The sequence below is a fragment of the Cephus cinctus genome, unplaced genomic scaffold (genome assembly GCF_000341935.2).
Source record: "Cephus cinctus unplaced genomic scaffold, Ccin1 Ccin1_scaffold0330, whole genome shotgun sequence".
NCBI lineage: Eukaryota > Metazoa > Arthropoda > Insecta > Hymenoptera > Cephidae > Cephus > Cephus cinctus.
Window position 1 is genome coordinate 2,320 of NW_014333027.1, and position 69,909 is coordinate 72,228.

General features: G+C 43.0%; 6 protein-coding genes and 3 long non-coding RNA genes across 18 annotated transcripts in view; 2 read left to right on the forward strand and 7 right to left on the reverse strand.

Moving 5' to 3' along the window:
- Positions 1-88: 88 nt before the first annotated feature.
- Positions 89-5,332, reverse strand: LOC107266879. Its single transcript, XR_001537495.2, has 2 exons — positions 5,029-5,332; positions 89-1,716 (listed from the first exon to the last, which is right to left on the reverse strand). It is a non-coding gene; the product is annotated as an uncharacterized LOC107266879 (long non-coding RNA).
- A 10,656-nt stretch (positions 5,333-15,988) lies between these two features.
- LOC107266880 (paired box protein Pax-6) lies at positions 15,989-30,028 on the reverse strand. Of its 6 annotated transcripts, XM_015737863.2 has the most exons (11): positions 29,955-30,028; positions 29,624-29,759; positions 28,112-28,389; positions 26,589-27,810; positions 26,413-26,502; positions 23,531-26,332; positions 20,208-20,384; positions 17,625-17,765; positions 17,151-17,549; positions 16,840-17,024; positions 15,989-16,740 (listed from the first exon to the last, which is right to left on the reverse strand). In XM_015737863.2, exons 6-11 carry the CDS (start codon positions 23,979-23,981, stop codon positions 16,186-16,188), a joined length of 1,908 nt encoding a protein of 635 aa, XP_015593349.1. In that variant the 5' UTR covers positions 23,982-26,332; positions 26,413-26,502; positions 26,589-27,810; positions 28,112-28,389; positions 29,624-29,759; positions 29,955-30,028; the 3' UTR covers positions 15,989-16,185. The 6 variants fall into 6 exon arrangements, with proteins under 6 accessions (XP_015593349.1, XP_015593353.1, XP_015593352.1 ...); XM_015737867.2 differs by lacking the exon at positions 26,589-27,810; XM_015737866.2 differs by having other exon boundaries at positions 26,620-28,389.
- Positions 29,030-30,121, forward strand: LOC112494179. The gene is made up of 3 exons (XR_003059371.1): positions 29,030-29,359; positions 29,716-29,892; positions 30,052-30,121. It is a non-coding gene; the product is annotated as an uncharacterized LOC112494179 (long non-coding RNA).
- A 5,241-nt stretch (positions 30,122-35,362) lies between these two features.
- LOC112494178 lies at positions 35,363-37,843 on the reverse strand. The gene is made up of 3 exons (XR_003059370.1): positions 37,315-37,843; positions 35,567-36,961; positions 35,363-35,464 (listed from the first exon to the last, which is right to left on the reverse strand). It is a non-coding gene; the product is annotated as an uncharacterized LOC112494178 (long non-coding RNA).
- A 6,413-nt stretch (positions 37,844-44,256) lies between these two features.
- Positions 44,257-45,204, forward strand: LOC107266917 (copper transport protein ATOX1 homolog). Its single transcript, XM_015737948.2, has 3 exons — positions 44,257-44,637; positions 44,713-44,788; positions 44,921-45,204. The coding sequence occupies exons 1-3, from the start codon at positions 44,626-44,628 to the stop codon at positions 45,049-45,051; spliced, it is 219 nt and encodes a 72-aa protein (XP_015593434.1). The 5' UTR covers positions 44,257-44,625; the 3' UTR covers positions 45,052-45,204.
- LOC107266916 (POC1 centriolar protein homolog A) lies at positions 45,108-47,639 on the reverse strand. Of its 3 annotated transcripts, XM_025083798.1 has the most exons (6): positions 47,117-47,639; positions 46,724-46,971; positions 46,424-46,634; positions 46,159-46,358; positions 45,806-46,084; positions 45,108-45,739 (listed from the first exon to the last, which is right to left on the reverse strand). In XM_025083798.1, the coding sequence occupies exons 2-6, from the start codon at positions 46,943-46,945 to the stop codon at positions 45,419-45,421; spliced, it is 1,233 nt and encodes a 410-aa protein (XP_024939566.1). In that variant the 5' UTR covers positions 46,946-46,971; positions 47,117-47,639; the 3' UTR covers positions 45,108-45,418. The 3 variants fall into 3 exon arrangements, with proteins under 3 accessions (XP_024939566.1, XP_015593433.1, XP_015593432.1); XM_015737947.2 differs by having other exon boundaries at positions 45,108-45,736; positions 46,724-47,639; XM_015737946.2 differs by having other exon boundaries at positions 46,724-47,639.
- A 139-nt stretch (positions 47,640-47,778) lies between these two features.
- Positions 47,779-53,433, reverse strand: LOC107266915 (caprin homolog). The gene is made up of 6 exons (XM_015737944.2): positions 53,249-53,433; positions 51,994-52,212; positions 51,421-51,774; positions 50,576-51,346; positions 50,193-50,493; positions 47,779-50,101 (listed from the first exon to the last, which is right to left on the reverse strand). The coding sequence occupies exons 1-6, from the start codon at positions 53,360-53,362 to the stop codon at positions 49,869-49,871; spliced, it is 1,992 nt and encodes a 663-aa protein (XP_015593430.1). The 5' UTR covers positions 53,363-53,433; the 3' UTR covers positions 47,779-49,868.
- Positions 53,434-56,269: 2,836 nt separating this feature from the next.
- Positions 56,270-65,576, reverse strand: LOC107266949. Its single transcript, XM_015738025.2, has 9 exons — positions 65,153-65,576; positions 60,600-64,282; positions 60,110-60,522; positions 59,654-59,791; positions 59,455-59,576; positions 59,242-59,366; positions 58,875-59,158; positions 58,624-58,806; positions 56,270-58,544 (listed from the first exon to the last, which is right to left on the reverse strand). Exons 2-9 carry the CDS (start codon positions 64,036-64,038, stop codon positions 58,293-58,295), a joined length of 4,956 nt encoding a protein of 1,651 aa, XP_015593511.1. The 5' UTR covers positions 64,039-64,282; positions 65,153-65,576; the 3' UTR covers positions 56,270-58,292.
- Positions 65,577-67,266: 1,690 nt separating this feature from the next.
- Positions 67,267-69,909, reverse strand: part of LOC107266964 (general transcription factor IIH subunit 1) — a 5,186-nt gene continuing 2,543 nt past the window's right edge. For all 3 annotated transcript variants that reach the window (XM_025083799.1, XM_015738051.2, XM_015738053.2), the window contains 5 exons: positions 69,696-69,909; positions 69,249-69,576; positions 68,991-69,166; positions 68,775-68,893; positions 67,267-68,133 (listed from right to left, as the gene is read on the reverse strand). The exon at positions 69,696-69,909 is cut by the window's right edge and continues 326 nt beyond it. In XM_025083799.1, coding sequence (XP_024939567.1) covers positions 68,109-68,133; positions 68,775-68,893; positions 68,991-69,166; positions 69,249-69,576; positions 69,696-69,909 — 862 coding nt within the window. In that variant the 3' untranslated portion in view covers positions 67,267-68,108. The remainder of the gene's footprint in view (positions 68,134-68,774; positions 68,894-68,990; positions 69,167-69,248; positions 69,577-69,695) is intronic.

The following is a 69,909-nucleotide window of genomic DNA, read 5'->3' on the forward strand; positions in this document are numbered from 1 at the left end:
AGAAACGAAGACGAGGATGACAATGAGAGTGGATAAAAGAAAAGGAAAAAAAAAAAGTAAGTCATAAGAGAACGAAGAAACCGTTCCCTTAGTTTGCTCGAATATTTTTCCTTTATTCTTGCAATTAATTACCGGTCCGACATCAAACGGTCGACTTTACAAAGCAGGCAAGATAATTAAAAAAAAAAGTTCAATTGGTACACCCTCTACGCAGGTGATCCTGATGTGAGCATAGTGCGCGTCCGCATTACACTACTTGACCCAATATCGTGTTCGTAGGTCAACGCTCGATTCTAGAAATGAAGATGACTATGAGAACTTCCGGCTGGAAGATCGGTTATCATGTTTCAAATACGAGTTTCTATTATTTATACAGAGAAAGAGATGAGTATCGCCGCGCTCAGTTTGTCCAAGGAAATTAAAAAGTGATTTTCCACGCAAATTAATTCAGTGACTGAAACCGTTACGGAAATACTCAGCTCTGCTTTACCGTCCTACTCGTTACCTTATAAAAATGCTACACGCTCAGGATCTTCCTGCAACGACCATTTCGAATTCTCCTATAACCATCAGGGCACCTCAAGTAACCGTACGGTTTTCCATTGCATTCCGGGATCGTTAATGGCTCCACCAATGCCACGGAGAAAATGGCAAGAAGTGTGAGAACAGTTGTCAAAATACGTAAAGGCGTCATGCCGTTATAAACTGTGGCTAAATATTCTTAAACGCCTGCAAAATTCTCCCCGATGCTCAGAACGTAACTGAGCATCAATAATAGCTTGAAAGCTGAATAGATGACACAGTAAGTAGATCACAGTAGCCGCAAGTGACTAAGTAACTAGTGGTTCGACTTCCGGTACTAATTAAACAGCCGCAGCGTATTTCAAATAGTTTGACCTATGGCTATTGATACAGCGTTATCCAATTTGCTCGGTTCTAATAATTCGCAGTTTTCTCACAGAATCAGGGATCAAAGTTTCCGACTACACAATGAGATACGTATACAGAAATTTACAACTTTACTGCATACACTTTTTTGTATGACGATACGAAGTATTCCCGGATGGAAGGGTCTACGCTTTTCTCTTATTTTTTACCTTCTCCCTTAGCGGGAACGTATAAAAATGGGCAAACGTGTCCAAGTCTCTTTAAATGTTTCCCTTGGAGAGAACCTGCCGCGACTAAATAAGTATATACGCCTATAGAGACACGCGTACCGGAGAAGAGTGTGTCGCCGTGGAGAAGATCGATAGAACACTGCTCTCTCTCTCTCTCTCTCTCTCTCTCTCTCTCTCTCTCACTCTCTTCTTCTACGGTTTACGCACGATCAAATCGTATTCGCGTTATTATATTGACTTCTAGATTGAATACAAACAACGAGAAAAGGAATAAAAAGAAAAGAGTTGAGAGACAGTCCCTTGAGAGAAGTCAAAGCGTGGAGATATATCGATAGCACGCTTTATATGTTAGAAGCCTACTGTACGTATTATAATTATATATATGTATACAATTAGTTGCTTATATTATAATGAAAATTAAATTTTTATTAACATCTCCATTATCGTCGATGCAGTATATATATATATCCTTGCGACTAAATTTATCACCTGACGAAAGTCGTAGCTGTCAATGAAGTACGTTAATTGTCGACGAGTGGGGGAGGATATTATTAGGCGTTCCGATAATTAAGATCGATCCGTTGTCTACGTTTGATGTCTGAAACAAAAATTATAATTAATTCGATAGGACGGTGTTGTATCAAATGATAAGAGAATTGTCAATGATACCGATTATATGAAAAATATATAGTTATTATGGCACGAGATATGCTTTACTGTGCTAATCGATGATCCCTCAAGAATTCGCGTTCAGTTTCATCAGTATATAAGTCGGGTTAGGAATTGGGAATATATACACGTGGAAATCCGTTCCATACTTTTCTGCAGGGATCTTCCAGCAAAAGGAGTTCTGATGCCGTTTAGCCAGGACTCCGGACGATTGGCGGCCATCCCTCAAGATGACGGATAGCCGTGCAATATCCGTCGCAAAACCTACCCTCGCTGGAAAGGGTCGACGTTAGACGTCGTGAGAAACCTCCGAGTGTATGGTCCTGGGATGTATGTATATAGGGTGATCGTAAATTCGGAGATTTTCAGCACGTCCACAGGATTTTTTTGTATACGTATGCATAGAGGACTAGCCTGGGATGATTTCTAGCTAAATCTTGGGCGAATCCTTACACTTTCAAGGGCACCAAATGCATTCGGGTACGGTGGCCCAAAAGTTATCCACTCAATATATTACTTGGGTATAGCAGTATTTTATATTGATTGGCGTGATCGTACCAAATTTTATGATATACTTACAGAAAAAAAATGGCTCAATTTAAAAAAGCAATCTGTATAACTTTGTTAATAATTTTAAGAATTTTCCACGATGAACATTTGCGTCGTATCATTTTTTTAGGAATTTACAAATTAAAGGACACGAAGAACAGGAAGTGACTCGAACAGTTAAAAATTGCAGATAATTTGTTAAAAAGTTTGTTATCTGCAAACACAACAATTTACGTGCGTGCCAAACACTAAAATAATGTGTGTCATTTTCGATACGTCATTTTTGACGTCTCGAAAAAATAGAAAAAATAACCAAGATTGGATCCAATGCTTATATAGGTACAGTGTATACACTGAATCCAATTTTGCTCCACGTTATAGAGAAAAGCATTTTTCATTCGATTTTCGTTTGCAATTACTCACTTTGACTGTCTGAAAGTCAAAAAAAGAAATGGACGGGAAAACGCGTAGAAGCTGAGATACTGTTTCCCAAGAGCACGACGTGCGTACTCTTGAGAATTTTTTACTGCGTGCTTTTAGAACACTATGGCATTTGTGCAAGAAAGGAATAAATTAACCATATAACTGGTTATACGTGTAGGCTAAAGTAGTCCTGTGATGACATTCAATCCAAGATAAAATTCTCAACTCTTTATATATTAGACTAACTAGATCCTCGTCTATGCAAAATTTGAACATGATTTGCCGTGTGATTTCTGATATAAAAAGTTTGAATGTGTTAATTTCCACTATATAGATATATTTTTCCTATAAAAATGAATAGCTTTAAAATTCATTATCTCCATTTTCGTACGTTAGAATGTCATGATTTTTGGCTCGACCGTTGAGGTCATTTTCTATTTTCACACACTTACTTTTTACTCAAAAACCTTGGCATTTGTTTACTGCCCGTTTAACTCGTGATTTCCTATTATTAATATAATTATTATCGCCGGAGCACTTTAAAAATGTGAAAAAAAAATACTTTCAAACAATGCCACCTTAATATCAGTCTTACTTTTAATACTTGCAAAAATGATGAAGGTAGTTCGACCATGAGGGTACTTTCAAGACACAGATCTGAATGTTATATATGTTCTTGGCATGTGCTTAATAATCACGCGTGCAAAATTACAAATTTATTTATCTTTCACTTTCCGATATGTGCGAAATGATATTAGGCAAAATTGCACTATTACATATTATTATATATGTATATATTTCACTTATTAAAATACAGGTAATACAGGTTATTCGCCGAAATAGGTATGCTATTATTATGATGCTAATCAAACCACCTTAATGATTACTTATGTGCAAAGATACCAAAATTACAGTTGATACATGCTCGACATTGGTCGATTTAGACGTAAAGTAGCGATACAATATTTGAGTATCAGCAAAAAATTCGGTTATACCAAATGATTGAAACTAATATACTAATATTATAATTATTCACAGTAGATGGCAAAGTTGATTTGTTTGTCATTTCAATAAAAAAATCACGTTGCATACTCTTGGGCTACTTTACTTTAAAACTTCAGAAAGTAAAATCATTCCTAAGATACACTGTATTAATACCTTAAATCCGTTACGTATGTTTCCCTGGTATAAATGCCAGAAAACCGGTCAAGCCGAGAAAATATTATCCGCCGCACTGAGCCGTCTCATATTATGCACGTATAGCACAGACAAAAGAGAATCTTCCAGTGAAATAAGATCGAAAAAAGAATACTAACATGACGATAATACCTTTATCTCGAGCATCCTGCACACCACGTTAGTTTCAATTAAAATATTTAGTTGCGTCGCATCTTCAGTATCGTTATTCAATAAACAAAAAATAATATTCAGAGTCTTACCTAAAAAACCGTACGGCAACGGCCTCTTACGTTAAAAGTTTGGTTTGGACATCGTATAGGAACACTGATGATAGAACCCTTGTTGACCAACTTGTTAAAAGGTATGAAATGTTCTTCCTGCTGACTTTGCTGTGGTCTACCGTCGACCGGTCGTATCGTCACAGAGATAAGACAGAGCAGCGTCACCGCCAGCGCCACAAACAAATCGAGTCGCATGCTGATGTTACTATAGCGCTAATAGGACTGACTCCGGCAGCCACGATAAACTAATCCCGTATACCCCTGCTTACTCTTCCCACTACTACGCAAGCAGCCAGCAGAGACAAGGTCGAAGTCTGGCCAGCCTGACCAGCCAGAGAGCTCGTTAATCGCACAAGTTCCCTCGTTCTCCCAAGTTGCCTCGACCAGGAACGCCGCAATTAACGCCAAGTTTTCTTGTCTCTTTAGCTCCCTCTGTGAATACTCTTGTATAGCTACCTATCGGATCTTCTACCGGTCAACGTGAACGCCCTTTTCTGCCCTATACATCCAATCTCACTACATTACTCACTTGCCGACTGAAATACATTTTTTTTACTGATTTCTTATCTCACGATAGTCCGCACGCCTTGAATCGAATGCTGGAATTTGCTAAATAGTACTAGATGCTCCGACGGCGATAGCGAGTACTTTGGCTGTTGGTGTTATTGAAATTTTGGAGAATTTTAACAAGCACGTGTCAATGAAATATATTGTGAGATGCCAAAAACAAAGTATCTAATTATAATTAAAGATATAGGGCGTAGTATTGAATGTGTATTTTGATCAGGAAAATTAGGTAAGACACGTACCTTTTTCTCGGATTCACCAAACAACCCTGCACCTTCCTCGAGCGTCTAGTTGCTGTCCAGGTTTACACATAATTGATTTTCTTCGGGGAGGTATTTTTAATATTGAACCACTCGATACTGCTGTATTATCATCAGTTTCGTACAGCTTCAATTGTTCTGTATTGTTTTTATCCGAGACGAGATTTGCTAATGTATTTATTAGCTCACGAAAGGACCAGGCCGTGGCGTAAACTGCATTCAGCAGCGACAGCACTAGCACTACATTGCACCAATGCATTCTAAATTGTACTGAAGGCCGTAACTTCCTTTACGTCGTTTCTTCAAGCGATGACCTTTTGACATCAAGTTCCTCCAATGGTTGAGCGTTAGATTATCAGCTGGAATTCTATAATATATGTGATAATTGTTAGGAATGAATTTTTTTTTATTTGCAAGAAAAGGATAAAAGGTTGTTCTGTTACAGAATACAATTTGTATAAATTTCTATTAAAATTTTACAGAGTTAATTAATTTTGTAATTAAATTATCTGAGAATTGGACTGGGAATATCATTTGAAAATCTGACTACGCTTTTTTTTATAAGGAAATAACGTTACATACTTCTGGATGTTGGTAATAAGTATTATGAATTATTAAAATCTAAATAGCCCGAACAATTAGTATTATCGTTAGCGTGACGATACGAAATACCAACAATCGTACAGGGATATTCGAAGTACGAACACCTGGCGCCACCTGACAGGCGATAAAATAACTAGTCCGTCGCGTACGCTCTAGCGTAATCCACAGATAACCTAACGACCTTACCATCGTGTTCCTGACGGAGGATACAGTCACGAGACACGTAGTATTTCTCAATAGAAGCGCTTGATGGTTTTTCCTACGGGCCAAGGTAGATAATGTCGACAGCGTTTTGACGTGCAGATCATGTGAGACTCATCTTTCAGTCAAATGTGGTCATCACCAACCTGACGTACACTGCCGACAAGGCGACGTAACCCGTTTATCCGACATCCGAAACCTATCTCACCCTAACCTAACCTTCTTTGTCAAGGGACCCGCTCAGGTGAATAATCGATAGATTCAAAAGCGCGCCGTCTCCAGGTTCACTTTTATCAAGCAGAAGCAAGACACCAAGACAGACGTCCGGCTCTTCCCCGCCAGTAGACTCCATTTACCCGTAAACAACTCGAGTATAAACATGCACCATAGGATACCGAAGAACTTTCAATGGAACTGGTATAAGAATATTATCATATATACGCGGAGCAGACTAAATTTTACATCACAGTTTAACAGTAAACACAGGACAAATGTAATTAATCAAACCCGTCGTTTTATTTTCATTGAACTTTACATGGGTTTCAATATACTTTCAATGAACATGGAATACTAATGAATAATTGACAATCTAATTGCATCTTTCAGATAAAAACGAGGGAAATTCACGAAGCTCCCAAAAAACTCTGCGTGCTTCAAAGGATTCGATTTCTCTGTAATCACGAGTTGGCAAAATACATATGGCGGAGTCACGTGTAAACGGCTTGTATGAATCCACAAACGAGAGCGGTTCCCTTACGATGGTAATGTCAGTATTGACCACGGGATTTGGACTGTGGCTTTTTGAGGTTACGTACACGTGAATACATTGGTAAGGTATAGGTTTAACGTATATTGAAAGAGACACGCCACGAAATAGTCGCGGTTAGTACTCGTGTGTGCTTGCACACGCGCGTGTACGTTTTAGATTTAAAAATTAAATGAGCCAGGCAGAGGTCGCCCACCAGGCAATTCCAGTAGCGGGCAATTGCGTGCAAGAAATTACTTGGCAATGCGAGCTAGCACGCAAGCAAGCAAAAGGCATCAGCATCAGCATCGGCATCGGCGGCTTCAACTTCTTCTTCTCAAGCCCCTACGATTCCGTCAGCGTGCATGCGATCGCTCCATACTGCCTGGATCATCCAAAAGATTCATCTTGAAGACGTCCAATGGCGTTCGGAGTCTTCTCAGGGAGTAGCTTTATCCTTTTCCCATTCTTTTAGTTTTTACAGCTTATTCTACGTCTCTGTAACTTTGCTCTTCGTCTTCTAGATTCCACCGCGTGTCCAATACCGACCTTCTAGCTGCCAGTGTGGATGGGTTCATGTCTGTTCATTCAGTAGAGTGGATATCGAAATTATTAAAACTGTCTGATTCTATTTCAGCTACGGTTACGGATATATGGATATTAGCATTCACTCTCCCTACATAGGTGCTGCAGGGGTTCAGAAATCAGTCTCATGGAGCTACCCTGTCAACCTGGCATGCCATCTCCTAGGGTGAACGCGCTTTAAAATGTTCATCTAGACTTTCTGGTACCTGAGTATTTTCGTACGTATTGCCTCAGGGCTGAAAGAATTCAGTATCTCCAGCCAAGAGCGTACGTGCAGGTAAGGTCGTCGAACCGAGCACGGAAATTCGAACTTGCCGAACCGACGGTAACCTGAGCCTCGATTATCGCTATACTGTATGAGCGATGTTAACACTTGCCCTTACAAATTTTCTGACATTGCCACCTTGTTATCCATTATTTTTTCTTTGATGAAGTCTTTCTGTTCCATGTACCTGAACACATGCGAACCCTTATGAACTTCTATCCCGACGTGGTGTCTACCTCACGCCTACAGCGAAGGTCCCACTAAAGTGCACCCTCATCTAGCCCACAAGATGTATCCCTTCTCTACATGTTGCAGCGGTCTATGAAGAACATTATATGTCAAGATAGTTACCGTTCAAGCTTAGCTGCATTACGTAAGATGTCATGTAAAGTACACCTAGTCATGTGGGAGGTGGATCGAAGCCGTAGGGCCTTAGATTTCGCGAGCACCCGTATACCACCTATAAGTGCAACAAAGACCGACGTATAAGCATTTGAGAGTATAAAAGCGAGACGAATAAATAACATGGCTGGATAAAAGTCTCAAGTAGAATTTGTCCCTGACGAAAATCATTAACGTCGAGACAGTTTCTGGGTAACCTAATCTGATAAAAAGTCCGTGTTTTTTCAAACTCATTTATGTATAGCAAATTCAAACGATATAGCACAAACTAAATGTTTCTGATAAAACAAAGAAAAACATCTTTCGCCCTCCTTAACTTTCTGCTTCTGGCACATGTCCCCCATTGGGGATACAGTTATAAGGAAAGGAAGGAAGGAACTTTCTGCTTAACGATTCCAATAGAAGGCACAAGTTATCATGGCCGAAAGCCATTTAACACAAAACTTGCGTACACGCAAGGTTACGTGTAAGACCAATGAGCGGGCGGCCATAATATTTCGTGGGCTTAGAAGCGTACGCTTATTGGTCTAGATCTTACGTTGTTATGCTTACGGAAGTTTCGTGTGAAACGGCCTCAACCGTAGGCGTTGCGATACCTAGCTAACTCTTGTATCTAGTGTCTTGCCCGTTCGACACCGGCGCACTCCTTATGGTTACTTAGGCATACCCATACCGAGAATGAGGGTCGCGTAGAATGTGGCAGCGATCAGTGAGGAGAGCGAGTGAGAGAGTACGAGAGAGGCGTAGAGGCAGGACAAGTCAGGGTGTCGACGAAGAATCATAGCGTCGTACTCGTTGAAAACACGAGGCGTGGCGTAAGTGACGCGCACTGTAGATAATACGTACCTACTCAGTGGTACGTGGGCTAACAGTCGGTAGTTCGGTAGGTAGGTAAGTACACTAACAATTGGCAGTATAGTCGAAAGAGAGGCCACTGAAGTCATTCCATGCGTATATACGCAACGAGAGTGTAAGAGAGAGAGAGAGAGAGACGCGGGAGAGGGAAAGAGATAGCATACTCACAGTGTCGGGATGACCAGAGCGTATGGGAATTCCGGTGCGATACACGGTCATAACGTTCCCTAATGTCGAATCTCAAGAGCAGCATCTAATCAACGTTGCTACCGTATGGCATATATCCGTATCAGAGATCTGAAATCGTACGCGGATAGGTACCAGAAAGTAATTAAAGAATTAATTAAATGGAGGCTTACTCAGCTAAGTTTAACCATCGATCAAAGTTAACCATGGCAGGCTTATTGTGCTCACAAAAAACACCGCTACCGAAATCATAGGGCCATTGTGCTCCCCGGGGCGCTATTTCCAAAAGGACGCACTGAACGGGGGCCCCGGGGCCCCGAGAGAGGAGGAATGCGGTTCGCGTGCTCCATCCCTGTCGCTACAAATTAGAGTAAAAATCATGAAGGAGGATCGTGGCAAATAACTTACACAGCGGGAGGGTTCGCCTCGGACGAGGAGCGAACAATGCCTCCTCTTCCACGACCACCTCCAACTCATCCTCGTACTCCTTCTCATCATCCTCTGACTACTGAGCTCTCGTTTCCTACCTATCCTCTTCACTCTCCTGCTCTCTTCTCTCTTTCACTCATTCGCTCGCTCACACCCCGTCTCTGCTACTTCTTGGTTAACAATGAGCAACCAGGCTTGAAAGTCCGGCCACTGCACGACGCGTAACCGTCCCATACTTACGGTATATATATATATATATATAGAGTATAACTGCCAACCGCATTTACCAGCCAAGAAAGAACCTATCTATCTAATATACCCCGCGGAGTAGCTACCGCTTCTGTCTGTCCCTACAACGTCAAGAGTGCCTCTCGATACACTCGAATGTGTTAAGCATTATATACAATATGATAGATCGTATTCTCTATACACGTATAGTAAGCTGGGAATTGTCACACTGGTTGCAGGCTGTTGAAAAAAAAAGGTTTTTCTTTTTGCCAGACCGGGAGCCCATTGCCTCTATTTGAATGGTGACAGGAGTCAACGATAGTACCTTCTCTGCTGTACAGAGCTACGTAAATTCGTTATTTAGCGGTGACGGTAGGCGAGACGAAAAGAGCCTGGTCGGCCATTAATAATTGTTCGTAATAACGGGTGGAGGGAGGAAAAACAAGGACAAGCCGGTAACAAGCCTGACCGATTCCTCCCTGTTGTTGGTGTCGATCCCGCGGGGGCCACCCCCGCTGCGTTCCTAATAAACCCACTTGCCGGCGGGATAATGGGTCCGCGGTGACTCCACAACTCTCTCGGCCACTTCTCGACGTCTCCTACCCGACGCGCCGGTGCGTTTGTGCCTGTGTTAACACTACCTCCTTACGCCCGGTATCCACCACGGTAGTAGGACTTCGTCGTCGTGTCTGCTTCTCAATATAACCAGTAAGCCAGTAAGCTTAGATCGTTTTACCTATACAGCAACCGGCTTGTGGATCATTTTTCTAGGTATAGGACTGCTCTGCTCTCGGATCGAACACTTACGGATCCTCTTCGATCTATCACTAGAAGCGATACACCTTCTCGATGCCTTCGTCTTCTTTGATCAAGGGGGATATATTGCTCTTTTACATGCATTTATTTTTTATTTTTATTTTTTACTTTCTTTCATTCCTTTTCTTCGCGCGTCTTGAATTTCCCCGTACGATTCCGGACAAAATTTTTACCTCGCAAGGCCTGAAATTTATACTCGGATCGTAGGTGCTTTCTGTTTATTGGAGATACGCTAAATGGGAATAGATATGCGTATGGTCTGTCCACGAGTTCCATGTGCCTTTTTGACAGATCGAAAATAATCACGTGCCTAACAAGCCACGGTTGACTCTCCATACAATTTTTCTTGCACAGAGCATGGTTCTTCCATGAAAAATATTTTGCCTTTTTATTTTCAAAATTTTATAGAAATCTTGTCTATCTGCATTATTTGCGAACTGTCAAAAAAACATTGAAATCGTGAACCGACTGCACTAGGATGGGTTTAGGTGAAATTATAGAAGGCAACACCCAGAAGATACCTCCTTTGTAGGGTCTCCTTTTGTCCCAAAGAGCTCAACTGGATTCCATTTATTAATCACAACCTCGTTACGTTCGCGGTATCCACCTAATTTTGTGCTTGCGTATAATTAGATCCTAGTCACTCCTGTATCCTCTGACAGCATCCTCTTCGGGATACTCCGCTATGCTATCTTCTGTTCCCTATTTTTTTAAGAGCTACCTGGGACTTCCTTGTCTCTCACCGAGCCATAGGAACGCGCCTTTCTTTCTTCCCAGTCACTTTGTTACCTCTCGATGAGAAGATTAACGATAATTCCAAATTATCCAGCCACTTCTTTAAGGTTCGTTCGGTGCCACAATAGGAATCCGACGTACGTTCGACAGATTACCTATGCCGTATTCCCAATAGCGAAAAACAGTTCCCCTCAAAATACCTCAGCATACTGCCAGAAAAGCATCAGTGGCATGTAAAGTTATCATGCACATGTTATGGGGGCAATATGCGGGAATATGATGCTTTTAGCTATAAGGGATCGTCTAAGAATTATCCCCAAGGCTACAAGGGGATACTTTTGACTTCCGTGATATCGTGCAATTTTTTATCCACTAATTTGGACGTCGAATGATTTATTTTGATTGAATGAAAAAAAAGAAAGGATACGTACCTACAAGCAAGCTCCGCTATTATTCGATTTCGATTCGCGTCACGAATCTGATCTGGGTAATCCGTCGAGGGTATATGAGGGTAATCAGTCAGCTCCGGGGTTACGTTATAGATGCGATCTAGCGGCGCACCGTCGTGCCGTGTGAGGGATCGCTTTCATTTGCATCGACCGTGCTGGGAATAATGCATATTCCGCATTAAGCTTCCACTTTTCGAAAGCCCGACACCCACTTTTCCATAGAGTGTATAAATACGTATGCACGGCCCGTGAGGTCACCTGGACACCTACCTCGCGTACCTCTCGTATTCAATACATCAATATGTTTAACGTGCGAAAGGTTCCTTCGCCTGGAATGCATCATCCTCTTGGTAAGCCTAAGAGCGTACAAGAGAGAATGTAAAATTTTGCGAAAATCAGGCATAAAATGCTTGAACGACATTCCCGAGGCATTTCTCTCCGCGCGGTAAGGCCTTGAAATGCAGAAATAAGGTAAAAAGTAAAACAAGCGAAATATCGAAAGAGAATAAGAATTTATGAAGATACTCGCTGCTGGGACCCATTAAAGACTTTATTTGGACTCTGAACAATGAGGACGATCAGTCGAAGGGACTAAAAGTATCGGCGGGATCGATTGGAAGGTATCGCCCCGGTATTCGAGATGGTCAACGGTTGACCATGGAAGATCGGTCCACTTAAGTCCAATGAAGGTTTTATGCGTTCCGTAACAGTTTTAAGAAATAATAATAAGAAGAGGGAGATCAAGTCGACGATTATAATAAGCATAGTCGATCTGGTAGGAGGGCGAGTGTTAAAGAGATAGATTAAGAGAGAGAGAGAGAGAGTACATTTATATATATAAGGAGTCAAAGAAAAAAAAAAGGTACGAGAGAGCGAGGAGCTGTAGAAGCGAGAGAGGAGCCGTAATAATTGATCGTAAATATAACAAACGAGCTCTCGGACGCGGCACGGGTATGCATGTCGCCAGTCACTCCTATAAACATGCTAATGGCGGTTCCCGATAATAAGTTAGTGGTCCGATAGTCTACCTCCGTGGCACCTGAGTCCAGTGTGTGTCTGCAGGCTCTCTAGGTACCCACGTATAGGTATACGCGGGTCCGTGCTTTACAGGCCGATGCGTCCGACTCGGGGACCCGCTAACGGCCCCAAGGACCGACCTGGAGCCGAGGGAGAAGGGTTAGTAGCTCTTGTAACGCTATCGACCCTGTCGCTGTACATCACGTCGACACCATCCTCTAGTCGGCTCATTTCAGCCCGAGTTGGTATAGCAGTAGGAGTTGGCTTCTGCGCCATTACTCCAGTGCTCAGGCACTACGTTGCCTGATGTCTCTATAACCACCAGCAGATATACAGAATTAACGTCTCAATAGTATCCGTTGAATATTTTTACCATTTTTTTCACATCTATCAATTATTTCTCCAGCCTCTACCTCGCACGGCGCACTCAGAACTCCAGCATAAGGATACCAAGTCTTCGTGCCAGCCGGACCCAGAGCGCCTCTATCCCCAGTAGCCACCAAATGAAATGAAGAAGGTTAGATAGAAGGGGATGAAGACTCGGATGAAGAGAAGTACCGGGACGAGCCAATTAGCCACGTTCGAATGCTCAGGTACCTTATAGCACGGCTTCGTCGTCGCTTATAAGTGACCTGGAAAGCTTCCGGAGCCCGATGGCTGGGGACATTACGGGGACCAGGGACAGACGGGACAGAACACAGGGCAGGACCCTATCTTATCCGGGGAGAAGTTTATAGCCCGGTCGACTCTAATTGGGCGAGAAATCATCGGGCACTCCTTTCTCCTGCGCGCAGTCAAAGACGCCACTAATTCACGATCGCCGCGCGTTATTGCCATCCGCGGCACTCTCTCACTCGTTCGCTCTCCTATTCGCTCTTTTGCTCTCTATAGATACACACTTCTCTCTCCCTCTCTCTTCCTCTCTTTAACGTCTCCTTCACTCTTCCCTCCTGCTCCGTCTCGCTCCAACCTTATCCAATTCCAGCCCTTGACTAACTTGTCACCCTCTTCTTTTCTGTCTTATGTTAGTTCGATCCGTGTCCGCCGCCTCCCGTTCCTGTACCACCTCTTGTCCAGCTCGGCTTCCAAGTACATTCCTACGCACTGCCTATCGCAACTCCCTACACCCGCGCTCTACACCCTCGAGCTGCTACGTATTCGCATACCTGTCCCGTGTTACCTTGCTACCTACCTATATCCACCATCACCACGGATTTTCACGCATTCATACTTTGCACGTATCCCAAGATAGCCGCAGCGGCGCCCCTGCTGCTGCTCACTACCATACCCGTCACTAACAGGACTAACACGTCATCGATGTCAGCACCCTTCTAGGGTATTCTCAAACACGCTGCTCAGGATAACGACTCTGTCTCCCCCAGGCAGCGTGCTAATAGTCCCTCGTATATACCCTGGAGGAGCAGCGGCGCACCGGAGAGTAAGTTGCACGTGGGTGTTGGTATACATATATATATATATATATATAAAAGGAATGAAAAAAAGATATAGATATAATGAAGACGAGGAAAAAGATATACCCCCACGGTGGGTATAAGTGCGTATGCGCGTGCTTGCGTGAAGAAGAAAGAGTCCAAGCATGTAAATTCCATTGAGAGTCCTCGGTAGTCCACGGAAGCGGTACGCGATACCCATCATACATACGTTTCCCGGTAATGTCGGTAAATCGGTAGGAGCAATAAGAGGGGAAAAAACGAGAGACAGATAAAAAGAAGTGGCAAGAGAAGAATGATCGGGGGTCCGCATAAGAAGAGAAAGGGTAGCCGCATCTCGCGGAGCCATATCTCATTGAGAAAGGAGGAGGTGACTTTAATGTAGCCCGCGTCCCGTGAGCAATCGCGCTGAGGCACCCGACGTGCCGGTAAGAGTAAGATCGTTAATCTTTCCGCGCCGATCGGTCTCAGATAGTAATTGTTACGTTCTCGTTCTCGCGCCTGACTGCCTTGCCCTGCCTGCCCGAGTTGTTCTACCCCGCCGGCTGGCTGACTTGCTTAGTCCCTTTACCTTTCTTCTTGCCTCATGCTCCGATCTTCCACCGAGCCCTCTTCTTATTCTTCTCTTCTTTTCTTCCACTTCTCGACCACCTTCTTCTTCTTCTTCTTCTTTCTCCTTTCTCACATGGATCCCTGCTCCTTGTTCTCCTTGTTCAGGACTGTTGCCGTTTCCAGGGTGCTTCTTTCTTTTGTAAGTGGGAGTGCCGACGAGAGACCACTCACCCACCACCGGTGTTAATGCCTTTGGCAAGTTTGTTCGCATTACGATGCGGTCGATCTCTCTCTCTCTCTCTCTCTCTCTCTGTCCACCCCTTTTTAGCTGGAGGGAGACTACATAAATTTCAAGCTCGCGGTCTACTTCTCTGTCTTCGAGTCAACCCTTCGAAAGCACACCCTCGAGAGTGCCTCGATTATACTCCGAGAGAGAGAGAGAGAGAGAAAGAGAGAGTCTTGTCGTTACCACTGCGTCCGTTTGCTTCTGTCTTTCTGCATTCTAGCTTTCCTTCTCTTATTCTTCGCTTGTCCTTCACAGTTTTCATGGACCACGGGATCTTTTATCTTGCGCCAGTGGCGAAGGCGCTGTACACGCTGGGAGAGGACATGGATATCGTGAGAAAACGGGAGTCTCTCGGGAACCAGTTTTAAAGCGTGTTCTGGACGTTGTGGAAAGGTAATGTCGATCGACCAGCCATTTGATTCGACTAGCTTTATATACCTACGTATATCTGGTCTCTCTTCTTTCTCTGGGTATAACGATAACGCTGCGTGGACGTGCGTGATTTTGTGTTGGGGATCATCCGAAAGTCATGCGATATATGGTGGATATTTACAAACGATTCATTTAAATTAAAAGTTTTAACAGGACATCGTACAGAAGTACCTATTGGTACGTACCTACCTACATTAATTGTGTATCTTATACCTACTAGTATAGTGCTACTCTCTAGTGCTTCTGCTAAGGGACTAGTTCCGAATGAGTTTCATTAAACGTTTCTCATTGATAAATAGACGCGCATCTGGCTCTCTTTCAGGTAGGTAAAAAAATGACAAGGATGAGACGGTATCGAGAACCTTCAGACCAACGAGTGTAACGAGGATGCACGTACACCTCGTCATCCTGTACAAAGTTAAGAATTCTAGATTTTAGTTAAAAAAAAATGGTCCAGCCAGTAATCAATGGAACAGCTACAAGTAATTGTACAAAAGTAACTTTGTGAATTGATGGATATCGAACGTGTTCTCGAAGTAGTCTCCCTTGCATGGAATACAACGTGTACCAGGATGGAGAAGGATCTGGCGAGCACTGAGACTCCTCGGACTACTTATTACAGTGACGCATAACATTGATTATCGGTAGGTAGTGATAGGTAATAGAACTATAGGACAATAGTACTGGTAATAGAAACAGTAGTCGTAATAGTAATAGCAATAGTAACAGTAGTAGCTTTAGTAGGTACTAATATTATAATAGCCATAAAGTAGATGCCAGACGGCAATAATACACAGCATGATAATTCATGATCATCCATATCATCGTCATTGACGTTAGAGTAATTCACAAGATCATCCACAGTATGTACAGACGACAGTGGGTCCAGAAGGCCTTTGTGCTCAGCGGTCGTGTTTGGTGAGTTCCAAGGGTTGCTGATCAGTCCAGTGATCTCTCCATGCTGCGGGCGGCGAGGGTGCATCCTGATCCGAATCCTGAACGTCGATCTCCTCGTCCTCGTCGTCGACGGATTCGAGTTCCATCCTAGAATCCGTCCCAGGTCTTTGACCGAGACCAGGCCCCGTTCTCGACGTGGGTGCCGCTGTGGGACTCGGTGAGGAGCTGTCCCCAACGAGCTGACTGATCATCCTGAAGGCACTGGGTTTTCTCTCGGGAAGCGTTTGCGAACGCGTTATGGACTCGATCCTATCGACCCTTTCCAAGAGGGGTGTCGCGCCAGTGACGACAGCGCGAAATGCACTATTTTCGCCTCCCATTCCGCCTATGGAGGAGGAGTTCGTGGTACGGGAGCCTATATCCACCAGGGAATTCGCGGACGCGGAATGCAGCGGCTGCGGCTGCGGCGGTGGCGGCGGCGGCGGCGGCGGTGGCGAACGCTTTAAAAGGTTCATTCGCTGATGGCGCCGCCACTTTGCCCGTCTGTTGGAAAACCAAACCTAAGAGTCACGAGGGTCGTTAGAAAGGTGATCGGTGAGAGTGCGCACTACTGGGCCTCATGGGCCTCATCCTCATAGTCGGATTGCTATAGTAGTTACCTGAACACGTGCTTCGGACAGAGACGTCTTCGAGGCCAGTCGCTCTCTGGTGGAGACGCACGGATAGTGCGATCTCTCGAACTCCTTTTCGAGCTCCTCCAACTGTTCGGGACTGAAGGTCGTGCGATTCCGACGGAACTTTGGCTGCTCCGAGCCGTCCAGACTCCCATCGTCGCCTTCGGCTTCTGACAATAAATTATAAATTTTCAAAACAGGCCTTTCCCATCAGACTCACCCTATAGTCAAATACACTTAGATCCACGGGGAAGCGTCGATCGTTTTTCAAGTATCGAAATTACGTATAAACCTACCGTGCAAGTATCCACGTGCAATAGCATCGGCAGCGTGCAGAGCATGCTCGGGACTGCCGGTAATATTAGCGGAAGCCGCGGCAGCTGCAGCGGCGGCCGCAGCGGTGCCAGGGCTGAGAGACGGCGGAAGAAGAAGCGCAGAAGCGGCACCGGAGATTCCTGTTGGCAACGGCGGTAATACCCAGGGATGTCCAGGACCACCAGGAGCGGGCCATCCGGCCGGTAGATGATGCGACGAGGAGGGATGATGCGCGGAATTAAAATAAGGATGCGGAGCAGCCGCATATAATCCATATCCGGCCGCCCTGGCGAATTCCGCAGCTGCTCTCTCCGCCGCACGATTCCTCAGTATCCGGTTGATACTGCTGACCGACGGTGCTGTGGCGTTGCTGCATACGCCTATAGGAACCACCCTCGTTAAGAAAGTCATCCCTTAACATTCTGAATAATCGTTAGGTCAAAAGACACGCTCACCCTCCGATATAAGGCGCTCCCTTATCTCCCAGGCGAAGATCGTTGGGTTCTCACGTTTGTACTGCTCGATTTTGGCTACGACTGCGGGCGTTGCTACCTTTGGTTTGCTACCGCCAATCAGACCAGGAGGACGTAGCGTTCCTGTAACCGAGTTCCCGTGACAATTGTTATGACGAGGAGAATACGACGCAGGGTCAAAGGCTCTTTGAACTGCAGAGAAGGTACCAAGAGATGCAAGAGGAATGGAAGGAGGATCGTGAACCGGCACGAAGTCAGCTAATGGCCCAAGGACGCGAAGACGTGCACGTTCTATGCAAACTTCATGCAGGTTTCACTGTAAGCTTGCGACTACTTTCTAAAGCTACTTCGTGATTTTTCCCAACGAAGTGGTCATTGTCGACGCGGTGGCGCATTGAGATTAATTAAGGTGAAGGATTTTCTTAGCGTAGACATTTTTCTAATACGTCTTCGGCAAGGTCACGAACGAAAATTCCCAGGACTGAGGGACGTCGCATGAAAGAGGGAACAGTGGCTCACCTGTTTGTCCAGTACATCGCTGAAGGATGTGAGATTCACGTAGTAATGGAAACCAGAGGCGCAGGCAGACTTGAGCAATTATGTGTCGTTACGTACTATTATTAATAACAATAATGAACCTAAAGCCGACAGGGTATATCGCGTGCGCTCCCACGGGTGAAGTGCGTGCCGAGTATAAACGATGTACCTACCTAATAGGTATCCATGCCTGGAGCAAATTCCTTACTTCGACTCTCGTCTTCCTTTGTTTGCTCGTATTTCATATAAAATTTCGAACACGCATTTAATAAAAGAAATCACACGCACGCGATTACGCGCTGTTCGAGCTTAGGCATACTGGACCTTCCTAACTTTTGGGGTTAATCGTAGCCTCCGCGAACGTTAGTCTCCACGTGTAGTTCGTTATCTGACGAACGAAGTGTCCTCACTATGTGTATTACTTATTCCGTGGTGAAGTCATTACCAAGGTAAGCTCGTGGCACGGCGCTGCGAACGATACAGCCAAACAGTTCATGAAAACTGGACGCTTAGGATATATACCGAACGAGGTGCTTACGTAGATGGCAGCACTCGCAGCATTCGTCCCTCCAATCCCGTCCGGATTAATTGTCCCAGCCGTTAAGTAATTGGCTGACTATTACGGCGCGTTATATTCACCCGGGTGAGGCTAAGGAGTCAGTATTTTTAAAATGAAGACATTACCGGGAGGCGAGCGCGCGGTCGAACGGTATTTTTACGAGCGGCTCGTAAAGTTAACGAGGAGCGAGGCGGCCCGCGAAGCAACCAGGACTCCTCGATCCTCGAGCCTGATGCGTCCAAGTTCCTGCAACGGCAGTCAGCGCTGCAGCCGATACCCACATATCCTTAGTCCCGGTGCAACCTCCACTGCAACCGAGCCCGTCATTTTTATTACTTAGTTCGCGTACACTCCGCACCTCGTTCTCTTTATTTCTTCACCTTCTTTCTCTCATTTCATTCTTGTGCCACTTCGTTTCCACTTTTCTGCTCCGTCTTACAATTTTCTCTTCTTTTATTTATTTTTCTTTTTTATTTTATATACCTCGACCTTCGACTCTCCACCGACCATCTTGGTATCCACTTTGTCCACGGTGCCTCTTAAGGGAATCCACTTTCAGCGAACGGCAACTTGCTCGCCTTTTGCTACCTTTTCTCGAATCATGCCGAAACACCTGCTCGAGCTGGCTACCGCTTAACCGGGCTACCGAGATTATTCGTGTTCCCCGGAAGTCCTCGCTGTTCCGGGTGTGCTCCGTGAAATTTCATTTCCTCCAGGTGAGACGATCGTACATGACACGATGATGGTCTTTTCACGCTCGTGCATCCTTAACACTTTGCTCGATAACTTTTATCTCGATTTTTGTGCATTTTTATAATATTCCCAATTTTTGTGTTTTATTCGCGTACTACACGTGTTCCGTATTAAAATTCAACGAATACGATTTCATTATCTTTCACTTCAAACTTTCCAGGATTACTTGCAATTAAAAAAAAAACACAATAATTATTGTACAAAAAATTCTTTAACGTCTTCTCGCACGTTTCCATTCCCCGACATTAAATTTACGTATCTCCGATATTGGTAGGACTGTTAGGTCAAATTAGCCCAAACGAGGGAGCCATCAATGAAGATAAAACAGCCGGTGCCTAACTTGGCTGGAGCTAATTCTCATCAATTCCCAAAACAGTGATGGTCAAAGTGGCACCGAACAGGTACCAGTCGCGATATCCAGAGCATTAACGGAGTGGTTGTAACGTAGGAGCCTAAAGTTTCCAGAGAGTGGAATGTAGAGCCACGCCATTATCTACACCCAACGTGGCAAGCATCGTGTCCGACAATAAACCCAATTATTATCAAGACGCAATTACCATTTGATCCTCGAACGTCGCACGGATCAAGGATACGTTAGCGATTGACTTGCTCTCATAAATACGTAAATTGATTTCTTTCAAAGCAAAAACCACCACCCTTTCGCTACCAGAGAAGCACGAGGTACGCCCGATAAAGATAACCCCAAAATTACTCACCCAAAAGCTTCGTGACCACCGCACCCTGCTGGTTCAACGACAGCACGTGATTGGCCAGGTCGTTGTAATGCCGCAAAGCTCCAAGCCCGTGCGATATCTCCAGCAGTCGTTGCCTGGAGGTGCCGCCATTTGTAGCGCTAGCAAACGGGCTGCCAGCGCAGTTCTGCAAGCTAACTCCTGCCGATGAAAAATTAGCATTAAACGAACGTCAAGAATAAAGAGAATTCGAAATAATAACACATTATTTTATTTATCTTTATTTCAGCTTAAATCAGTCATAAGTTAGGTTAGGTCAAGCCTGACGGGACATACAGGTCCAATCCGAATACTACTGACTACATGTAAAAGACCCCGTGGCTGATTTGCCTCGAGTCCGTAGGTGCTTCGTGTTACAGGAATTCGAATGTTATCACTGGGAGCATCGCTAACGCGGTACAATTTTTGTTTTTCGATCTCTTTCTCCCACCTTCTCTCTGTCTCATTCGACTCAATCTTCCCCCGTTTAACTTTACTCGCTTTTACTCTCATTCTTATTTCCCATCCACTTGGTCGCTACTCGACTCGTCGTCACGACGAATCGTTATTTACGGCGTGATAATTGCAACGAGCTCAACGGTGGCTCCGGCGATTTATAGGCTTGCTCGCGGCAGCCACTCGCCCGTGCTAATCGGCCAAATGTCTGGAAGACACGAGAGAGATTATCGGTTCGTGTATACAGTATATACGTTAGTATAGGTAGGCGGACTACCGATGACGGAGTTTAGGTTGGGTCAGGTCAGACTAGGTTAGGTTTTCATGTTATCGGTGGAAACAAAAAAGAACGGCAATGACAAAGGGAGTGAGAGCGAAAGAGAGGAAAGAGGCTTACAACGCCTTAATCTTGGCTGTCGGCCAATTTAAATGCACTTTTGATATACAGCGTATAAAACGGAATTTGGTTCTTTACGAAGGACAATAAACTTGTCCACCGTATAAATAATCGGAGATCCCGGTACAGTCGTACGTATGCAGAGTTTACGGAGGAAAGATGATAATGAGACGCGGGTTAGTCGCGCAAGCTAAGTGAAAGGTTAATGCACGAGAGAAACGGACAAGACGGATTGAACGTTAATCGCGAGTGCATCTTTCTGACTGTAAGTGACAAGTCTGCACTCTGATTTTGATTAGAGCGTCGATATGTTTTTACCTGGGAAGTTCCTTCATGTGACAATGCAGTTGGTATCACTTGATAGAACATATATTTATCCTGGTTCAAAACAAGGATGCTTATTCTTTATAATTATATTCAAGCAGGAGACAGTAGACGATAAGGAAGCAGCAAGTAGGATTTTTAGTAGGATTCTCAGTGAATATTTCATTCTTCAAATGAAGGATCCCGACGTCCTCCTACCTCAGTATTGTTTGGTAGGTGTCTAGGCAAGACCCTGAACCTACGAAGTAAAATTTCTAATAGGGATTCTAATGCACTGGGGATACAGGAAAAACGACTTGTCGGTGATAATACATTTTTATCTGAGAATAATTCTTCTTAATTCTCTCTAAAGTTCATTGCTGGTACCCAACATGCAATGGAGCTCAAACAGCACAGGAATCCTGAAGTCATCTTTAGGACGCCTAAGGAGAAAAAAGAACCTCTGTCGAATGACACGTCTTAAAGACGACTTTTGGACTGTACGTGTTGTCTGGGTAGTGTCATCAGCATCATCAGGATCACATCCAGCTACGGTATAAAGACTGTGCCGGTAACCTCTACTTGCGTATTTCAATCCCTTCGGTAGTCAATTTGCTTCGCTCATGGCGACCGACAGAGGATTTATCGTCGCTGCGGAGCAAAGTGATAAAACCCGCTCGACGTCTAAGAAGGAGGCAGGACTGTTGACGGAATTGGAAGCGGTCATGAGGGATAAAAGAAATAAATAAAATTTAAAGGCATTCTTTGCGTCTCTTCGTCTCTTCCTCAAATCAGGATGAATCCAAAGCGTGTCTCGACGTTTCGTAACGATTTTATATCTGTGTGATAGTTGATCTGATCGAGGCCAGTTCACCCTGTCAAGATGGTTATCGGTAGCAGCCGTGCAAGATAGGATCGGCTGGTAGCGATGGTGGCCGGGAGTCATGAAAACGAAAGTAACCGCTTCTTGCGGAAAGAAAGAAGTTCCTCCTGTCGCTTCAAGAGAAGAAGCGTGCGGCGTCGCGACGTGCCGAACCGGTTTTGATCGAGTATGACTGGTTTCCAGTGCATGTAATGGTTCGCGAACCGGTGAAAAATCCCCAAATACGCAAACCCCTTTGTGATCCGGATCGATTATTCGAAATTCAAAAAAAAAAAGCAACGAATGATAATATACAAGCAGATACCGAGTGTCCGAAATACTGCAGATAACAATCCTGATTCATCTAAAGATATACCAAGATGCTCCGAAAAAATCGGTATCGAAGTTACCCTTAATATCTGTAAAATTTGGAAAATCGTGTTATTGATTAGGAAATTATAAACAAATTTTTTAAATAATCCCTGCGATTCGTTACTATTCATCCGTGCCTAAATGACTGTACAGAGTTCAAAGGTCGCTCTTCTGCTGGATGCATCCTTGCACCGGGCGATGGGGGTGAGACGTGGACGAGGAATGAGGATGACGCCGACGCCAAAGGCGACGACATGTGCGATCCCCTTGGCTTCCATCACTTCGAGAACCATGAAACGTCATTGTCACGCTCGTTTAACGTGCCTCGCTTCCTTGACAATGCCTTTTTTTTTTTTTTTTCAATGGGACCAAGCGATACCGAAGTTCACGGCGATTTTCAACGGACGATCGGTTAACCGAGCTCTATACAATTAACGATAGTCGGATTGTCCAGACTGAACGTAAGAAGTCCCCTGATTACTGGGTGCTAATCGGTACATCTCGATTTCAGTCTACCCACGGTACTTCAGATATAATCGGTACTTAAAGCGAGGGTTAATATTACAACGTGTAAATGTGCTCACAGGTGCGGCCTTCGACCATCTGATTCTTCGGGCTGTAAGGAATTTGAGTCAGTGCTAACAACCCTGTGTAATCCTTAAGTAATACATACGGATATAAAGACCTACCAAGTTTCCATCCATGTAACACGGTAAAGCATTATAGATAATAGAACTAGGGTCAACGATAAAAATCGTATTGGGTGTCGTCGCTCTTTTGGATTCTCCTTATCAGGTTGATAAATTATAAAAAAAAGTGCCATCCAAAGATCGACGAAACCCATAGAAAGACACGCGTTCGTATCGAGTATGTGAGAAACCGATATACTGGTAATAGGTAGATGCAGAATCGACTAACCATCGATGAGCGGTGCGGGTGGTACGTTGATCTGATGGTGCTGATGGGACGTATGTGGCGTATGGGAATGATGATGAGAGGGATGAACTCGAAGAAGGTGTGAGCGTGATTGGGGTTGGTTGAGCGTCGGCGAAGGAGGTTCCCAAGGACGAGTGACGGTCCCACCAGCACCGGTAGGTCCTTCCTCTTCCTGACAGCATAACTTCCCGCCGACTGTGGTGGTGTTGCTTATGACGTTGTGATTGTCGTTGTTGTTGTTGTTGCTGGTACTGTTGTTGTTGTTGTTGTTAGTGGGCGTACGAGTCGCACCGGTCGCAGGACTGCCACTACCACTTCCACTGCCACTGCCACTGACACTTCCACTGCCACTGCCAATGTTATCAACCACCATATCGTTGATCACCGGCTTGGCAGTCCCTGGAGGTGTCGCGATACCGCCGCCGATCATCATTACCGCACCACCACCACTAGCACTACCGGCGGACCACCTTCGCTAGCACTTACTATACCTCTACCGGTACCACCTTCGCCTTCCCCTATTTCCCCTTCTAGCTCTTCGTACTGGCCCACCACCTCCTCTACCAGAAGCACCAGGGCTCCTCCAGCACCGTCGCCACCTCCACCACCTTCTTCTTCAGCTACGTCGGCTTCTCCTTTGGCATCCGTCGGTGCGCCGTCGCTACCTCGAACGTGTACCCAAGAACGTACCTTGGTTCGAGAACTTTTGCTAAGCTCACGGACGCTTCTGTGCTCTTCGTCATGTACCGCTACGAGACTCGCACTTACGCCCGGAGAAGAGACACATAAAATATCCAGGTGATTCGCTTTTGTATTCCTCAGGTAGGATCCAGTTGGGTCCCTTGTCTCCTATTCCTGATCTTGCTCGGTAGCCTGCCTCGGTCTTCTTCCCTTTTTTCTAGGATCCTTCTCACACTTCCTTGGTCCCTCTTCCCGGCAAAAGGTCTCCTGGCTGTCAGTTCAGCAGATCCGAGTCGCAGAGTCGATCAGTCTTGCCTCCATCGCCGATGATGAACGACACGTAACGCGAACTCGACACACGGTATGCAAAATCCGACGATAAGGGCGCACGCGCAGCCAATACGAAAGTCCACTGAGAGACCTTAGCTCGCTCGTTGTCGGGGTCCGGCAGACGACGTCTCTGGATGGGCCAAGGCTAGTCCAGGCGGCAACGAGAGCACCGCGGCGCCTATGTCTTCTTCTCAGGTATACCGTAACTGCTCGCGCTCCGCCGGATTCGAGCAGATTGGCTTCCGTTCGGTGGTTCGAAGCGCGCCCAGACTGCCTTGCCCCCACCTGTTCGTGCCCGTGTTCTAAAGGTGAGATCAAGATTTAAGGCACTCGGCGACGCTCGCTGGCATTAAGCCGCGGCCTCAGGTGGGGACTCTCGGGGAGAGACCTGGGTAAAGGCCAGCTTGCGCACCCTGGCCGCGCATATACTCTCTTATGCTACGCCTTACGCCTTACGCCTACCGACCATTACCATACGATCGACCAATTGGATGACCTCGTCGACGCCCATCGATCCACGCGAGTCGCCTCGACTCTGGCTCTTGTTTTATCCCTGTCTCTTTATCCTCCTTATCAAGGAACCTTATTCTCCGCTCCTGGATACTTTTCCAACCACCCCTGATACTCGCGTTTCCATACTTTTTCTTGTCCTCTTTAGCCTCGCTGCACCCTATCCTTACCTACCCCTATCGGCCGGGACCAGCTCACTTTTATTTCATTCACCTTTCTTTTCACTGGCACAATGCATAATGGACCCGTATTTCACCTTACTACCCCTCCGCATGCAGATACCACCGACTACCCTTGCAAAATTCAGGGCACTAACTGCCAACGATAAAAACAATCGGCAATTCTCAGATTGTTATCTTTGGGTCAGCCACCTTTTTATATGAGAAATACATTACAGGCACAGACGAAACGGGAAGGACCCTTGGATTAGAATTATGTAAGAAGTATCCTGATAATGCTTGTAGAGCTACGAAGAAATTTTATACGCAGCCACGTTGGGTGGTGTTCGGTAAGAGGGAGGTAAAAAAGCGGGGAAATATCGATCTTTTCGATAACACACGGTTTTCCCCGTAGCACGAGACGGTCACGTTATAAATAATAACCAAGCAGAACCCCCGGTATACGTGTATTTGACGGAATGGCTGATTACGCATTTTGTAATGGCTGCTTTGAATTTACCATTCGTCTGTTCACCATATTCGATCGCATACTTTGTAATAGAAATTACTTATTTTTTCCGTGTCCAACCAAATGCCTCACAATCGGACAAACCGTTCCCATTTGTTGTGCTATTATCACCGTAGACGCTCTTCGATACGTTGGAGCAATAATCGTTTTTCTGTATATATCGCGTACATGCTTGCCATTATGTTTTCCTCGTGGCAAACAGCTTTCGTTGCCTACTATATGACTGGCAAAGTAATCCGTTTCCAGTCACCTTACAATGTGCATGAACGGCACATTCAATGTAGAACTTTTGTTTTCTCATTTAAATGAACGGCGCAACGTGCATTTTATCCTACACACTGCCACTAATTACTAGGTCTATTTATTTCTGCACCGTGACCACAATGCAATGTCTAGATTGGCCGTGTAACCACAGATGCGCGTAGAATCGCTTGTGCAGGTGCCTTGAATAACCTTAAGCAGCTTATTAACAATTGGATCTTCGCCGATGCGCTGAGGTTGTTTGCGAGCTGAGATCTCTCTGGTTTAAGACGTACAGGAAGACTTGACGCATGTACGTGGACGAGGACGGTTTTGCTGGAAAATAAAAGAACATGGAAATCAATAGAAAAGCTTGCATATCGCCTAGTTTCAAACGCGGCGAAGTCACCGCGTACCTTATGCACCTTTTTTATCCATAGAAAATACTCGGAGAAAAATATTTACTTGGTCCTTAATTTTAATCCTGGTATCCGTTTATTGGGAATCTGCAATAAATATTATATAGATTTAATATCGTTGAAGTAAAAAATTGTCTTTATACTTAATTTCGCATCATTCATATTATTCGTACCGATAACAGTTCATTTTTCGAATTCTGTCACCGATCAATTTTTCAATTCAGAAGCCGTCTGGAGAATCTTTTTAATCCACGGATTCTCACCGTAAAGAGTAGTAAGGAACAGCCTGAAAATAGTCTTCCTTTCCGGCCTATATTTTTATACCTCTTCACTGTATACGAGTCTCAGACACAGATTAACGATCCATTATCATTAGTATAACAAAAAGTATTCAAGTTCTGGATAAATGTTGACGAAAAGTATAAAAAAGTTTACAACGAACTTCAGCATTTCAATGGAACAAGCACACGATCGTTTTGACGAAATTTGAAATTCGAATTTTTCACAAAAATTTATCAACCGTCTACCCAATAAAGACATTCTCTTGTAAGATTTCAGGTTCCACGAATAATCGACTGCCATATATTCACAATCAGATATACATAACTAGATGAACTAAATGCGAAACCCTAGAGGGCCGAAAATCCCAAGTTGACGTGACCAATGACTTCTCCTAAGCGATCGAATTAACCGCTCCCACGGTTCAGTCCTGAGGTGTAACAATAGTCGTTATCGGATGTCAGTCGAATAGCCAAGGCATCAATCATTCTTTGAAAAGAATGACCTTGACAATAGTACCAGCTAATGCTGTAATACCCACAGGAGAATTACGCGACTCAGAGCCGTCAAGGCCACTCGATGCCGTGCCATAGTGTGCGTATAACGAAATTAATTAATCGATGGGTTAACGATGCGGTGAAATCTATTGGGTGCTTTCGATTGGACAGGTTCCTATTAATTTGCTCGACTATCCATTAAACAGGTATACCCAAACGGTAGATACGTGACTAGGCTCGTATTCCTTTCACGTGAAGGGGACGGTAAAAAACGGGAGCCGTGAAAACTGTTCATATTTTTTCTCATCTTTTTTTTTTTTATTCCCTCTTCCCCACTCCTCCTCTCGCTCTATCCCAGTATTCCTCTTCTTCTTCTTTTCGACAGTCCCGAACGAAACGTCGATCATCTACGTATCCGCTATCAATCTTTCGAGACAGAATCGTTCTTAGTGATGCAGCGTTTCTTAACTGGCACGTCGAAACGTTTTGGTAGACACCGCGCAGAATCCTTCTCCAGCAGTCATGCCTTTTGTTTCTCGTAGCAAGGATACGATATGCTTACGGCAGTTGGATGGTCCAATGTTGACAGGTACCCAAGTCGGTAGGCTGTGAACCGAAGCTGTGAAGATTTTATATATGAAGAATTGTCGCTGAGAAATGCGATTTATTTCACTGATAACGCATAGCTGCTACTATATGTATATTTTTCGAAAGAGACAATTCTATTATTTTAATTGATTTTTCTTTGAATCCTCAAACAATCAGCAACGTGGATCTGTTTGCACGTCAAAGGAAAAAAAAAGCGCAGTGCACGTGTCATGTGTCAAACGGATGTTTAGACGATTCGATTAGCGCCTCTGCAGATGCATTCGGCGTATGTTTCGTTTCGATTTCATCCAATTGGCACCATTTCTAATTACCCAATTTCAGCTGGTCAATGACCAAACCGCGATCTGCCGATGAATACCACGAGGACCGGGTGCGTGTCTTCCTTGCGGGAACGTTGCCAGTGTTTCTATGGCCGACTTTACCGACTGACCCAGAATCCATGGACCCCGCGAGATCACGCACATCCGCAGATACAGCATCCTGACAGTCCTCGTTTCAATTCCAACATCCAGTTCTGACGTTTTGCCTCGACTTCCTGTGGATGACGGCTCTAGGAGCTACGTAGTTGCGAGTTGACTTTCGTGCCTTCCTGTTGGACGAGATTATATTAAATTAGGACAAAATTAAACGACCGGTATCCCGAGTCAACGTATTTACAGACTCAGGTACCTTTTGTCTGATTTCTCAATATAACTTATTTGAAACCAGAAAATATGAAAAAGCATACCAAGAGCATTTTCAAGTTTCGTCTATTTCTACATAAGGAGTAATGGTACCTGGTCAAACCGATAGCCAAGTCACGATTCTACAGGATGCAATGGGTGAGTGGTTGGTAAAGAATCATAGAGCAACGAAGCCCAGCCAATGACAAGGTCCGGATAAAATTGACGTGGCGATTCCTCCTGCGAGTACACAGAGTGCGTGTCCGGAGGCGATATTCGCAGGTGGAAGTGAAATGGTGCTGATGATAAATCATGCGACAGGAATGAATCGGCTAAATTGCTGCTCGCACGTATCCGCATGCGGTTGCCTCGGGTAGCCCCAGAAGACGGGATAATGTGCCTGTGCCCCGGTGGGAGCGATGAAGGTTCTACCTTGTATACGAAGGTACTGGGAAGAGTGAAGTTAGGCGGGTAGGTAAATGGGTGTGTAGGTAGATTAGGGTAGGCGGGTGGTAGGAAGGTTCAGATAGGTGTGGATATACCCAGGAAGACGGTAGCATAGACCAGGTGGGGTATATACCTGCACCAGAAAGCGGCTGGTAGTTGGTCGGTAGGTATGATGTCCGTCACGCGAGAAGGCGCACGCGTGCTAGTAGCCATTGGTCTATTGATTTCAAGAGAGTCCGAATACGCCAGGGGGACCGGAACGGCGATAGAACGGTTACCGGTATAATACGAGAACCGCACAACCCGAAGACACGGATCCTGCACGGATGGGCGTGGTGTCGATGTCCAAGAGAGTGGGGTCGACTTACTTTTCATTGGGTATCACCAACCGATTGAAACGCCCGTAAACCAGAAAACCAACCATACGTACCTCGTCCATCGTTCCATAGGGTACGTATTCTTGCCCACCGTTCTCTACGCGACAATTCAGTAATGTCGGTTCGATGGTACGTGGGTACCTAACCACGAGCAACCATACCCCATGGTTAAAGGGGGCGTTCGCAACTACCCCTATACTAGGAAATTCGATCGCACACCCACTGGACATTTTAGAATTCACCATTAGGCCAAATATTCGTATCTGTTATATTGAGATTATGTTCTTTTTTTTTCAACAGTCGTGTCCACGTCGGTATAAGTATCACTCTCGTATACCTGGTTTACCTTCTTCGAGTTTTTCATACTTTCGCACCGATTTATCTCTCGTGACTCTTTTTCTCCTGTTCCAATGATTCCATTCGTTCCAGTTCCAGTTGTCGTGCGGCTTGATGCTCGGATACCTGATGTAATCCTGTAACGAACGACGCTCCGTGTATAACCTCGAATTACAGAGAACTGTAAAGAACTTCGAAGGGATTTACATCCAGTGCTTTTATTATCTCAACGGCCTAACGTGTCACGGAACGCGTTGGTATCGTCGATAGGTAAATATAATTGAGTATAGGTATATATACGATTTCTCTATAATATTAGAGTAAAATATTACCTATTCACGTATCTACAAATCCATAGACAATTTCGACCACCAACACCAACAGCGCCGAGGATCGTTGATTATACCTGAAACAGTTATTAAATTTCAGAAAATTCGTAATCAACTCCACCATCCAGATACTCAAGACTTTCTATGTCGGATGTGGCACAAAGTCTGTCTATAATAACCAACTTTCGAACCGTGTACGATTTGCCTATGTCCGCTCCTGATCATTAGTTCCTAAAGTGTCCGCAAAAGGACAATAGCGCTCCTAGCGAATCCAGTACGAAGCGAAGTGCAGCTCGTAAGAACAGTCTCGATTCGTAATATCGATTCGTGTCGACGGATTCATTGTCACCTGTCTATAGCTTCATCGTGTACGATATTCTAGTGTGTTACTGGAATATAGGCGAATAGTCACTAACCAACTTTATATAGGTACGTATACGTAAACATCGCGTTACCCTTACTGGAACACGTATTGCTACGGTTTGCACGATGCGTGCACGAAATGACAGATCGGTTCGAATGCCCTGCTGTTATTCGATGGCTTTCGATCTTCGTAAAATTGGCTAACAGTGTCGCTCAGCTAGCTCGTAGAGAAAGCTGGTCTGCACGCGCGAATTAATGGGATTATTCGTAAACGAAAAAACGGAAAATCCTCTTACGGAGTGCTAGCTTCTTGGATGTTTAACGCTACGGAGATATGGCGATCGGGTTGGCACGATGCGAGTGAGTTTAGCATCGAGGATCGTTGAGCGATGAAAGAGAAGAGAATTTGTTCGAGTAGACAAAAGTGTCGCGATGACTATTGAATTTCTATCGTTTGCCAATGGCTCCAGCCACGTTTCCCTCTCTGGTACCTTAAGGTATTTTCCACGGTGTCGCGTAGTGCAAGGCGATATGGAGGAAGGCTTACACGAAAGACAATAAAAGTGCCGGGCTTGAAAATTCACTGTCATGAAAACGATAATTGCCATACGTGAATATAGCTAGCAGCCCCGGTACGCAACCGACTGCTGACTGCTTGTATAATCGTTGATGATGGTCGACAACAACAGTCAGTAATTAACGACTGCGATGGAGCAATCAAATCACACGGACGGCAATCCTTTGGCCTTTATCGTTTATCCGTGCGTGTTCCTTGAGCTCTCGATCAATATATATTGATCCGTTCTATCGGTCCGATGACGAGGAGATGAATAATTATTCTTTGCTTCCGGGAAGTCTGAAAAAGAGATTAATTATTTAATAATATACGCTCTGAGCACCTGGAGGTTGTTAATGAGTCAAGTAAATCTTGGAGGGGCCATCTTCTTATGGCTTCAACGTCAGAGAGTTCTGTGGATCTTTTACGATTTATGACAAACTGTATGCGTCGCTGTTCGGTGTGCGCGTATCGAATGAAGTTAGCTTGGCTGGTTGGCCTTCTGCGATAAAACCAACTTCACCTTCACAACCTTCAACTGGCACCTTTGAAGAAATTATTGAAGAACCAATTTCTAAAATTAATCTGTACTGCGCTGTGATCGCCTACTACAGAAATTATGGTAAAATGTAAAACTGTAGTAAGTCTATAAAAATACGCTATACAAATCGGATCCACGATTAAAGTCTGTATTTTTGACAACTCAAAGACGATGAAGACGAAAATTCATTATATGTATGTATACGTATATATATATGTATATATGTATATATGTGTATATATATATATATATATCCAGTCGACTATTCTACATTAATAATGAATAACTATGTCACAAAGTTTACATGTGCACGGTTTTAGCACTGACATATATTTTCTTATTTTACCATATATTTCATCGATCCTATCCTATTCTTATCTTATCTTAAAAGATAACAGTGTTTGCGATCTGTCAAAAGTAATAGTTTACTTGTCAACAGACTACAATATATATTAATTACAGCTCTTGTATGTATAGAAATCACATTCCAATGTTACTGGAATTAGAATTTGTTTATCCTGGCAAATCGTGCCGTTTCACGTGTCAAGCTGTATTGAATTCATCACTTACTTATTCATTAAGGCAATATCCACTGTGGCATAGCAGACACATATCTAGTATATAGTAATGCCAGATAGTAAATATAGGTACTTATAGATAGATATATTGGTATAGTCGGTTTCATCACATTCAGCACCGTTGGGTATCAAGGTGCTTATTAGACGAAAAAAATATCAACCGCTCAATCGGAATTATATTGCATACGCACCCTTATAGATATTAACTATATCAACTTGCCGGGATAATACACAATTCGAACAATACGCTGTGGTTTTGCTCCATTTAATATTTTATATGACTGTTGTCTAGGAGCGAACTATAGTACGCAATATGGAGCTCCCATGGCATATATGTATTTATGTACTCTTGTCACAATTGCAACTAGTATATCTATACTCGAAGTGTTCAGACTATAGGACACGTACGCTATTGCAAAATTTGCCAATCATTGCGTTGCGCTAATCAATCGACTGGATCAGGCGTTGAAATATCAGTAAAATAATGCGATTCACAGTTCCGTTGCGGATCGATCGATTCGCATTAAGAAATCTAGTGAAGAAAATTTCAGTCAAGTATTATCATTATAGAATTTAAGTGTAGGAAAAGTCTTGCAACGGTATTGGCAAGTATGGGCAAATATGGGTACAATCTTACTGCTACCTAGATGCAGCATCTACTTGCGGTATAGATGGTAACTCCGAAAATCGTGAGAACGTAATCGTAGATTTAAAAAGTTACGACTAACCGCATCGTAGACTTCGAATACAGTGCAGAAGAATTCGTGAGATGCAATTGAAGTATAACTAATTATTTAACAAGTTTTTGAGGTTAGGAAGACATTGTGATATTTTCCTATCATATTTCCATTGACATTCCGTACCTTTTTCTTAAGCTTTTTAAATGTAGATTCGTTACATTATTCATCATACAACCAGTTTACAGTATTGCCAAAAAAATAAAATAATCGTTACCAAAAGTTCCAAGTTTTATTTTTTATTTTCTTTCAAAATCTAGGTTTTTATAAAAATAAAACTTTGTTCCGCCTACGGTAACACGTGCTCCATCCAAATTTTTCCCTAATTTAAGTAAACCAGTGGAAAACGGTTCGATTAAAGTTTGATTAATCTTCCTAACGTGTGTAACGAAAAAATATATCGATCCTCCGAGTATTAAGACGTACTATGCAATATACAATATATGCAATATACAATATATGCAATATCAAATGAATTGCTTACTACATAAAATAAAAAAATTCTCCGACGTAACAGCAAACGCTAAAAAATCATTCCTTGTCCCTCGGCATACAAAAGTCCCATTCTGCGCGTAGCCAGGTTAAATCGAAAGTTCAAAAATTCCCAAAGGATCCACTAAGCCCTCTATACGCAGACCGAACGATAGCGGAAGTCTTAAGAAAGCATGCAACCAGGTCATCTCACGTGCATGAATTCCTCTGGAGTTTCGCAAGTCTATTTATCGCTCCCACCGAGAGCAGCTGTTTCCGTGAGTATAAAACAGACATTCGCACTCGTCGCTATGATTCTGGTTATTACGTTGGAGAGTCTGCCGGGAGTGAGTTAACCTCGGTTAACCCCCGGTTAACCTCCCCGGCGCGAGGGACGTCCCGTTTACAGGAATCACGCGATACCGATTCTCATCTAGCCGGAGCGAGCTGTCTTATGAAAACGATAACGTATGCACCTAGTCCAACCCTGGCGAATCTAGAGATAGCACAGCCCACCATGAAGATCTGCACCGGGTGATCCTGCAGTAGACACCAGGTACGTGTACGTAGGATAAACCGACTTTTAAATAATCCTTAATGATCCAAGAAGATTGAGGGTCACAGATCAATGGAGTATATAGCCAAAGATAAATAATTTTCTATGGCGTGTATCAAGTCCATGGCCTCTCGTGTACTCGCGGTACTTAAGTGAATAAAAGGCTATCGGTACAAGTAATACGGGTAAGCTATAGCTATGGATCATTAAAGGATTCCATCACGTGTCTTATCGTTAGGTAACCGAATCGGGTAAGGAATCGTGGAGCGCCGATGGTAGCACGCATTAGGGACCGTATAGGTTGGTATACTTCTATACGAGAAGCAACCACCTGTGCGCATAGCTAATACCATATAATAAGGACTCATGCATATGAATTTAGTGGGCCAGTCTACCCGCTTATCGTCGAATCTATCGGAGCACAACACACAGAACGCCAACCCTTTGGATACGCATAATAATGTTTCACCGGGCCGAAGCAGAACCCTGGTTTCGGGCCCAGGCTCGTCATGCGTGCCGTGCGGTATGCCACGGCTGCCAAGAACACCCTGTACCGTGTAGAAGAGATATACGCTACGCTAATATCCGTGGCGACTTCTTATAACCCTAATAATACTTGGAATAATAAAAGGGACAGATGTGCCCCCGACTAGAGCAAATCCCCGCCTACCCGTCGACTCTACAGACATTACAAGTCCTCCGGCGAAGAGTTCTTATTAAAAATAATTTAACGTTCAACAAGCAACAATTTACCGTCCAGCAGCTTCTTGCCCGTTCCTCTCCCTGTATTCGATGCTAACACAAGTTAGCGATTGTCAATCCTACATCAGGTAACCACACGGCGAGTCGGTCCAGTTCCTCAAAATATTGGTCAGTCCGACTTTCTCGTGGACAGATGCTCGAGTTTTTTTTTTCTCCGCGTGAGAGCATGTTCCCTGACTTTTTGCTCCTGCGAATGTACATAATGAATACGTGCGTATCTGACGTTTTGCTCGCACTGCCGAACCTGCGGCCCCGCTCTCGGCCCTGGTGGCGCTCGCGATAATAATGAATAGGGTGGTAAAGCGGGCGAGAGAAAGAGAGAGGTGAACAGCGAAGAGGGTGGCCAGGAGGAAGGAGAAGCTAAGCTGGTAGGAGAGAAGTCGAGTTAAACGAACACCTGTGCCAACTGGGGCGCATCCGAGGCACAGACGGATGGACGAGCGAACGGGTGGACAAAACAGGTGGGCCGCACGCCGGGATTCTTGCATCGGTTTGACTTAATTCATGAGTTCTCATCGGGCGACCGTAGCGAGCAGCCAGACAGGTAGGTATAGATAGTGTGCGAGTCGGCCGCTCTGCGTCGGTGCGTGTTACGCGACACGTATAAATGCAGTAGGCATTTACGCACGCGGCCACGAGGACCTCCTGATGACGTCCATCGGTTCAGCTTTCTTGGTCCATGAACTACGGCGGTGGCCAAGTTCATATTTGTGCTGTAGATATGCATACGTACAATGCTCCGTGTCTGAATAGGGCTACTAGGTGGACTCCCTTCGCTTATCCATCTTCGTCTATGCATTTATATGCATATGGTGGGTTCACCGAGCAACAAAGTCTTTCTTTACCACCTCGATTCCACTGGCGTTCACGCGCATCACGTGACAGACCGTTCGCGATAGGACACCGCACTCTGCTTCCCAATCCGTCTTGCTCCTCGAGGCATGCGCACCTAGGAGACAATAAAACGAGCGTGAAACCGCACTCGAATTCATAACGAATAGGAATGCAAGTGCCGTATCATTTACCAAGGTAAAAGTCGGCTGGGTTATACCTATACAACGTCGGATGGGTGGATGGTTAGGTGGGAATGGTTGCGGTCCGTCATCGCTAAACGCCGAAACCGCAGCCAGATGTTCAGATCGCAAAGGTATTAAGAACCGTGCCAGCTGCATTCGCGTAGTCCATCCATGTAGGTCGTCTTCGAACACATGACCACGTGAAATGTACATACGTATCTCCATTAGCTCCGAACTCCGTTTAGTCCTGGATACAGAGAAAAGAAATGTAACACGGAGTGCCGTCGAGTGTGTGGACGGCGTGCTAAATTTATCAATGGATCTTAGTATGATAATAAGCTAATCGGATGTATTATACGACGAGGGGCCCCGACGTTTCCCGGCTTAAGTGGATGCCGCGGGATGAATTAAGCCGGGCAAAAATGAAGAGAGAAGACAATGAGAGGAAGTGAAGGTCCAACGAACGCGCCTCGTTTCAACCTTCCTTTCTCAATTCCAGTATATTGTATCCATCTACCGGGAACCTATCTGGCTAGGCAGGTACCATTATAGGAAGTTCAAGAGAGGCGAGATATCCATCCATCCGACGAGCGTGCTCCTACCATATTCCTGTGCCGGTAGGCTAACCGCAATCGTTCCCCGGTGTCCCCGTTATATCCACGCATAATGCGGAATTCGTAATTAGTCCGGTATACCGAATCGCGATCTACACGCATTCATCAGTGCTTCCACACTGCCTACGTCCAATGAAAACGTCTACTTCCCTTCCGTACAGAGAGTGATTACCGATTCTACCATAAGGTACGCATCCCTCGGTACATGTTCGTCTTCTTCTTTTTTTTTTCTCTATTCGCCCGTTTCTCTCTATTATGCTCCGTGTATTCATTCTCCTGCAGATCACAGCCTGAACCGCACGCTCTCGCCTGGCGTTATCCTTTACTTCCATATGTACTCGGCAATAGCCGGGTAAGCGCTTGCGAGAGCGTTAGGATCGTGTGCGTAAGCGATGCGTGAGAGGTGCGTGCCTCGTGCGTCGGAGACTGTGTGCAAACGTGTGTAATGGGAAGGGAGGAGCACCAGCTGGCGTCAGAGTGACAAGATCTAAAATTAGAGCGCGCCTGTGTTGCGTGTCGATCGTCGCATGCGCATATCGTACGCCCCTTTCCGGCTTCAGCTTATTTTCATAACTTCTTTCAATTTTTTCTCCTCGCAGCGTCCTCCGACCGGAGGAGAAACCGTGAGAAGGGGATCGATACGGCGTGTCGTTGTAGTCGGGACCGACTGCGGAACTGACTAAATGCCATTGTGTCCTCCATTCTATCCATAGCTTTTTTTATTTTTTTCAAGTTTTCCTCTTCCTCCTCTTTCACCCACTCCTTCGCCCTTGGGTACATCCCTCGGAGCTCGCTTTCACCTCGCAGCATCTCCTCCTGTCAAAGGACACCCATCCGGTTATTTATTACAATCGATTAAAATCATTTCTCCTACGTCTCACTCGACCTCCCTCTTGCGCGACTATCGCCATTCGCTCTCTTCGTGCTTTTTCTTCGCCTACCAGTGGCACCGGCAAGCAGAACGGCAGTACAGTCCCGCGAGAAAAATAATGACTATCGCATGTGTACCTCCACCTATAATTTACCAAGTGGAGGGACGCATACGACCCCAGTAGTTCTAACCTTACCAACCATCTACTTTGACTAAGTGTACCTATAGTATTCGCACGGGCTAGATGACCGTCTTGCTCAGCCAGACTGCGCAAGCTACCTTGCCTGACGTAGCTCACCTTGCACGCTCCTGGAAACAGTTGCCACTGCGACTTCCCTTTGACAACCAGCGAATTAGGCTGAGCCCAGGAAAATTTTCATAGGAATCCCTGCGCTGCCCAGCCACCTCATTCTCATCCTCCTAATCCTCAGGTTTAAACAATCAGGGTGGATTTCACGTGCGGGTGGAAGCCCCTGCGGAAATCGGTTACTATGTAATTTAAAGCGCTGCCTGTCCTTCTTCGTTGCTTCTACCTCTTTCCTTGGCAGGATGTCTTATTCGCATTCCTCTGTCTTTGCGAATCTTCTCATGCAGGATAGCTAATCAGGATATTCTTGATAGTCGGTACGCTTAACGGGGCGTTTCATGGTATTCCGGGAAATCGCAAGATAAGCAGCATACTTTTTTCTATCCACTCCCATTGGATACGCATAGCGCTGTGGATTCCGGTACAGGTTTAAAACACTGGCTACAGGTACGTTCTATAGCAACGTGCCAAAAGCACCAGTCGACGAAACTAATGGATAGTGGAGCGTGGCCCCGCGATACTCAGCCGTTCCATTGACTAATTGCTTTCTTTCATTGGGCATCATTGTCGCTCCTCGGCATTATACGGATTTCAAGGGGTCTCCGGGAAGTCGAGTATTACCCATATTCATCGACGACTTTTTCACTCGAGCTGAAAACAACAAAAAAAGAAACGAACTTTAAGGTCGCCCGAGGAATCACTTGTCGCACGTATACACGGAGATTCTACGAACGTATGAAATTTACAATGTCCACGATGTGTGCAAGAGTCACGTGTATACGGATGTATACCCGTATAGTACTTAACGTATGGACGTTTGCCTTTTACCAGTTCAAAAGTTTCGAGAGACCTCGCCTTTTTTTTAGCGTAGTCACTTCACTTATTCTCTCTCACTCTTTTGTGGATATGCATGCGTACTCTTATTCGCTGTTCCTCGCTCTATCTCTCTCTCTGGTATCCTATCAGGTTAATTTTGTCCAGTATGAACGCGGGGGTGAATCCCCGGTAGTCGATTGAGCGTTTCGTGGGACGATGGGCTGAAGAAAAAGGAAAAAAAAGAAAAAAGAAAAATGACGTCGTGGGTGAAGCCAATTTCGTGCGAGGTGACGCGCATAGGACCCCGTGAGAAACGGGAGCACTGCTAGTAGTCATACATACCTCCCACGATCAGGCCAGACCAGGCGAAGAAGGGCCTCTGAGCAAATCAGTCGGCCACCTATGTGACGTATTTTTGACTTGTTCGCTGCCCCACGGTCTAGCTGATGACGCGACCAAGAAATAATGGACGCGCCAGGACGCGTCAGCGAGTAGGCCCTCTGCGACGCACTGACGTTTCCGTTGTCCAGATCGAGGAGCCGATCGTTTGCCTTGTGAACCTAAACGAAAAGTGATGTTCAGTTATACGCAGTGCACAGAAGCTAGGGTAAAAACGAGTGTGATTAGGAGTAAAAGAAAGAAATCCCAGCATTGCGTGTTGCGTACTGGAAATGTTCGATCGGCGGCCATAACAGCGAGCCCCGAGGGATGTACAGAAGGCAGGCAGGTAGGTGTAGGTATCGGACGATAAAAATGGCCGAATCCGATAATCAAGGAATCGCAGACACATTACATAACTTGGCAGCCTGATTTTAACGGGCGTCCTGGATGTTACGGAGGCATGAATTACATTAGCGAGAGCGCAGATGCGTACCGAATATACGACTGTGAAGAATTGTACCATTGGCGCGCCAGGTTTAAAAAGTCGGCGCACCATATTGCAAGATAGGATCTCTCGCGGTAGCACCGGCTGGATGAGATAGAATCAAACCAAACGAAACCCTTTGCTCGGCTTTCAGCCACCTTGCTCGCGCGCTCGATTCGGCCGCCGCTAGCGCCTTCAAAGAATATCGCCATCTGTGCCTCATTAGCTTAAGCGGTACAAACAGTCTGTGGTCTCTCACCTCGTGAAAGGAACCGGGACGCTCTGTCTCTTTTCGAACCAGAGGCCTTCCGCTGCTCTCCTCTCGCTCCCTTGCTCTCCTACTTCCTTGCCTACCTTTCATACTCGTTCGCTTCTTCGGTTGCTCGCTCGCTTCCTCCTTTCCAGGCTTGGCTGCCTCCTTGCTTGCTTGCCTGCCTGCCTTCGCGCCCGCTCCTTAACGGCCATTATACGGACTATTACCTTACTCCTCGGGTGGAAAACTGCCGAGCGCGAATGGAATGGAAATACACGGGTATGCCGGACGGGGAGGCTGGAAACGACTTCATTCGTATTTGCGATCCACTGTTCTCCTGGCAGGTACACTTTACTTGTCCGTAGGAACTCTCTGGCGCGTCGTTATTAGACGGTATATAGCTACTGCTCACTGCGAGGTTATAATGTGGAATAAATTGACGCTGCCCGATAATTTACTGATGCTGTTACGGGTTTCGAGTAGTAAACGAGTGTTGGCTCTCGTGTTATAACTGGCGGCTACTGCCGGCATGAGACCCTCGGGCATCCTCGGGTATCTCGAACCGAGGACACCGCGATGACGCTATACAAATATGAAGTTTGACATTTAATGCGCTAGCATTATGAATATGGCTCGTCTGCGTTACTACAGGCGCCAGGAGGCTCCTGGTCTTTTTTGTCACAGAGTCACCGGAGGATAAAGACTTGTTTAAAATGAGCAAACCCTGGAGACGACGGATGGTAGCGAGCTTCCAATTTATGTATTTGTACAGGTGCAACAATTGTATCTTGTCGTAGCCATAGGGGATCATCAGGTTGGAACTGGGGTGCATAGTAGCGCATGGTGGCATACAGAAGCGCGTTCCTGAGAACGAGACGGATACAGCTATTGATTTCGATCGCAGTCGGTAAATGCCGGAAGTCCATTCTGTGCATCAGCCAGAGAGAGAGAGAGAGAGAGAGGGGGGAAGATAGTGGGTGTGAAACGCCGAGGGAGACGAGGAGTGAATATTCCAGAGGCAAAAGAAACAAGTGCAAGGTGAGGAGGTGTGAGGATACCAAGCGAGCCGTGCTATCCTTATATCCCACTAGCGGCGACCTACGAGCGTTCTTAAAGTGGAGAAAAAGAGAAGTAACAAGTGAGAAGGAAGATGAGCTCAGGGCATTGTCTTGACGAAAGAGACGAGGTAAGCGCGGAAGCCGGGTAAATGGTTCGTATGCTTTTGGTAGCGATCGGCCACGGGCTTTACCGGTAATACGTAATACGTACACGGTTACGTATCAACGTTAGACTAGGTGGCCGCCACCCACGCTGCTTCTGAGCTGCCCGAGGAGCAACGAAAATGAAGAAGGGACATGAGACACGATGGAGACGGAGGCAATGCGGCTCGAGCAGACAGGGAAGGTATATATACTGCTAGGTATGAGCTGTAGGTAGCAAACTGAAAGGCGAAGGAGTTCGGGGCCCCCCCGAGTAATGCACGACGATGTACGTACGCGTACGACAATGCCAGTCTCGTACAATGAGAAAGGAGGAGCATTGAAAGGCAAATGAGCCTTCGGTTTCTCGCCTCCTTGGGGCTCTTTCTATTACGCACCCACATCCGCTGCCTTTCAAGTAGCACCCCAAACACGTTACGCAAATTAATGCCACGTTAACACGGCCTTTTTCGGTTGACCAGCCGAAGGAGTGTCAGTATTCGGAGGATCATTTTAATAATGATTTATCGCCGCTCGACGAGGCTAATTATTTACCAGCGAGCACAATGCTGCCGGGCCTTTTTACACGCACGCGCTCTCTTGCGTAGATATCACTATACCTGCATGCCTGCCTACCTGACTGACTGACTGACTGACTGCCTATATATCTACCTGCCTGCCTGTCTGCATTCACAGGGAAAATATATTCGGGGAAACCGACTCTAAACGGAGTCAACCCACGAAACGCCCTCTATGAACTTTGACACCTTGTCGAAGGTATTTAGACTCGTCGATGTTCGGGTGCCCTCGGTATTTGCCATCTTCTTCATAATCCCCTAATACCGTGTCAACCCCATTTGACCCTAAACGGCCCTGTAGGCTTATATTCAATCGCGTCGACGCGCTTTCAATCCAGTTCCAACGATCCCACGTCACCGTTTCTTTTCGGTGACCTTATTGATTCCTTTTGCTCCTTCGATTCTTCTTTTCTTCTTTTCAACATTTAATTACGCGCTCCATACGGCCACGTGCGTACAGGTGGCTTGGACGGCACGAACCATCCCAGACCCGTGATGCTTCTTTGCGATTGGGACCTTCGGTACTCGTGCTCCTTTTTTTATCATTAAAATCCCAACGAAACGTCAATCTGCCTGGCGATCTTCTGGCAGCCTAAAGAGAGACACGAGAAATATAAGCTCAATGGCGAATCGATTAGGACGTCCTCGTTATATTGACCTATTCTTTTTTTCTCAGATCTTCGTATTCAGTCCATTCTTTTTTTCACCTTCTTTCCGGAACGGGACGGACGCATAAATTTTCCCAAACGTTCCACCAGGGCGCCGTTCGGTCGTTAAGGAATTAATTATACAAGATTCTCAATGGCTAGGGACATTCGAATTCCAAACTCGTGCGAGTATAACGATTCTGACTATTTCACTCGCCATTCATTCGGTTTTTCTTCGCTTTTCTACGATTCATCCCTCCTGCGTCTCTTTATTTTGTTTTCTTTTTTTGTTATATTCTCTCATTTTTCTTCTTCTCATCCCTTGTACCTGTTTGGAATAATCTTTATTATTACATTTGCTTTTATTTTAACTTCAGTATGGCGATGAGCATCATAGCAGAGTACCGTTTCGCTGGTCTCAATTATTACAAACGGTACCTCTTCGAAATTACTTTGTTCACACTGTTCACCTCCTGGACTTTATCATTGGGCTGAAATAGTAGTACTTCATAGGTAACAATGCCTTCTGTTTATTCTAAGCGGATTTCCGATTAATTGGTCGTTCGTACGCAACGCAAAGCCAGGGAATTACAAGTTTTACGAATGGCTTCGTACTCGTCAATAGTTTGCGTATTCAGATTCACTGAACTATGTACCTTTGTACGTACTTAGTAATAGGATCAGTAGTAACGATGCCCTTATCCCATGTACAACTATGCTATACAATTGTAATCCTTCTACAACTAAAATATGACATAGAGAGGTTAAATATATATGATTTTTAATGCAAAAAATCTTACCTGCTATATATGCATATCACTCATAGATACTATAAAGTCTATTACGAATTTTACTACGAGTGCTGCGAATTTCATTGCATCTTTGTTAAATACACGGCGAAAAGAAACTCAGCGAAATTTGCAATACTCGTCGTAAGTTTTGTAAGACACTCTATACGTACATACAATAATACTGAATTTAAAGAGCTGTTAAGAGCCACCTGGAGCTGGGCTATCGAACTGTTTTCTGTGTGGGCTGTGTGTTCATTACTGCCGCCCTTATTACCAGTCGGTAAACGTCCAAGAATATCGTCTTAACCAATCCTTGGTAATACAGGGCTTAACACTTATAATTGCGGTTAATCAAAAGTGTCGCCTAGTACTTTCAAATACAGTTTAATGCAAAGAAATGAATCAACAATTTTTTTAAATCATAGATATACATTCCTATATATAAAAATATTTCTGATAACCAAAAAATAATTTATTCTCGATCTTGGATACTCGTTATCTATTTTTTTCCAACTGCACGATTACATACGCGTGATCTTGTTTGATAGTATACATATATTTACTTTGTACACGTGTCTTTCTTGATGATCATCATGTCAGCACACAAGCAATTAGTCGTAAGCGATATAGGCTGCAGCTGAAATTACAAATGGAATCTTTAATGGCTGAATAACTCTTACAGTTATCACACAAAAATGCCATTCTGGAATGGCAAAAACATTTGCAGCTGTTTGACAAAAGTAACAGATAAGGACGCCATGCGAGAATAAAATTATATAAGGTGAATGGCCCAGTAATCGGCATATACCACCAATCGTCTGTTGTATTATAATACTGTAAATTTTTCTATAGTCAAAGCACACATTGACTACTACTGGGAGCATGGCCGATGATTGGGCCATCTACCCTCTCTATATGACAAAAAAAGGCTTGAATGCAGGCTGAGTCCATTTCCTAAATTAACGGGTATGTTCAGCAGAAACACCGCTGAGGGAGCAAGTACATTTGATTGGTCATTTGATCATTAATCTTGAAACAGTGTGATATTTGACCAATCAAATGTATTTGCTCCCACAGCGGTGTTTCTGCTGAACATACCCAATGATTGTAGTCCCTCTAGTAAGAGTCCGGCCAACGGTAGGGCTTGTTAGTGATTGGCTCCGCCATATTATGGGCTCTTTCGGGAATAGAATGGGGTGTGTGAATACGTATATGGGAGAGATTTGCATTGTGTAGTGTGCGTAGCGTTAAGCCCTAGGGCGGCCGTAGCCCAGTGGATAGGGTAGCGGATTCACGACCGAAAGGTTGGAGGTTCGCGCCCAGCTTCCAGCGGCATTCACCAATGGGTTTTCATATGAAAACTTAAGTGAGTATTTATACGGATTTCGCCCAACACTGTTCGGATTCGGTGTATAAACTTTGTAGGTCCCCTCACGCTGAGTTGAATAAGGCCCGTCTCGCAAGGTACATCGCCATCTAGTGTCGAACTTCCAATCCTTGATTATTAGGACTAGTTACTGGCACATGTCCCCCATTGGGGATACAGCCAAAAGGAAAGGAAGGAAGGAAGCGTTAAGCCCTGTACGGCGGGCTGCTTGTACTTGGCGCGAGACTCGACCGAGTCTCGCGCAATGTCATGGTGGCGCCAAACAAGCCCTTAATATGGCGTCCCTTCCGGGTGTTGGCCGGACTCTTACTAGAGGGACTCTAAATGATGGCATACGGGAGCGCCACACCAGATGGTATTCACTCAAAGTACAATAATGGCGGTATATTTAATTCTGTAAAAATATTGTAAGAGTCTTCATATTGGAAATTAATTTCAATTAAATTATCGCTAATGATAACATACAAATGATAACCTCTGCAAGATCTTGTTTCTAACGTTTTCCTTGTTCGGTGACCATTAAATAGATGATGATGCTTTCAACGGACGGCGATTCGGCCATGTTTGCCAGACTACAGTCAAACAATATTATCGCCAGACTCGTGGCAACTTTTGACCGAACTGTGATAATTGAGTCTTTATCAGTCTGATTAACTACTTGTCTTCGCGCTTTCTAAGGCACTCATCGTTCAACCATTATCGAGAGTGTCAGTATTTTTGTCCTTTTCATTTATTACTCAAATCTTACAGAAGAAGAGTGTGCAGTATGGCATCCCAGGTTGGTATTCCGAACGTCAGATTGCAACAGTTATATGGAGAATTTCGAACACCCGTTAGAATTCTTTATTTTCAGATATACGAATTTAACGTGGAAATGACCTGCGGTGGATGCTCTGGAGCGGTCGAAAAAGTTCTTGACAGCAAATCTGGTGAACTTTTTATATTTGGCAAAAATAATTTGTAATACATTGCACGGTGCAAGAATATAACTAGCATTGAACAGCATATACGTTTTTGTAGATTTTGGCGGGTTTTCCTTAAATTCATCTTTTCTGTTTCAGGTGTCGAAAATGTGAGAATTGATCTTCCTGCTAAAAAGGTCTATGTAAAGTCCACTCTCTCCTCTGACGAAATTTTAAGTTACATTAAGAAAACTGGTAAAGCTTGCTCCTTTGTGGGTATACAAACCTAAATAATCTTTGTTTAATGGCCATATGGCAGCTTCTAAATATTTCCTAAAAGATTCCGTTAAAAATACATTTTCTGTTTATTATGCATATAAACGTTATAACGTATATTCTATATTCGTTAAATAAAAAAAAAATAAACGTACACTTATAAACGAGTTTTTCATTAATTTAAGTCTGTCACCTTATTAATGCCAAATGGAAAAACCAATGAGGCAGATTTTTATATATCAATAAGGTGAATAAATCTACTTTAAGATATTACAAGATCGTTAATTCTTTTTCATTAGCAGATAAGTGTAAAGTCAAGTAATGACGCTGGAACGTTATTCAGATTATGTTAATGATGGAGGTTCCAAGTACGTGTCAAGATTATTTTTTTAACTCATCCTCTACAATGCTTAATCGCTCTTCCAAGAGCACTACTGTATCGCGTAGAGACTCGACTTGCTGACTAAGAGATTCCACAACGCTGCTTGTTTGATTAGGTGATTGTAAACATGTACGTGATGGCGACTCAGGTAACCCAAACTTTGCAATATGACCCTTTTCAAACGGCTTCTTCTGTCTCATGTTGATAACTTCCACTCGAACATTTTCTCCTGGTAAATTAGCAATAGGACCTTGACAAAGTTTAGGCTCAGAAATTATGTCTAAATCCAGATCCTCTACAGAAGGCACTGGAGACTGCTTCTAGAGGAAAGAAGTTGAATTTAAAATATTGATCGCCTCGTACATTACATACTAATAAACGTTTACCTCTATTGTTTCTGAATCTTTAACGTCATCATAATCGACCTGGAGAGGTTTTGAAGGACCGTTATCACGTTTTGATTTAGTAGCTTTTGAAGATATTAATTGTCTGGGACGCTTTCTTGCACGATCGTCTTTGTCGAAATTGGATTTCCATAATAGCAGTTGTCGATCAGCTCCACCCGATGCAAAGAAATCACCGTCGCCCGAGAATGCTAAGGATGTTACAGCCGAACAATGTCCTTTTAATGTATAGATGGGACGGCCTTCGAGTAGATCCAATATCTGTCATATGGAATCTTGGTATAGGATGAAATTAAATACAGAATTTATACACAAGATATTAGAAGCAACGTTACCTTCATTGTAGAATCTTGAGAGCCTGTTAACATAAAATTACCATTAGGATGAAATTTGGCCTTGTTTATTGCACCATTGTGTGCTGCATAATGCTGATGCAAGGAGTCTGTTCTTAGATCGTAGAGTTTTACACAACCACCTACATTAGCAGATCCTATTGCAGCTCCACTTGGATGAAACTCAACATCGACTGCAGGACCTATTTTAATCAATATATTATTTAAAAGATATGACCAACTTAACTCTATTATATTCTACACAAACCTTTAATCTCATTAAATGTTTTTATACACTGTCCGTTTCCCATATCCCATACTCTAATAGTCTTATCATCGCTGCATGATACAATGAGCCGTCCATCTGGGGAAAACTTTGCTGATCTCACCCAGTTTGTGTGATCAGTAAACGATGCAAGGAATCTTCTTCGACAAACCATCCAGACCTTAATGCTCTTATCATCAGAAGCAGTCACTAGCTACAACATTCAAAGAATTCCAAATCGAAAATCAAATTTACAGGAGTTATTAATATTTGTTAGATCATACCACGTTTCTATAAACCAACCCTCTGACCATCCAGACTGAACTGTACAGATCTCACAGCTCCCATGTGTGCTCTGAAATCCAGAGATTGTCCCTGAATCTTTGGGACCCATATTCTCACAGACCGATCCCTTGATGCACTAGCTATGACTTCTCCAGATGGAGAGTAGGCAACATCCAAGACTACGTCTTTGTGCGCATAAAATTTATATGCACGTACAGACTCATTAAAATTCCATACCATTAAGGTACGGTCAAGACTGCTGGATGCTATTTGGTTTGAATTTGGGTGAAAAGATAAGCCAGTTAGAGTATCTTTATGTCCTTTAAAATGTCTCTCTACTGCTGGATCAGCAGCAACGAGAGATATTTTTTTATTTTGATTCATATTTCCGTCCCAACCCAACTCTTATACTTTTAAAACTTTTGTGGCAATTTCAAATCTTGCTTCTCCAACTCCAACGCATGTCACTTTAGTTTCCTTTCTTAACAGCCTCTTCGCAGTGCCTCCTTGTCATCGCTCCAGTTTAACAGTTGCGCTTCGTTCAAAAGCACTAACTACGTTAATCAAGATTCGAAAAGAGCAGCGCCCTCAATATTTACAATAGGTCTGTTCTCTTTGCCTACAATTTATGCACTTTTCAAAAAGTGCAGATTCTCACTGGTTACTTAAAAATATCATCCAATAAAAAATTCCATTTTTTGAAAAGTGCAGAAAACGTAGGTAACGAGAACAGAACTAAACGACAGCCATTGCACTTGGATATCCTGTAGGTATAAAATGAACATTGACAAACTACTTAAATCCTTCTTAAAAGCACATACATATTAGAACATTTTTTATATATATAAATATATATCTCAAGATTGCACCAAACAATTATATTTGTTTTTAATATACAAACAAGGACAATCACTTTCCTCTAGTCCCCATTGTAATTCAGGCAACAAAAAGAAGTAAGCAGTATTCATTTGGCATGCCATTGATTTACTTTATTCGAATCTTTTTTTTGTCGTTATGAGAACAATTTAAAAACTAGTTGAACATTTACAAATTATGATAATAGGCTAGATAGCATGTTTGAATTAGATCTTTATTTGGAAGATACATAGGTATTGATAGGATAGTTGAACGTAACTGTAGGTGTCAAGAAGGAAATAGGTGATCAAACACAAAATGTACAAACGAAATACAATACAGTACTTTTTCTTTTTCTTATCACTTGTTTGACGATACGTGAGCATGGCTTTCTCAATGGCGCACTAAAGAAGGGGACTGGGGACACGTCTTTCGCTGACATCCTAGTCAATAGTAATTGTACATTCGACCTTGACTTACATGCTAAAGCTTCCGCATTTCTCTCGCACTCATTGTTTCATTTAAAAAATAATATATCATCTTTCTGCGATTCAAAGGAAATCAGGTAAACAGTTTCTTCTTAAATTTGACAGTTCCATGCACAACGATCTACATCGTTTGCTCGACATTTCACCGCACCGGCAACGCCTTCTTCAAAAGAAATCTGCATCCGGCGAAAACGGGGAAGCCGAAGGCATGTTAAAAAAAAAGCAATACAGCACATAAGGATGCAAAGAAACTAATAATAATCTATTACGAGATTCACCCGACGCGTCGGCGTCGAGTTCGATATTTTTAACGTACTTATCTAATTATAATAGGTTCTAGGACGCATCTAATAAATCCTCGTCAACCAACTGACAATGGAATCATATAGCGTAGGCGCTCAGTATTTCATTTCAAGAAATAATTGGAGATAAATGACACTGAGTAAAAAGAACAAAGATAGACGTTAGTAAGAAAAAAAAAAAAAATGATGTAAGACACTATTGTCGAGTCCTCCCTCTTCTCCGGGATTAACCGTTAGAATTCCGCCGGTACGGAAGCCGGAAAACAAAGTGATGGTCGCGCAGGTAGTTTACTGTTATAATCACCTTAATTGATATTTTATTAAACATATTCGTGGGTCTACCTGTGTGAGTACGTTTCCCGGTGTAAATACTTAAAATGTCGCTGGTATCGTTTGTGTCTTATGAAAAGACACGTGTACATACATCCTCTCTCTACATGTATCTGTGTGTCCATCGTATTATTCTCCACGTAAACTGCCGTAAGTGTAAGTTCTCATAATCTTTTTTTTTGTATTTTTTTATAATAAAATTATTTTTCTAATCTTTGTCGATCAGCTGTTGTTGCCCTGTGAAAACTGCCTTCTGTCACAACACAATAATACTTGCGTGGTGGGTTGATATTATTTCGGAATTTGGCCGATCTTGCTTGCATTAAAGATGTTTTAAACACCGTCGTTTTACCTCTTCTTTTAATCTTTACTTTTTTCTCGTGTTTTCTTCATTTTTGCTTCTTATCTTGTCATTATACTGTTGTTTATCGTCAACCGTTTCTCGATAATAAGAATAGTACTCTTTCCCTCTTTATTCTTGTCTGGTTAGTTCTGGGGCACCAAATTCAAATTCCAAGGTTTTTTTTATTCGCATCTCGCGTTCAATAGCCGCGCTTTTATGAAACACTCTAGGTTTCAAGAATCGACAAATATCCTGAACTCTTAACGTGATCCCCGAAGTTTAGGCTTACAGTCCCCAAAGGGTCTAATAAAATTTTGCGAATCAGCAGACAGCGAGAAGAAATATCGCACGACATGAAAGATTTGATGTGCACGATTTTTGTATTCCCGTTTATCGAATCGCTTGAGAATATAGTTTTTAAAAAAACCATAATGTTAATGTCGCCCGAGTTTCTTTCACTTTTTAACCAATACTCGAGACCGGATACTCGTGTCGTTTGGTACAAGATGCCGATTGCGCGTCCGCTATATTGTTTCACGTACGTCTCCACTGTGTCCCGATATAAGTTTTCCAGTACTGTGAAAATGACGTTATTACGGTATACTGTGATGTTATGTCACTTTCATAGCACTGAAAGCTTATATCGGAAACACAGGGTTCGTGACACTGACAAACGAGTGCAAATGCAACAAACAAATGTCTCTCATTGTCACGGATTCAACGTAGAGTCTTTCGTAAATGCGGATAATTGAACTATAATTGTATAGAATTATTGAAAAGATTTTTCCCCATTCTCATTATGCTCTCATATAATGTGTTGCGCTCTTGCACGGTTGCGTTTTTTTTTACTGTTGCGTTTGGGGCTTACCGCGCGGTGCATAACCTCCGCGGTTTCCTGCCCTTTGACCTCGAAACTGTCCACGGCCACCTCTATCCATGCCACGATCACCACGTGGACCGCCTCTGGGACCACTGCCCCCTCTCTTAAAGCCACCGTTGTAACCTGTACTACCTTCGTTGTTATAGTTTCGCTGTTGATAGCCATTTTGATAGTTACTGTCGTTGCGATAGTAAGTCCCTGTTAAATAATGTAAGAAGAAAGTTTAGGTTACGTACTAAAAATTGCGCTAAGGTACAACTACAGCTTCTATTTCTCAAATTCTGTTTACCTTGACCACCGCCGCGACCATTCTGCTGATAGCCACCCCTGCCTCTACTATTGTAGCCATTGGAATTTCCACGTCTGCCACCTCGACCTCTGTAACCTCCACGTTGCTGCTCACCCCAAGGTTGCTGAGATGTTTGTTGTTGAGATTGTTGCTGGACTTGCGATGGCTGCTGTTGAGTTTCACTCTGATTCCATTCTGTCGTAGCTCCCTCAGAGAGCTGACACCAATCAACAGTTTCCGGTTGCTGTTCCAGTTTTGGTTCCCCGTTGGAACCTTCCTCCTGCGGTTGATCCATGCCTTCCTGCAGTAGTATAATGGCACTGTTTCTCATCTCCGTAACCATAGCACAAAAAAATTCTTTTACTGTATTTGACGAAGCGTACTTTTGTATTCTGCAATTGACCATCCTGAAGCGGTGACTGCTCGAAGCTCTGTGGTGGAGATTGCTGGGTCATTGGTTGCACCTGAGGTTGTTGCTGCTGAAATCCACCTGGATGCTGAGGACTGTATTGAATATTTGGCTGCTGATGAGACGGCGGCATAGGTATCGGTGGTGGAGGATTCGGGTTAGCGAATCCAGGAATGTGGGGCATGTCCTGTGGCGGCTGATGTTGATATATAACCTGCTGGGGTACAACGGTCGGGTTCGCGAAGTTCTGATTTGTGAAGGTTTGCGACGGAATGGGTGCATTCACTGTAGGAGGAATGTGAGATACGATAGGTGCCTGAGTAGTCACGTCGGATGAATCGAGTTCCGATTCCTGAAGGAAAAAGAAATTCGGGGTTCCTATCACGTCATTGATCCTTAGCACCTGTGGTGGCTGCTGTTGAACTGTCTGCTGCTGCTGTTGCGGTTGTTGCTGCTGTGGTTGTTGCGGTTGAGGAGTAGGTACAAAACCAGCAGCATTCGTGTAAAAAGATGTTTCAACAGGAGCAGCAGCATGAGGAGGAATCGGTTGCGCAACGACTGGAATTGGTCCTGAAACTGGAGCCGCGTCGGAAACAGGAAGTGGAGCTACTTGGACCGGAAAGTTAGGAATGGGAACCATGGATTCTGGTGGTGGAATGTGTCTATCGGGAGTATTGTACTCCTCGTTAACAGGTTCCTGAACGGTTGCATCAGCCACCGTTGCAGCTGCGACGACCTCGGCAACCTAGAATAAGTATTTAATATGTACTTGAAGCTATTAATTGACCTCAAAATTTATAATTAAGAACAATTCACCACCTCAGCTTCTGTCTTCTGGCTTCTGTCTTGTTGAACTTGATCAAAGTAGCCGCACTGGTTAACGGAAGTGATTATTTCTTTGATCTTGTTGTATGTTGTTCCCACAACTTCTTTTTGCTTGCCGTCTACAATAGCCACCAAATGCTCTGCAACCTTTTGCACTTGCTGAACAAAGGGCAGATCATCCTCCGTTTGTTTGTGCTTCACTGTTACTTCCAGGTAGAGGCTATCCAAGTACTTAAGATCATCTTCGGTCAGTTGTATGGCGCCATTCGTTCCAGCGAGAAAATCCTCACGTGCACCCTCATTACCCAGGCTTAACAATACGTCTTGTATGATTAAAACCTCACGTATCTAAATAGAAACATAGAATAAAACATTAACTATATTACAAAAGAGTAAGTAGAGAAGTAGAGATTTTCAATAATAGTATGTATTTAAAATAAAAAGTATGTGAAATGCAAGAGTGTTAATAATAATATTAATTTTCTCTATAAATGTTAACTACTATGATTTGAATTAAAAAGGACAGAGAGCAATTCAATACAAAAGTATAAGAAATCATTGTTCTACCTTGGCAATATCCTGTTGCATCCTCTCAGCTGCCTCTTTCCTGGCCTGCTTCTTTTGCTGTTTAGCAGCATCATTTGCAATAACAATGATCTGCTTGCACAGCTCACGGGTAATGTCCAGAGTTTGTTGTACTTCATCATATTTAGCCACTGCCCTCTTTTGATCTTGATCTAGTTCTTTGCCATTTTTCTGAAGGTCCCTGTACGTCTCTAGCTTTCCCTGTAGCAAATACAAGATAATTATAAACAATTAGAATTCAAACAATTGAAAAATACAAAGTAAATAAAACATAATACTCTTATTACATTCTAACAATGGGGATATTGAAAAGTAATTAGGAATGTAAATGATAGTGCTTTATTGAATTTAATCATTATACAATAGTAACATTGACAGATCATAACGCCATATATATATCCATATCTTATCGTTATACATATTATGATTATGATACATTTTGCCTCAAAGAGAATGGGAAAGATAAAGTACATCACTGCTTTGCTGTGTGAAAATTCAAATCTTCAGAATTTTTAGATATCACCACACAACAGATTCTTTACTGCACTGGTAGTTTCATATTTCAAAACACAAAGTTAAACATTTAGAAGGCAATGTAATATTAGTAACATACAGAGAAATTGTAATATAAAAATATTGAGTAATAAAATAGTTGCTAACAGTAATATAATCTTCATTGGGGATATGTTACTAAAACAGCATCAAAGTTAAGGCAAAGCGGAAAAGAACATCATTAGAAGAATGTCCAAGAAAAAGTTGCAAAAAGTCGGCAAACTGAGTCCACAGTAACATGGTGCATTGATGTAGACGGGAGACAACATGCATCCTGAACAAATATCAAGCATGGCTATAATTCATAGTCTCAAAAGAAACTCCTTGTAGACGATAAATCGCAGAAGCCGGTTCGACATGTTGTCAGATCATTGAACGGCGTAAAAAATCTCGTGTAGAAGGAACCGCCATGACATCAGTAAAGCGATAGGTAATATAGGATGCGTATAGCTCAACAAATATGTGCTTAACGTAATCATCAATCCTGAATGATACATGGGAAGATATTATCGTATCAGGAATGTCAAAATGAGAAGTAAAATCAGCGAATTCGTTATGAATTTTCGGGCGCGAGCACATGGCGCACGGCAGAAACATGGCGGACGTGGGTAGGAAGCCGCGACTTGACAGATGTAAAAATGCCGGATTGTATAGTTTTCGAGGTTAGCCTGATATTAGTAATTACCTTGCGTTTCTCGAGATTTCGTATCTTGTGCTCGAGGACGATAATCGCTTGCCGTATAGGATCGACGGCCTCCGTAGAGGCCTGTTTCTCTAGTTTAGGGTTGGCAGAAGGCATCCTTCACGGGCAACAAACGCGAACTGGAATGGTAGGGAATCGCGTGTAATGGGGCAAGCGATGAACACGACGCGTGCGCTGATCGCCTTACCAACCGATTCTCAATTCCCACTCTCTAGTTCTGTAGCCTACCTACAGTCTACCGGATTTTGCATCATGGGGCTCTCCCGCCGGTCATTATTATGCTTTCATAATTTGAGCAGCTCATTCGCCGGCACAAACACCTGTAAGTACTTACTTAAAAATTAAAAAAAAAGAAAAGGCACTGGCACAATCCCTTGAGTATTGCCAAAAATTCGGGCTATAGTGAACAATACATTTTCAGCAAATACTACTGAAATGAGTCACTAAACCAATATAAATTATGCATTGGTAGTCTAAGATTAAAAAAAAAAAAGTAAAATTTAGACACGAGTCAATTTTTCATGTTTTATTTAAAAATGATTAATAAAAACATAAATTATGCCAGTAATATTCCGTTATATATAATATAATCTTTATATTTTGATCATATCCTTTTTCTTTTCTCATCTCGATTATTATAACAGAAAATACTGTAATTTCTTTGCTCCATCGACAAAGGATTGTTATTACTGTGTCATATCGTTCGGCTTCAAATTAACTTTCAATATGGATAAAATGTACAATGGGACGAATAAACGCATTGTCCGCCGCTTTCTCGAATAAAGTATAATATAACAATTAATATTAATAGTCTCGATCTATATAATATCGTTGACAATAAAAGTGTCGTGTAGCGAAGAGGCTGCTGTACACGGGAAGTCACTATCAAAACAATAAAATAAGTAGTAGAAACGAATTTTTGTACTTTTAAACTGATAAAAAATTGCGTCTCCTACTTCTTCACTCTTTATACAATTTTGTAGAGAAAGGTTCGTTGGTCGTTTAAAATAATAATGAAATTCCCGTAAACCGCAACTGACCGCTAACGCGATATGAACTATTGCATGGCACATTCCCTAAAATAAAAAATCATCCCCTCTCATAACTGCGTATTTCCCTCTATTGTGTACGATGTCAGTTTGTCCAAATGCCCGCATTTTAGGTATTTAAAGTAATATCTCGCTTCGACAATTTATAATACAAATCGACAGTTCCTCCTGATAATTATTTAGTAGAATAGAATTTCGTCTCGTTGCGCAATATTATTAATGATGTCTAAACCCTTTGGGGTCGCGCTACTGATAGACGTCTTCCACGCGATTTCGTTCACTCTGCTTAATATATCTTTACAATTTACAAATATAATTTGATACATCGTCGTCGAAAAATACATTCGCGCCACACACGCATTATCACCACTCGTCTTTTTAGAGATATCTTCGTTACCTTTCTTTTTTCTCGCTAAAAAATCTGGAAACAGGTTAAAACTTAAACGTCTTATAATTGTAAACAATAATAATTAATAATAATATAAAGACAATGACAATAATAATTAATAATATATCGCTTAAATTATGTAATGGTTGTTTTTTTTTTCATTTAATGTACAGCAAACTGATAGCGAATATCACCCTATCTCTAAATCTCTATTGTCTACTGGAAAGTATTTTTAGAAGCTAACGCGTTATTAGCGGAAAACATTATAAAATTCCTAACATTCTAATGTCGGTGGAAGATGAAACGAAACGCATTCGCTTTTTTATTTAATGAGAATTTAATGGCCATCGTATTCTTTCAGTTATCTAACGCCAATCATTGTCGGTATCGTTAACGCGAACTGTCATTAAAATAAAATTATTTGAAGTAAAACCTTATCTAACAAGGAAACTCAAGATTCGAGTATTATTAAAATTTCTTTAACTTTAAAAACAAACGCAATGGATATGGCATAACGATATTTTCCAAAACATTGGACATTATCACTTGTGTCAGATTTAATACAATAGAACAAGAAATATGATAATCAAAATAAAGAAGATGATTTTTGAAGAAAAATCACAGTATACGGGCCCAATAACTTTTCATTCGTGAGGCTTCGCCAATTAGGGCTGCTGTTCAGTACACGGAGCTGTGACATCAGAAACAAAGAAACCTTTGCAATCATTTTCTTCCTGTATTTACCATTAGTTCATCCAACTATTGGTTCAGCTGGCTTCCTTATATGACACGGAAAACAGGTAATCTGCGTTTAAATGTATCAAATAATTTAAGTCGAAGAAAACCGTACAGAAATGAAGTAGGCGTAATTGCCGCCACCATGAGAATTTGACAGATCGGTTTATTCTTAGACAATAGTGTTGAAGACAAGATTTTTGTGAATTTTAAATCCAGATGATCAGGCTTTCTTGTCATATAATGGAATTGGCCGAACTAATACATTAAACTAGTTGAAAACAAAAGAGAAAAACAGTTGTAAAGATTTCCTCCACGCAACATAGTTCAGCTGAACAGCAGCCTTAAAAATGACATCTCATAACCATCCATTCAATTTTTTCCTGGCAAGGGATACATCCGAAATGTCAATAATCAAGGAATTTAGAATCGTACTGTTCGCTCGTGCCAAATTAGTAGTTTGCGATACAAGTGCGAGAAAGCGAACTTTATAGGCAGGCGGTGAAGTTGGTCGCACGAGCCGCACACGAGTAACACAACGGCACGAGCCGAAGGCGAGTTTGTTTGTTTTGCGAGTGCGGCAAGTGTGACAAACTTCACAAACTACGCATAATGTTCGCTTTATTGTACCAGTATCGCATAATATTTTCTGTAACGAATGCATGAAAAACGCTACTTTCTGTGCCTCCAAAGTGACTGGAACATCTCTTCGATGAAGGAGGCAGCCATAAGAAGAGCAAGGAAGGCTTCAAAAGTGAATGCATTTGATGACAGCGCGCGAGAACAAAGTTTACTTTATCGCACTGGTGCGAGAAGAAAGCACTAGTGCGATAATGTAAAATTGGGCCGATTTGCGCATGCGCAGCATTTTTATCGTATCCATAGATATAAAGCGCCACTTTCGCCACACTTCGGAGGCACGAAAAGTAGTGTTTTTCATGCATGAGTTACATAATAGCACATTATGCAACAAGGGAGTAAAGTCGTTGATTATTCCCGCGGGTGAGAGTGTACTGCCCGAGCGAAGCTCTCACCCGCGGGAATAACCGACTTTACTCTCGTGTTACATATAGTGCTTTATTTACGACTGAACTACAATAGCCACTTTATTCCCTGAAAAGTGGAACCAAATCAGCCACCGTCATTATGATGGAAATATACGTTTTTTCTAATATTCAAAAATTCAAAATTTTTAAATTTTTCACTTTTTCAAAACTTTCAAGTTTTCAAAAATTTTCAAAATTAAAAAAAATTCAAAATTTTGCGGAAATAAAGTAAATTTGCGGGAAAACCAAATATGCGGGAATAAAATGCTACTTTAGTCCTGCTTTTCAGGGAATAAAGTGGCTATTATAGCTCAGTCGTGAATAAAAAATATTAAAATCATTCAGGCTTCCTTCGAGAAATCACTGACGCAGACTGTTACTCTGGAAGGTACTCGTCGGATAATTTACTTTACTAATTATGACTGCATTGTAAGAAGAGATGGTCTAAATTATTTTGCGCAAGAAAAGATTGATAATTTACATTAAAAAAAGGATTCGATGAGCGGATGTCTCAATTAATCGAAAGACAATGGCTTAGCTAGATTAAATCCACCAGTAAATGAATAGTAAGAAACACTCCAGTAAATGAAGACCCGTGTTAAAAACACTGTATATAGATATAATTTACCTGAAAATATCCATTTACTGGGGCCTGTCAATTTACTGCTGGAGTCACTCTATCAAAAACTAAGAATACGATGCTACTTCAAGAGAATGAAGATCGTTTAAATTTTAGCGCATTCTTTGCAATAAAAGATCCTTGCAGACCAACATAGAATGCAATTTTTTAGAATAATTTCAGTAGAGAAAAGTATTGTTCTCATTATATTGGAATACGTTCGCCCTGAATTCTCATTATGAAAAGTTATAAGTTATCCAAGCTTGCAAAATAATGCTTTTTACAAGTTGCATCGATAAATAGTAGAAACATATTCGAAAAGTACTAAGTTCTTTATGAATACCGTGAGTTTACGTTCTGGCTGTACTAATTTGTCTTGAGAGAAAGTCTAAGGCGAATTTTCATTTCATCTTTCATCGTGATTAGATCTTCGTGTGTATGGTGTGATGTATACGTATGTTACACAAAAGGAAATGGCCATCGTGCCGTGTCAATTCTAGCTCTGCAACCATAGCATCCCGGCGCCATCTTTATATTCCTATTGTTATCTCATCGAATCACGCAGCCCAAACAACTATATTCTACTGTCTCTTCTATTCTCTCAAAATGCCTTTTCCTAAATTCAACGTCACACTCCCACCTTGCACGTTACAAACTCTACAACTATAGGTCTATATTCACACATATATATCAATTTCGTTTCGATTATGCTACTCGTAATGGCAAAACTTGGGCATGATCTCCTAAATCGCTATACCATAAGTGAATATGTTACATATGCTCGGTGCGTGTACATCTTCTTGCGTTCCACCTTACTTACCACTACATGTCGCCTACTACTTACCACTATAGCTACAGCATCTTCACAATTACACTTTTACTTTAACGATCGTCCGTCATTATGCAATTCGCGCATATTTTATCGAGACCGTTTACGATAACACGTATTGCGCAAAATTTGTTCACCAGTTCAATTAGTAGGTATTTATCCTTGAACTTAACTTTTTCATAGTTTTGCGAGCGTATACATTATCACTGGGTTTCTTCTCGCTTTTGTTCATCCTTCCACCTTCTGGAACTCCTTTCCGTTCCAGCAAAGGGGTCACGGATGGTTCGAAAAGAAACGTATATCATATCCACGTCGCATTAGCCGTTATGACATATGATCCTAACGATCGTCGTAGCACCACTAAGACGGCATACTGTCCATTTGTATAGTGCAGGCTACCGCTTGCGAATCGATCTCCGCGTTTAGTGTAGGCACCTGTGATTCGGAAGTATTGGCAGGTCCCTCGTTTCTTTGTTGCGTCGAGACGCTGGCGTTTGTTTCGCTAACTAAACTCGTTAAGGCCGACGATATTGCCGAAGGATTCGTTTTAGATTTGACCTGTTGCTCCATACTGTCGATCTCAGCCCATATCCCTCGCACCTCCTTAAACAGCTACATGAACATTTCATAAAATAAATATTTCTTTCAGACAGTTTTACGTACTAGTTTTTCAAATAACCAATCAAGTTACCTGATTCAGCCACGCTTCATCAGCTAACAGTTCATTAAGTATTATTGTGGTGTCCTTGTGAGGATCAGCGAGTCTTTTGTCAGTAACTCTCCTCGCGCACTCCAGGAACATCAGATACTTCTGATGCGCTACTTTATTATAAAGAGCCACCTTCGCTTGACATACTCGACACAACAAGAAGTCCTGAAAGTTCAAGGTGTCAGTCTCTTTGAGAATCCATTTCTAAAATATGCTTCTAGGGATATTGATACCTTTTCCTGTGGCACTCTAGGGTGAGGTGGAGAACCTTCCAGTGTCGTACAATTGTACGGTTGCCCATAGAGCAACACTCTTGCGTGTATCTTGGTTTGCTGACAACCAGCACACTGTTTCCCTTTAGACTCCGCTGCTGGTAAATCCTTTAGAACGTTAAGACACGGCCAGGTAGATATCGCATTCACGACATTGGGATGCCATTTCGTTGTTGCTAGTAGACGCCGTTTTCTCTCTTCTGTTATTTCGTCAACGGTCTTCACATTTGATAAGAAATAATCATCTAGTACGAAATAAAAAACCATTAATAATATTCATTTGAATGGCATTTCTATAATTGTTACTTAATGCTCAATAGATACTCACCTTGCTCTTGAAATATTTCTGTAAGAAAATTTGAATCTAATGCTTGCGAAATCAACGTCTGTATATACACTTCAAAGTTGTCCTGATATTTCTCCGTATCCTTCATAGATCTATCAATACACTCGCTGAAACGATATAAATAACAATTTTATTGAATGCTGTTTGAAATATTTTTAAATTTATTTACCAAATTAATATCAGTAATTGTTTTACCTGTCGTCGAGAATCATCTCATCCCGTAAAAATTCGACAACCGTTTCCATTTTACCCTGCTGCCAGAACTTTACAGGCACCTGCTGATATATATGACGATTCTGCGGTGCCCAGCCAGAGTACTGTCAACAGAAATAGAAGTGGCCAATAAATTACACGCAGCAACATTAATATTCATTAACGACAAATATTTACTTACCGTGGATATGTTTCTGTACAACGTTTTTCCATTCGACTGAAATGGTTCGTATTTCTGGAGTAAAGTCTTGCCGTCTATTCTCCATAGAGCAGGAAATTCTTCGTCCAGATCAGCCTTAATCACAACGAATTCGCCAGACTGCAATAAAAACAAAAAAGCAAATGGTTAATCGGAACATTTCATGAGATAAATATATTGGACGAGATAGGTAGTAGGTAAATATCGTCTATATTCTTTTCCTTATTGCCATCAAGCTGAAGTAATTGCTCCGTAAGAAAATTTCCGAAATGTTATAAGCATCTTCGAAATTGTCCATGCCGTTCTTCGTGCAACGAATATACCACTTTAGGTTCCTATAACCATGCCATTATCGTGGAGACGAAAGTCTATTATGTAACTATTAACTGATATCTTGAAAGGAATAAAGAGAGAAAGACAGAAAACGTGTTAACGAACCTTGAATGGCGAAATGTCGATATCCTCGTCGCTCGCAGACGCAATAACCTTCTCATCTATTTTACAAGTCATCTTTCCAGAGCTATTCGAGTTTTTCAAAGGCATTTCGTGCTTCTTTCTTATGGTTTTCTTAGGAACCGTTAGATCGCCGGACGAGTAACCATCCTCGTCCAGGATTCTTCTTGATTTTTTTGTAATGACCGGACGCCCTCTTTTCTTTCGCTTATCCTCTTCGTCGCCGAGCAACTTCGCAGCCGGCGTCCAAGCAGGATCTGAATCGGAGTCACCCTGCTCTTCGTCATTATCAAAATAATCGATACCCTGTTGACGATCCAAGAATTGCTTCACCGACGTCTTCTCCTTGGCTTTCCTCCTGGATGTCTCGCGCCTCGGTGGCAGTAACAATGGATCCACTGTAAACGATAAATTTTTAGATTTAAGAATTCGGTATCTATTGCATTTTTAATATTTCGAGAATTGTTCTAATCACCTTCTTCAACCTTCTTTGAGGACTTTCCCATGGAAGTAATAGCAGCAGCTTCTGCCGCTGCCGCTGCTGCAGCCTTTCTTTTCCTATCCGTAGGTCCACCAGGTTTAATTGGTCTACCTTTTCTAGATTTTCCTTCCGACTTCAAAGAATTATCCGCAGTGCACGTGCTATTGGCGTTGGGTGTCTTCTTTTCAGATTTCTTAGCTGGGAAAGGAAAGTCATCATCGCTAGTGAAGCCATCATCGCTGGAATCAAAGCTATGTTTTTTCCTTTCCTTTGGTAGAGGAAAATATCTAGGATCATTAGCGTAATCGATTGTAGGAGTCTCTTTAGGTGGTGCTGATTTATCCGACTGACTCTGTATGCTATCACCATTAGTTGAACCATCATTAGGTTTACTGGACTCCACGGGCATGTAAGGCTTAGACCTATTCCACGTTGCTTTTCTTCCACCACGAATTGCTGGCGGTGGCGAAGGTTCCCTTTCACCTTGCAGAAACTTTAGGTAACTCGTCATAAAACCAGAATTCGGATCTTTAGCAGGCCGCTTCAAATCCTTATTGACTTGGTTCATACTCTGCAAAGGTTGTTGATTCTGCTGAAGGTAACCGAGCTCCTCCTCGATATTAGGAACAATTACCTTTGGCTGATCGTCTCTTACTTCTTGATTATAATTCGGATTCTGATTACCGGTATTTTCACCAAATCCAATAGGCGTAATTTCCACTGCCGATTGGAATTCGTGGGCATGATGAGGATGATGACCCGGGGGTATGTGAAATGCAGGGAAGTATGGTATAGGTGGTGGCGCATGATGATGGGGTACCATGAGGGACTGATGCTGATGCACAGGATTGCCAACAAAATTAGTAGAATGATGTAACGTGGATTGTGAGCTGAATGCACCGGGGGCACCAGAGAATATTTTGGAAGGTGCTGGCGCCAGATTCCATCTCTCAAAATCAAAATATCCATTTTGTTGCTGCTGATTAGCATTGTGATGAGCTGGTGGAGGTATTCTGCTCAAGTATTCCATCGTTGCCGCTCCAGCAGCAAGGTCATTCAAGGAAGACCCATGTCCACCCTTCTCGAAATTCTTCCTCTTCTTGTTAGCTGTATCCACCTTACGTCTGTCTTCGACTTGCTTATGTTGTTCGTTAACTGTATTAGGCACAGCGGTTGCAGCAACAACTGCGGCTGCAGCAGCAGCTTGTTGCTGTACCTGACATGAGCCTTGTTGTAGCGTTTGCAGATTCTTAACTATACTCATAGGATCACCTCTGCAACTGCTCAGATCCTGCAACGTTACTTGGTTCGAGTCAAAGTAAGCCTGTTGTCTCTCAGAAATGTTCAAAACTCTCTGTGCTTGTTGCTGACCAGGTAAAGTCTGAGCATTGATTTCAGTATTGCCTGTATAAGCCGACACTGCAAATTTTCTATTTGTGTTCGTTTGCCTGCTGTCGTTTTCCCAACAAACTTGTTGCTTAGGCGTTTGTGCAAACTCTTGCTGTTGTTGCTGCTGTCTGTCATAACTTCTATTCTCGGTAGTATAGGCCTTATTGTTTTCAGCGGCACCGAGTGCTCGTGTTATCACTGAAGAATAGGCTACCTGACCCTGAGAGGCCGGTCTAGGAACAGTTACGTCGAGTGGCGATGGAGGAGTCACTTGTTGCTGCACTGTTGCTTTGTAAGCTGCACCACTCGCGCACTGATTACCGTTCTCGCCGTGTTGCTGGAGCGGCGATGGGGAAGACATCGTTGCCATGGGACTGTTGTACATAGGATATGCTGGACTGGGTACGTGCCCCAAGGGACTAGCCTGTGAGTGAGCTTGCAGAGGACTGGGTCGCCTAGGAACGACGACTCCGCAATCAGGTCCATTTTGCGTGGAAGTGTTTGATGAGTATGCGGAATCTGTGGAAGTTGTTGATTTGGATCTACCTGAATGATGATACTCGGAATCACTAGCCGAGCCTGCTGAGTAATGTCTGTAAGGTGTCGTTTGTTGTTGCTGCTGCTGCTGCTGCTGCTGTTGTTGTTGTTGCTGTTGACTTAATACGTGAAATTGCTGCTGCTGTTGATTGTGTTGTTGTAGATTACTATTAGATGATGTCCTTTGATTACTTGCCAGTTTACTGTTTGTATTGTTGCAATTAGTAGCGTTACTCGTAGCATAGTTTAAATTACGGGAATCCATCATAGAAAAGCTAATCGGTGATGACTGACTATTCTCATGACCGGGTTCGGTTCTTCTGTGGTCATTATGAGCGCTTAACTCTGGATAAATTTTAGTTTGCGCTTTTGTTTGTATTGCTTGCTGTGTTGCGGTGCCCGCTTTTCCTGATGGTGAAACAAAACTACTATTTCTAGTGGGCTGCTTATCCTGGACTTGAGCTGGAGCTGTTCTGACTGACGCGTTTGCAGTAAGGAAGATAGAGGTCGACGATGTTGACCTGGAGGGTGGCTGCGGAATTCTATACTCCTTACTCGGTGTGTTACTCGGTGTCGTGACGATACACGACTGTTGATGCTGCAGAGATGCCTGAACTTTAGCATTCGTACTTTGGTTCGCATTACCCGTTGCGTAATTGCTTGTTAGGGTCTCTGAATTGAAGGTTGTTGGCGCTTGTTGGAAAAACGTTTGGCTCGTATTGGCGGTTGTGGATACCACAGGCTTTACTGTGACTGTAGGAGACTGCGGCCTGACGCTGACTGCCTTCTTCGTATCCGAATAATTGGAGGACTTAAAATCATCCGTGGTGACGGTGGGTGATGGCAATTGAGAGTTGAGATTATTCAAAGTCTGTGCTGCTGCAAAGTGAGCATTGAATGTACTCTCATAAGCCGCGGCGCCACCGGCCTTCGTGGATGGTGGTCCAGGAGATGAAGGTACGACACTCTCATGAGGTAATATACCAAAGGGACTTGGAAGCTGCGAATTGTTTTGGTGCGTCCACGCCAGGCTCGAAGTTGTTGGCGAGGATGCATTAGGTTGGTGTTCGAAGAAAGTAGCCTGATGCGCCGAACTATAATTTTCACGCAGGGTTGAAATATCAGACTCGGTCGTGGACGGTTGTTTGGTGGCAGCAGCGACCTGGGCCTGAGCCAATGCTTGCCTGTGCTGTGTGACGTAGTGAGCCTGCTTAGGATTTGGATGATGAAATAGCGGCGAGAAAACGTCATAGCCCACCGGGGGTGGAGACAGGAAGCCCCCAGGGTTGAATGGAGAAGGTTGACCCGCCAGAGTTGCGGTTGTATGTGCAGCTTGCAAAAGTAGCTGCGACGTCGTCGTCGAGGGTACAGCTTGTGTTGCTGCTGTAGCCAGATGATGCGATACAAAGTCGCCACCGGTGCTCGGGGTCGTCGCTTGGAAGGTACTAGCAGCGCTACCCGCAGCCAAACGGTTATACGAGGCATACCAGGGTCCAACGGGATCCATTACCCACGCTTGGCACGAGAGTGCCTAGCCAACCTGGTCTGCGCTCTGCAGACTTTGCCTTGCAAGGGTATCACGGTGAGACGCTAAGTCGTGCATAACATAGTCTTTTGATTCTTAACTTCGTTACCGATATCCACGAATGTAGAATTAATTATTTCTTCCTTGGCAAACACATGGAAATCATCTATATTTCATAGAATCGTAACACTGATTTCCAATGGAAGGAAAGCTGTTCCATTCTCTCCTGCAACATAACATACAAAGAACTCTTTTCAGTTTCGTGTGTCACACTGTGCATTATTCAATCAAGTAGTTTAGAAAATTATGATTTAATTCAAAATAAAATTTGTTACCTTAATTTTGCGCAACATCTTTTCTCAGACTAATTATCATTATTTTAAATAAAATGAAAATCTATTTTAAAATCGTTTAAAAGTTGGAAATATAAACTGCATAAGATTTAATATATTAATACTTACCTGTGATCTTAATTTAGTAAGAATATATGTATATAGTGCAAGTATGTACATACAGTATGTATCAGATAGAGATTAGTGAATGACACACATGCAATATCAAAATGAATCGTAATAAACAAATAGCAAGTTAGGTATTTTTTTAACTGATAAGAAGGCGGGCATGAGCCTTGAATGAAATTAAAAATAAAACGGCAATGTCATGATTTAAAATTGTTAAATTCAACTAAGAATTAAAACATACATATATATACCACATGGTCAATTGTCACAATAGAACTGCAAAGCTCGCATTCCACAAAGGACCGAATAAACCACAACAATACCAAGTATGTTGCAGAATGCACCACCCCCTCCATTATTGACTAGACATGTACAGGGTGATTGACGAAAAAAAAAAAATGTGACCGGGAAAATGCCGGGAAAACATCAGGCACTAACAGAACCTCTATAATATACTACCTACTGTCACAGATAGGTTTAAGAAACGGATCGAGGAGACCTGGTGAATCCTCTTAGTGCCATCCTCGAGGAAGACCTCGTCGTGCAAGGAGACAGTGGCGAACCGTAACGCGCGGCAGGGATGAATCTTTCTGACGATGAAACGTGCCACAGTGATGTACTCTTGTTATAATTACCTTGACAGTGAACAGCTGGAGCTCGGAGAAACTTGTATTTGCACTGGATCCGGGATGGGGACCGATCTTTCAGCGGATAACACAGTAAATATGGCTACAAGTCCGCGATCCAACGCACGGCACTCGGCACTGCTATTACAGGACAGCACTCTAATCCTCACATGATTCGTAGAATAACGCTTGTGCACACTCGCGAGTATGCTAGGTGCGGTACTCGCATATACTCCGTGAAAATTAACGTCAAACGAAGCATTTATCGTGGGGATCCGCGAACAACGTTGCCCCAGAGCGCCCATTACAGGCTGCCATTTTGATCCGAGTCAACAATAGAGAGCGCCATCTATCGATTGGGGAGGGGGGGTACAGGCGGGATTTTTCAAACAATGAAGGGGAAAGCGTTTCTAGCGCTCCCTCTCCAACCCGGTCTATCCCACCCACACCGGCATGACCAGGGCCGTATGTTATGCGAGCACTTGACTTGGGGTGCAAGACCTAACCCGAAGGCACTTTCTAAATTGTTCTTATTTATTATTAACCTAATAAATTTTTTCTGAGAGAAAATTGCATGCAAAAAGTCACCATTTTACTTCGATACTGTATCTGCTATTCATGTTGATTAACTGAATCTTCCGTATAATTGAATGCACACTGCGATTACCTAATGTTTTCGATATTTCAAGTTTTAACCTCGAACGGATCCTCAATATTAATTGAAAGCATCGTACCTATCATACTTTTAATCTTTACTCAGTGCGCCAGTAACAACCTGTTGATCCTCTAACGAAATCAACACAGATCCCATTTATTTTTTAGCGGCTTCACAGTTAATATCGTTCATCCGATATTTACTGCTCAAATAAAACCAATATTTACTTCTCTATTCTATAGTATCAGCAACAAATATTCGCACAATTTCATTGTGAAAGTGCATCATGTGCAAGGACCCAGAATATTTACGCAAGATCCTCATTAATAAATACGCACTCCTGTGGAAAACCAACAGTGATGTCCACGGGGCCCTTGAGTACCAAAGCATCATCCCTGAGTAAGTTTCCCCACTGTGTATCCCATGAAGAGATCCCCACTGGAGAATCGAACTTTTCTGCCAAGGGAACAGGTAAAACGCAGGATGCAACCGGCGAACCGCGTGCTGGCTGTAACAGCCGTATGCGTGAGAGAGGTCTTGAGTTGATCGCGTGGTTCTTTCCGTGGTGGATGTGCATATCGCACATGTATCTATATATGCATCCACATGACTCCCTCATTGTAGAGGAGCTTGGCCGATTTGCCGGAGGGTTGAGAAATATGCACAGGCTGAACTGCTGAGCGCACCGTAGGATCCCTATACACCCAATGCATCGTCCTTGTTCTCGTCTTCCTCGCTCTTCGTTGCTCGCCACGGGCAACCCATCGGTAAAAGAAGATGAGAGGTCGGACCTGTAGTGTGTGTGATGAGGAGTAATGGCGGGCAGGGGGAAGTCCATTATTTCGATGAGAGAAAGGGAAACGTGTGTGGTACGAGTAGTCTAATATGAACAGGCTGCACACTGCTTCAAACGCCAAAGAAGCTTACACGATCAACCCGTTACTCTTCACGGACATTCCGCGATACCCATCCGACCTTGGGGTGGTTCCGACCCATACTATCAACTCCTTCCAGAAGATTCTCTTTGTTCCTCGCCGCTTGGTTGGGCTGACAAAATTTCTTTTATTTGCTTTTCCTTCCTTTGCCTTTTTTCTCCGTTTCTTTCTGTTCCTTCCACTCAGCGCGCGAAATCACACTGCGTTTCGTACAGGAAGGCACGCTTCTTCCTCGAGACAGTATAGTGCCGTACGTGTCTTTTTTAAAAAATAATCTTATCCGGAGGACCTATTATTTTATAGTAAATTCTTGCAAAAAAAGGAAGTGCATTTAGCTTAAAGATTTACGGTTATGGTAGCATCTACACATTGACAATAACAACATTTATTGCAATAATAATGTAAGAATATATTTATAATAGTAATAATGTTATGACTGATGATTATGATTAATTCGCAATCGCGCGTTTAATTATCTTGGGGGTTGGGGGGGAGATCCATTTTTTCAGAGATTGTAGACAGGCGAGGCGATCTCTCATTTGAAAGAATGAATTTCTGTATTTATTGCTAAGCTGTAAGAATGTATGTTTCTTGTTTTTGATAAATGAATTAAGTGTTACAGTAATTGGCGGGGTTTACAGGTCGTGCGCGTAATCGCGGACGGTCCTCCTCCGGTGATATGAGTGGAAAATAGGATTCAACGATTAAGACACTTAGTTGAGTATATCGCAGTTGTCCTTGAAAAGCGTGCTTAGTGCCACTGCGCTTTTGGGGAATTTTATAGGACATCGTTTCTTCTTGCATTTCATTATTCGTGCATCTTCATTTTAACCGAAGGGAAGATTCTCGCAATAGAATTTTTTCTTCGTGTAGTGATAGTAGTACTGTTATAAATTGATCGAATTCTGATGAGCTTCCTCTCTCGGCTTTCGTTTTGTATTCTATACAAGGTTATTCGGGAATGTTGCAGCAATTGATCTTGATAGAAATCGAATAGGCAGGTTAACTTCAACTGGTGCAATAGTCCCCTGAATAGCCCTTCAGAAGTAACCCTCTCCTCCTTGCTTATTAAATCCTGCAATTTTCCTTCCAGAGGAACGCGATTCGGTACACAAACCGGCACATTATCACTTATAACGAAACTAAGAAACTAAAACACTTCTTACAATTAGGAAAGAAATGATTACAGTAACAGTAATTGGTTAAACGTTGCTCCGACTTACACGAGTTTCAATTTTCTTCGTTTGTCTTGGGGGATATGTCAAGTAATGAAATATCCATGAAATTCGTGTAGAATGACATTTCAACAGACGATTCTGAACAATGGCGATATCACAGCCTATGTTGTTGCAGTGACAATTTTCTTTCTTCTTTTTTAAATTATATATGTCCCCGCGAATCTTTAAAAAGCAGTTTGAGAACATTGTTATGTATTAGCATTCACAAGAAAATGTAAATGAAAGATGAATATTTAAGTGACATCTCTGAGACAAAGTGACGTTCGAGAAAATCAATAAAAATTTGGATATAAAAGAAAACAAAAAAAGTGTACACGATCTTTGTGCACACGCGAAATGTCAGTTCTATCGCAAAATTTCGTGGGAATCGCGGTTTACAAATGAGAAAACTTCGTGGACGAAACGAGGCAACGGTGCGAGCTCCTGAAGGAACTAAATAAATTATTTACAAAACATTTATTACAAAAAAATATAGAAAGAGAAAAATCATCAACAATCTGTCATTTACGACCGTAGGGGGAATCAAACGGGGATAAGTTGGCTAACGGGATTTCCTATTCGAAAACTGACAGTTTAAATAATAAATAAGCAAATGACAATACGCTACAGCGCAAAGGATGTTACCTAACTGGACTTTCGCATTGAGGAGATACACCCACATTGATACGGTAACATCGTAAAATGCAATACTCATAGGATCATCAATATTGCTTTATCTCGTATTCTTACTTTCATTTCTTTTTTTCAATTTTACTTTTTTTATAAGTGACTCTCAACGTTAAAACATATTAATTAACGGCTACCTCATCTGCATCTTCCGTTGCTGCCAAACGGCAAACTTCCTATATGCTGTGTTCAGCAATTGATTTAGATGGCTCGTTAGGTGTTGACTTACAGCGGAGAATTCTCTTTGGACACGATCCTGAATGCAGAAGGAACAGAAGAAATATATTGATTCATCACTATCTTTTTCGCCTGGCATAAGAAATTTTTGAAAAAATTAGTCTGATCTGCCATACCTCGAAAGGTTTAAGTTTGGCGGAATGAAACCTGTGCAAGGCCTCGTGCATTCGGATGGCCTTCTCCTCGAGTTGTGGTGTTGTCGGTGGGAAACTTCGCCAGAAATGCCTGAGCAATTCACACGTACATACGTAAACACTTCGTAACTCTTTCTCCAAGTCCTTTGGTATCAACTCTAACAACAAAATGTGTTCACTTAGAAAATGCACGAACTATTTTTCATAGATTCCGTTACATCTGTAAAATTAGATACATACGACCAAGACTCTCTTCTCGAAAGCCTTTCATTAATGCTCCACCGGGTGTCAATTCTCCCACGGCTGAGACTGCTGCGGCCGGACTGACTAACGAAGTTGCTGTCTGTCTAGGTAAGCTATTACCACTCAACCAACCGGCTGCTTCCCTTTTTAATTGACTCAAGGTAGCCTGAAGTTCCTCATTTGTAGTTTCTGCACTTCGATGTCCCTGCACTGGTCCATGCAAGTACCTATCTATGTGCGTGAGATTGAGAGGAGCCCCGCAGTTGGTGTTTGTATCACAACTGGCATCGAGATCATCATATATTAGTTTCTCTTGTAATCTAAGCTGTAATGAAAGACCAAGGCGCATGAGAGATAGGCCTTTATCAATATATTTTCTCTTTCAGGATTTCGCAGAAAAGATAGAATGACAAGTTTCCTGGGACAGCCATTTACTATACGCACTTTCTTAGTCTTTGGTTGATCGTCCGGTTGATTAGCTCCTGGAGGTTTACTGGCTGATGGAGTGGAGCCATTTAATTGTGGCTGAGCTTGCGTGGGTGATGTGGCAGTGCTGGCTTTTAGAACCATAATGCTGTGTTGGTTAAATCTCTTTATCATGCTTTGATGCACTATGTTCCCGGATAGCTTGTCCGCTTTTCCAGCCCCCGTACCATAA

Excerpts from the sequence above, each read along its gene's own strand:
- LOC107266916 (XM_015737946.2), bottom strand. The coding sequence starts at position 47,089 with ATGAATCAAAATAAAAAAATATCTCTCGTTGCTGCTGATCCAGCAGTA. Across the intron at positions 46,359-46,423 it reads AACATTTAATGAGATTAAAG|GTCCTGCAGTCGATGTTGAG; the intron begins GTTTGTGTAGAA and ends TGATTAAAATAG. Across the intron at positions 46,085-46,158 it reads CTCAAGATTCTACAATGAAG|ATATTGGATCTACTCGAAGG; the intron begins GTAACGTTGCTT and ends TCCATATGACAG.
- LOC107266915 (XM_015737944.2), bottom strand. The coding sequence starts at position 53,362 with ATGCCTTCTGCCAACCCTAAACTAGAGAAACAGGCCTCTACGGAGGCC. Across the intron at positions 51,775-51,993 it reads TGCAACAGGATATTGCCAAG|ATACGTGAGGTTTTAATCAT; the intron begins GTAGAACAATGA and ends GTTTCTATTTAG. Across the intron at positions 50,102-50,192 it reads TGGTCGCGGCGGTGGTCAAG|GGACTTACTATCGCAACGAC; the intron begins GTAAACAGAATT and ends ATTATTTAACAG.
- LOC107266949 (XM_015738025.2), bottom strand. The coding sequence starts at position 64,038 with ATGGATCCCGTTGGACCCTGGTATGCCTCGTATAACCGTTTGGCTGCG. Across the intron at positions 59,792-60,109 it reads TCGACATTTCGCCATTCAAG|TCTGGCGAATTCGTTGTGAT; the intron begins GTTCGTTAACAC and ends TTTTTATTGCAG. Across the intron at positions 59,159-59,241 it reads AGAAATATTTCAAGAGCAAG|ATGATTATTTCTTATCAAAT; the intron begins GTGAGTATCTAT and ends ATTTCGTACTAG.
- LOC107266880 (XM_015737867.2), bottom strand. The coding sequence starts at position 23,981 with ATGATGATCGGCGGCGGTATCGCGACACCTCCAGGGACTGCCAAGCCG. Across the intron at positions 17,550-17,624 it reads GGAGCGCCTTATATCGGAGG|GCGTATGCAGCAACGCCACA; the intron begins GTGAGCGTGTCT and ends TGGTTCCTATAG. Across the intron at positions 17,025-17,150 it reads TGCACGTGGATACTTGCACG|AAGCCGAAGGCGACGATGGG; the intron begins GTAGGTTTATAC and ends ATTTATTGTCAG.
- LOC107266917 (XM_015737948.2), top strand. Across the intron at positions 44,789-44,920 it reads AGTTCTTGACAGCAAATCTG|GTGTCGAAAATGTGAGAATT; the intron begins GTGAACTTTTTA and ends TTTCTGTTTCAG.